Source organism: Arachis hypogaea, chromosome 17, assembly GCF_003086295.3.
Source record: "Arachis hypogaea cultivar Tifrunner chromosome 17, arahy.Tifrunner.gnm2.J5K5, whole genome shotgun sequence".
In the NCBI taxonomy this organism is placed as follows: domain Eukaryota; kingdom Viridiplantae; phylum Streptophyta; class Magnoliopsida; order Fabales; family Fabaceae; genus Arachis; species Arachis hypogaea.
In genome coordinates, this window is record NC_092052.1 from 14547357 (window position 1) to 14600420 (window position 53064).

The window sequence follows — 53064 nt, forward strand, 5'->3', positions numbered from 1 at the left end:
AATAATCATCCTTAGTTTGTACAAAATCAGTTAAGTGTTGTGTTTGGAAAGTATTCCAGACCAAATTATAATGTTTATCATGAATGAACTCGGTTGTTATGTACCTGGGAAGAACAATTGCCCTTGACTCGAACTTCTCCACATAATTGTTCAATGCCCTCGGAGACGGCAGCCACCTTGCCATGTAATGGGATGAAGCAATTAGTCTGGTGGATGCAAAACTTTCACCCTCAACCCTAGCTCTTTTGGAGTTTTTAGTTCTAGCCATTTTGGGGATATTGATTCGGTGAGTTTTGTAGGGATTTAGATAAGGATTAATAATATGTATGTAGTTTAGAGTGGATGTTGGTGAGATTGGAGAAGAAGAAGAAAGAAGTTTTTTGGATTTAGAGAGAGAAGAGAGGAAAATGTAGAAATGGTGTTGTTATGTTTTAAAAATGGGAGGGAGGCTGAATACACATGGTTACCAGGTTTAATATATAGCGCAATTCAAAATTCAATCGATTGGATTATCTTACCAATCAATTGAATGCAGAAAAAAACTTATTTACATCACATTCCAATCGATTGAATGCTCATACCAATCGATTGAATTTGAATACACCTTTAGTCACGTACAAACTTCAATCGATTGGGCAACACAACCAATCGATTGAATTGTGAGACCTCAAGTTGCTTTGAATCCTTCAATCAATTAGGAAATATAAACAATCAATTGAATTATAAAAAAACTCACATTCTAGTCATTGTTCAATCAATTGGGTAAATTGACCAATTGATTGATTTTTGCAAAAACCATACTGCCTTGCAATTTTCAATCGATTGTTTTGGGATAACCTGAAGTCCAATCGATTGAGTTATGGAAAACCTGAAATTCAATCGATTGATTTTCTAAGAAACACGATTTTACAACCCTCGACAGATGTAACAGATTAAAGATAAATTTTTCATTAATTGGGATTGCCAAAAGTTATTACGATCAATGGAAGATCTAATTCATTATTGTTTTTGTTTTTGATTGTTAATAAACATAATAGATGACTGATAAAATAATAATTTATAAAATAAAAACTAGTTTTTATAATTAAATAAAATATATGGGGTTAATTTGTAATTAGAATTAAATAAGAATTATTTAACAATTATTAAAAAACTTAAAAAACATGTTTTGTTATGGAACCATTTAATGGTTCAAACGTTTTGGGACCATCGAATCCGGTGCCATGTAACTTAACAGTTATATCTTTTTCACTAAATTTTCTATCTTATTAGCAACACAAAAACAAAACGACACCTCCTATTTATAAGCTAAAATTATTTTATTGTGTATTTTTCTTTTATAATTATTGTGCACCTCTCTTCTCACTATCATTTTGACACTGCAAAGTCCTCTTACCCCCCCCCCCTCTCTTCTCACTAGAAGAAACTTAAATTATATCTACACATATATCATCCCCCTTCATATTTACATAAAGCATGTTCCACAAAAAATAACACACTTAATATTTTAACACCTAATTACTAACATCAAAACTTCTACTTATAAATGTGTCCACAATTTATTAATCAATAATACCGAATTATATAAATAGAGAAGTTTTTAAACATAAAAATTTAACAGTTTAGTCTCACATATTATAAAAAAATTTTCTGTACACAACATTCAAAGTAGAACTACCCTTAAGTAAACTATTATTCTTGATTAGAACTCTCAAATTGCTTTTAGACTTCATCATAGACAAAGCAACGTATAATTGACCATGTGCGAAAATAAGTTTTGGTAGGTATAGCCCTATTGTGCTCAAAGTTTGGCCGTGTGATTTAATAAGGTTTAATTACTCTGTTAGTTCCTATAGTTTTTGCAAAATTTTTAATTAGGTCTCTATACTTTTTTTTCCTTTTAATTGGACCCTTACACCAATTTTTTTTCAATTAGGTCCCTCTTAGTAGTAATTGGCTTAATTGTATAAGGACCCAACTAAAAAAAGAAAAATTGGTACAGGATCTCAAATAAAAGGAAAAAAAAAGTATAGGGGCTCAATTAAAAAAAATTTGGTGCAATGACTCAATTAAAAGGAAAAAAAGTATAGGGACCTAATTAAAAATTTCGCGAAACTATAGAGACCAATAGAGTAATTAAACCATTTAATAATTGTCATTGTAAAAGAGACTATCAATAAAATTGTCTGCGTTGAAATCTGAATGATAGAATTTTATTGTTAGACACCATATGCATGTGTGAGATTAAAACTACTTTGCCAGACTTATCACCTGTCAAGATATTGCATTCAATGACATGATTACCTAATCTCCTAACTTGTAAATCATTGCAAAATCTATTGCTTGGTTCTATATTCCTCAGAAGCATAACATGTACACCACCTTTAAGTCTCAGTTCGTAGCTAGGTAAACCTGAATAATTTATAGAATTCAAAATATCAGTTGTGATAGCATCCAACTTATATTCTATGTTGCTCTCTTCAGCACATAATGAGTCCGAACTAAAATACACTTTTTCATTAGTGTTAAAGTATTCCATTATTGTATTGTTGACCGCATGCATAACTTTAAGTGTGGGTGCTAAAATTGTGCGCTCCTTAAAGTAGTTAATGTTATTCAAGTTTGGCAATAATTTTGCGTAGACAAATGAAACCAGTTTTTGAAACCCATCATGGGTATCATTAAATAGAATGTCTTCAGGTATGACAACCTGAGACTCACCATTAGTTGAATCACCAGTCAACCCATCACTAATCTTAATTAACCATTCTGCAAAATGTTTGACATCATCATCAACTCAATAGTACCTTCAGCAATAAGCCTCATCTTTTTTGAAAGCTTTAATACTCTGCAGAATTGTCATAGATAGGAGATGATTTGGTTGCATCTTAATTGAAAAAATTCATGAAATAGGATTCCACGCTATGATTAAAAAAATCCTAAAATTTTCATAAAAGACATATAATTATGAATATCGAGAGGAATTTAGTTGCACAATATTGAGGTCATAAAAAATTGATTTTCAGAGGAAGGATGATCTAAGGATATCATCAAATTGTCAGGAGTTTGTGTTGGACATACAAGGCCTACATTACTTGAAGGAACGTATGCGTCCCCGTCAACCAATAGAATTGCATGATCAGTTGAGTCCACATTGACGTCTTTGACGACAAATTTATTGTTATCCAGTAAAAACTTAATGGGGATTGTATAGTTAGAAACTAAGTGCATGTTGTGGTCTATTACTTGATCAATAAAGAATTTGTTCCTACCAACATATTTGACCTTAAGCCAACCACCATAATTAAGATGATATTTCTCCAATAGTTGTTGGTAACCTTCAACTATGATCGCAATACAATTCCCTTTCTGTATTCTTATGTCGATGGTATCACAGTAAGCATCTATGAATACCAAAGAGTTAGAAATAACATATATGAAGCTTCTATAGAATAATGCAGTGATCTCTCCAACGTCCTAAATTTTTAACATGATATAAAACAGAAAATGAGTATGAAATTACGACCACGGGAAAAAAATAAAAATAAAAAATAAATGCAAATATATTTATAAACATATCAGAATTGATTTCCAGACAGAATGAAGTAGCCTAAAAATAGTTCTCATACTTCCTTGACAAATATAGAAAGACAAAAGCAACTGTTTGGGGAAGAACAAAGAGAAAAAGATTTAGTTTTGCACAAAAATATTGCTTTTAAGAAATGCATGCATATTTATTCAGGTATATGAATGATAACCAAAGCATGTTGTAATAAAGAGGATCTGATTGCATTAGATTGAAAAACCTTTAAATGCTCCATTGTAGTAGAGGTCAGCCAATGAGTGGAAATTCTGAAGGCATGGGGCATGATAGAATTACGATAACTGAAGAGAGAAAAGGGTACATGATGAAGGATTTGAGAATGGAATTAAAGACAAAATGAAAATATTAATTGAAATCAGGCATGTAACAGAGTAGCTGATTAGTCTGAAATGAAAGGGGAAAGCTATACATAAGAGAAATTGGTAGCTCCGAATAACAATGATTACATAATGCATGGTAAACGATAGTTACACCAAGATTTTATTTAATGCAATAAGGAGCAGTACACATTCTTTAAATGCAAAAGAAATAAATACAAACAAAAGAAGGAGACATGGCTAATGATATTATACATGAAATGAATGAATGGATTGAGTGAGGGAGCACAAATAACTTATATAGAAAGAAAAACACCTTAAAGAACCCAACCTTCATCCCTTCTCCTTCAAGAGAGGTCAGCATTTCACTTACTTTCAACCTTCTTTTAAAGGTTTGATATTAGATTAGACTTATTTAAATTGTTATTTTTTTTCCTTAAAAAAAAAAATTTAAACTCCACTTCTAATGTACACCCCCATCCTCAAGCTGCCGCAATCACAGCTCAACATATTTTTCAATTTTGATTTATCAACTCCTCAAGAATCGGGTCACCTGGTACGTGTCTCCCTTGGCCCTCATCCCCTAAGACTGACTCTTGCACTACCTTTGAGCTCTCATCTCTTGCATCCATGGCTGTTGGATCATTTTTTTTCTCCTGGCGGGTCCAACGAGGTCCATTATAGTCATTCTTGCCTTCACTTTCAACAACATCGTGTCTATCCCTTCTATCCGAGTGAACATGTGCCTTGTAAACCTTTCTCCCCCATCTTTTTCATATAAACCTCATACTCACCTCCTTGTATCTTAAGTGTGAACTACTCTTAAATGACTTTCCATTGGTATGAATTCATTAAAATTCTTGCTACACTAAAAGAAACTTTCGCCTCCTTTAAATCCTCTATTATTAGTAAATTTTCCCATCTCCTTCCTGTCTTTGAAAAAGTGTCCAAGAACCATGCTTGAACAGGCACTTCCATGAGCTCAATCCAAACTTGTCTGCTCATGGTTCACATAAAATTCCACTGTGGCCTCAATTCATCAAAATAGGAAATTAAGAAGCGGACTATTAAGAGCCTTATCTCCATCTTCAATACTTTTCAGAGTAAAGACACATTTGTATGGACCAAGGTCCCTACATCCGATCATTCCCGAACCTATCCAACCATCTCTAATCTTATACATCATAGAGCCAAACTTGATAGGTTAAAAGTTTAATTATTCTATTAGTTTCTATAATTTTATCAAATTTGTAATTAGGTTTCTATACTTTTTTTTTATCAATTGGTCCATACACTTCTTTTAATTTAGTAACTAAGTTCTTGCCAATGTAAAAAATATTAGAGTTAACGAAATATTTCTTCATAAATTGAAGGTATCCATAATTAATAACCATATTAGATCTTTGACCATATATTTTTTGGGACGAATATTCTGTTAATTTTAACATTTTTTAACATGAAAAGGACCTAATTATAAAACTAAAAACAGTGTAAAAATCTTATTGAAAGTAAAAAAGTATAAATACTTAATTACAAATTTAATAAATTATAAAAATTAACAGAATAATTAAACCTAAGCTAAAAGTTAGCACCAATGATCCTTCTTTTAAGAAGATCCTTCTAAGTTCTAAGACTCAGAGTACTCTGCCTACATCGTTTTCCTCTGCTGCTAATGCTGGCATAAAGATTTGTGCATCACATATTTATACTTTGTTTGAATCCATACTTGCTTTTTGTTACCAACAACAACATTTTTCTTTTTATCCATCACCATATTCCTCTTACAACCCCCCTTCTTCATTCCAATTATGACTTTTTTGTATTCGATAAAAGGTTCTGGAATATTTTGATTCTGCTACTGTAATTTTTCTTCTACTGATAACTTTTTCATTTAGTTTCTACCGCCCAGATTAGCTTTTCTCTTGAATTAAATCGAACAAATGCAAACGGTCTCTTACTCCCTTTCTTGGTTTCCTTGAATGTAAACATAATTGGAAACCCCCTTTACATCCTGCCAAAAATTTTGTATAGGACTATTTTAATTATCTCATCAGGTAGATTTTCAACAAATAAAATGTGAGTTTCCCTCCTCACACTCCTTCCATCTGTTTTCTCTGCCTTTTTTCATGTAAACTCTGGGTAATTAGTAAATAATTAACTAATAAATTAATTATTATTTAAAAAAATTAGAAACTTAAATTTTATAGTTTAAAAAAGTAGAAATAATTAAAATATAATTTTTGATACTAAATTTAAAGATTCTGGCCCAAAAATAGACCAACGGACCAAATCAATTGGACCGGACCCAAGGCCCAACCTATTAAATACCGAGGATAAGCCTTCTTTTTCTTCAATCCTGCAAACACGTTGAAGAAGCTTGGTTAACGTTAAAACCTAACCCTTATTCCTCCAAAAATTCAATCGTCCATAACTTTCAATCCAGATCTCCGATTGACAAGCCGTCAGCGACCATGCGTTCGTCTCGAAATTCTCTACAAAATCCACCCAATAATTTGGTAAGAAAATTAATATTTCATGTCAGTTCTCACTCCTCTTCAATTCGTGATTTTAGGTTTTGGTATTTGAGAGATTTTGTGATTTTGATGGTTTAGGAGTACTCTAGTAGTGGATAATTATTGGGTTTCACGCATATCATCCATAGATAAAGTGAGAAACTTGTATCCCTTGTGAATATTTTAATTTTGTGAAGTTTAGGTATTGATTTGTGACTATGTATGGAATTGTATGTATTAGATTAAATTTATGTTGAATTAGAGATTGAATTGGTGAAATTGGATGCTTGGGAGTGAACCTTGGAAGTTGAATTTTCAATGGAGAGAAACTAGAGTTTTAGAGCTTGAGGAACGATGGATATTTGAAGTGTTCTGAGCATTAGGGAAAAATCGGCCAAGGTATGGTTTTGGTTTCTCGTAGTTAATATTTAATGTCATGTGAAAATTTAGGCTAGAAGGTATTAAGATAGGAATGAACTGAATAAATTATTGATGGATTGTGTATATAGTATGTGATGTGTGATTCAATTTTGTAAACGGTTTGCTATTAGAGTTGGTTGGTTTTTGGAAAAGATTTAATATTGGAATTTGTTTTGCTTTGAAATAATTTGATATTGGAAATGGGACCGAGAGGTGTTTGGTTCGGTGGTTGGGACCCTTGAAGAGTGGCAAAGTCCAAGTTTTAGAGAAGATGCTGGCAAAATTTTTATGAAAATAGGAGGTTTCATTTGAAGTGGTTATTTAGGAAGATTTGGATTTTTAAGAATTTTATGATTTGGTTTTTAGTTAAAAAGAAAAAGATTACATTTTGAGTTTGCTTTTAGAAAAGAATGAATTGTGTTTTGAGTATAAATTATAATGATAATGAGATATGTGTGATTGGATAAGAGGCAGTGGTGTTGTTCACATGCTCCGGAAAAGAGATGAGGAAGAAGAATGATGAGAAATGAGTTTGACTATGAAATTGAATGAATATGAATGAATTGTAAAGATAATGAGAATGAATTTCTGAATGTGACTTCGGGTAAGATGCAGTGGTGTTATCCACTTGTTTCGGGTAAGAGCCAATAAGCCGGGTAAGATGCTGTGGTATTATCCACTTGCTTCAGATAAGAGTTCAAGACTCCAGAAAAGATGCAAGGGTTGAGTTCTGTCACCGCTTGCTTCAGGTTGAGAACTGAAACACCGCCTGGATAAGAGGCAAGGCTGAGGTTGTTCCCTTACTTCGGGTACGCAGGTAAGATGCAAGGGTTGAGACGTTGTCCCACTTGGTCCGTGTTTGGTGTTCTGTACAGGGTTAGCTACCGGACATATCGGGTTTGACTTTATAGCCGATGGATGAGACTCATTAGGCATAGGGCAGGCATACATCATATGCATATGTGTGTTTTGTTTGATTGTGCATTAATTGAGCTTGACTATGTGTTTATTATACTTACTTGCTATATTTACTACCTGCTGTATATGTATCCTACTTGTGTTTGCTTTGTCTGTATTGTTTATCTGTGCACCGGAGTTTTGGAGGATTGGAGGAAGGTGAGAAGCTGAGGAAATAAGTAGAATTGAGTTAGATTTAAGAACTTTAGATAATCCACCTTGTAGTATGATTTTAAACTTTAACTCTAAGCTTTATATCTGAGTATCGGAGTTCTAGGATTGCCTCTGATTTTTTCGGGACCTTTTAATTTATATTGACTATGTGGGGCACCTTTACTATGTTGAAGACCTCCGGTTCTCATTCCATACATGTTGTTTTTCAGATGCAGATCGGACAGCACTGCACTGAGCATTCTGGAGACTTTCTGGAAGCTCAGAACTCTTGAAATTTAAGGTTGTATTTTATTTATGTTTATACATGTATATATATAGATTCTCCACTTTGTATATATTATGTTTTAATTTGTCCCTTCTAAAGGTTGACTTGGAAAAATAAGTTTGTAGCTTGGGTTTAGGGTATTCTTTGGGGTCATATATATATACACACTCTAGCCGGTCTTTACTTCGCAGGTCGAGTCTAGAACTTGATTATATTTACCGGTTGGAATCCTATATATATCTATCTTTTGGTTTTCTATATAAATTTTCTGTCTTATCGTTGGCCATGAGCGTTGTATCTTCGCTTTTATTTTGATCGTACCGTTTCTTTCAAGGTTCCTAGTTATATTACTCTTATCACATATATAAGTATTTTTACTTTTAGAGGTTATAGCGCCTTGCCACCTCTGATTTACGTTCTAGACGTAAAGCTCTATGTGGTAGGGTGTTACACTTCACATTTTTTTCACTTCATTTCTTTCTTCATTAATAGTTATATCTTCTTCTCTATTTTTTGTCGAGGTAGTTAATCATATCTTTCATAATTAATCCAACTATCACCACCATTACCAACATCTTTCTCATCCTCGTCGTTATAACTTCTATCTCTACTATTTTTATTATGCAATCATAATTTATCATCATTATTATGTCCTCTACTATTATTAACACTTACACCAATTCTATCATCATCATTCTCTTTTCTTAATTCTTGTTCGATGCTTTTTTTTTTTCTTTGAAAAATTTTTGTATTGTAATTATTTTTTCTTCTTGCAATATCACTTCCAGCAATAGTCTTTTTTTACTTAACCACTACTAATAAATTTTTTTTTTAAAAATAAACTTATTAATAATTTGTGTGGATTTAAAATTTTCACATATTATAAATAAAATCTTCACAAAATCACTTTTTATTATTATTTGATGAAATTTTTAATAACAAATTTATATTATCCCAAAATAAAATAAATTGAGATTGAAGTATCTTTTTATAAACAATAATTATCTTATCTTTTGTGAAAATAGATCAAAACTAAGTTAAATGTTTACTCCACAAAAAAAAAGTTACATAGAGTGGTTTTTAATGAAAAAGGCAGAATTAGGTTAAATTTTAGAAAGGTGCAAAAATTAATAATTCTAACAAAAGAATAAATAATTTTGAGAGGACTAAACTATAAATTTTTTTTATAATGTACAAAAAATATTGAAAGTTGGGGGTATTATCCCTTTTTTTATATGAGGGTCTGCATTAGGGACGGATCCAGAAATAGTATCATGGGGGGCAATAATATATATAATATTAAAAAATTATACAAAAAAAATTATATAATGTAAAATGCATTATTACAAAAATATACTGATAGAGAATATATTTTAAAGTACAAAAAATATATATGTACTTTTTATTAACGAAGTGGTCGATTCCTCGTTTCATAAAATTCATCGATAATAGAATTTGTGTCAAATTTTTCTGCAATTTTCTTTTCAATATAATTAAAAGACAATTAGCAAGAAATTTATCTTTCATTTTGTTTCTGAATTATTGTTCATAATATTCATAACTGAAAAAGAACTCTCAGTTGTTGTAGTAGTTGAAACAGAGAAAATTAATATTAAATGAATCAAAAAGGACATTCACAAGAAGAAAAAAATCTACTTTATGGGAATTGAAAAATTTTATTTAATTAAAAAATATTAGTAATAATATATTTTTATATTTTTTTAATATTGTTACTTATTTTTTAGATATTAAAAATTATTAATATTTAGGTTAGATTAGATTTTTATTTATATTAGACTAAATACTAAATAAATTTTAAAAAAAATTAAATCATACTTAATAACTTATTACTATTAATTTTTTTTAAAAAAATTAGGGGGTCAAGACCTCACTCGCCCCGTAAGTCCGCATGTGACTAGTTGGTCGTATAAATAGATATCAACGTTTTTTTAATATTTTATTTTATATCTATTGTTAAGAACTTTCAACTTCAGTAAAAAACTAGTAGTATATTTTTAAGAATATTTCATGTCAATTGTACAAAGTATTAGTATAATTTGGAAAATAAAATAAAAAATAAAATAGCCCATCACAATCATAAATCATTTCTAAATCAAGTTCCAAATAATTATAGCAAACATGGTTGTAGATCAATGGGCGGTGCATGCTCCATAATGTAGGTGCATGCCTTTTTCGAATATAGTCTCTATCTCCACAAAGATTAAGCATGGTCCAAATTTATGATGATTTAATTAAAATAATTATTTATTTAAAAATATTAGTTAAAAATTATTAAATAATTTAATATATTTAATTAAAAATAAAAATCTTATATATAATTATTTTATATAAAATTAATAATTAATAATTATTAAATAATAATTTAATTAAATTTATTAAATTATTTAATAATTTTTTATTATTAATTTTATATGAAAATAATTAAGTAAGTTTTTACTTAATTTAAATTACTTAATATTATATATTAATCAGCTTTCATATTAGTGAGTTTAATTAATAGTAAAAAATTTTATACATTTATTTTTATGTAAAATTAATATTAAAAATTATTAAATAATTTAATAAATTTAATTAAATAATCATAAAATGATTTTTAATTATCAATTTCATAAAAAAATATTTGCAGGTGAGTCTTTACCTTAATTAATTAATAGGATAAGGCAAAGATTTGACGTGATGAAGAGAAACATGACAAGCGAAGGTGACTTGTCAATGGTGGCTGTTGGGGTTGGAAGCGGTTGTATGTCTTTTCTTGCATTACTACTTTTTCGATCGGTTGTACGGTCACCAAATTGCAGACCTCGATGTTGATGTTATTCTATATTGTACCTGGATATTCAATTTCATTTCTATAGGATAATACTGATTTGGTGTCCCATTTAAAAAACTTAAAATCCATTATTATTCAAATCGTTTAGACTTTGCATGAAGTGCAATGTATGAAAGCACATACATACACTATTTCCTCTTGTTAAAAATTCTTATCAATTTCGACTCCAAAAGAAATCATATCAATTTTTAATAATTTGTCCACTGATCCAACCTCGGCAAACCGTTAAGTGACTTTTATTCTTTATTGTTGACTTTTTCACAAAAAAAAAAAAAAAAATAGTTACATATATTGATAATATAAAATTTGTATACAAATATTTGATTATAATTGTTATATTTATAATTTAGCTGTATTGTATATAAAAAAGATCTTATAAATTTAATTTCAGACATATTTATAAAAGTCAACTTTTCTTTAAGAAAAGTTAGAAACATATTGTTAGACATTTCTTTTTTTTTTTAAACAAATTCTATATATAATCACTAAAAATTAATAATTAAATACTATTTGTATTTATTTATACATATTATTCAAATAGTTTTTATCAAAATAATAAAATATGTCATAAAAAATAATAAATATTTTTACAATAATATAATCATAGTATTAGAAAAAACATAATAATTAACTTTTTATATCCATGAAAAAGAACTATTTTTTACTGTGATATATTATTACTGAAGAAACCACATTAACCACTACACAAAAATACATTATCAATTAAGAATATATTCATCCATATCAAGATCATACAAAGTAAAATAAAATAAAATAGAATTCGTCCATATCAATTATTATATGAGTGTCTAACAAGAAAAGATTATTAATTTCATGATCCCTTATACTTTGTTCAACTACCTCTTTTGTTCAAAGTTTATGATAACTACGCAATTAATATTCCTATTCCCGATACCAGTTACCAACTTTAATAAGAACTGAAAACGGAAAGTGTTCTCTTCAATCTTCATGGCTTTTTCTCTCTGTCTCTATCCTCATTTGGGGCTTAGAATCAATATTCCCTTCCTCTTCAGTTCTAACTTCTCTTTCTTTCTGTCTCCAATTTAAAGAAACATTTCTGCCATAACTAAGATTCTAACAAATCAGTGACATCACCCTCATACACTATTGCTATTTCTCTGTTCTTGAAAGTCGTTCCTAATCACTCTTTTTCTTTCCTAACTTTCTCTGCCATTTTTGTTATTGTCTTTGATTTGTGCTGTTTTTGGGAATCAAATCCATGATGGGGTTCTCCCAAGGAATCTCCACTGATACAAGGGACCAAGATTCTCACTTCAAGAACCTCAAAGACAGAAACTTTTTGGGAAAACTGATATGGGACTTTGCATTTGCATGTGTTGCTTCGCCATGCACTTGTAGCAGTGGAAAAATCGATGGCAAAGAATTCAAAAACATAACTTTGGATCACAAGAAGGCTCTGTTGCTGGCAGAATCTAATGGGGTTGGAGCAGAATTGCTGAACAATGAACCTCAATCGGTTCATTCATCTTTCAGGTTCAGCTTCCGTTCTCAGGTTGAGCTAGAATCCTTCAACATGAGTTCTTCTGCTGCTGCTGCTAAGGCAGCCTTGTTGATGGTGAATTTGGAGTGTGAGTCTCTGAAATGGAGGACAATGGAGCCATTGGAGAAGAGCATATCCCCAGTGCCCAACACTTTGATCAGGTTCAATTATCATGAAATTGTGCATGCTACTCGCAATTTCTCCAAAGGTAACTTTTTTTGTTTCCCAAGTAAATATTAATATGGAGGACAATTGGTGCATGTTGTTGAAGGAATCAAATTTCATTTGTTAGTAATAGTTTGTGATTCATTCATTTGTTGGTTTTTTTTTATAGGTAGAGTGTTGGGAAGAGGGGCATTGAGCTGTGTTTTTAGGGGTAAAGTTGGTATATTGAGGACAACTGTTGCAATCAAAAGGTTGGACAAAGAAGACAAAGAGTGTGCCAAGGCCTTTTGCAGAGAGTTGATGATTGCAAGTTCTCTTCACAACACAAACATTGTACCTCTTTTGGGATTTTGCATTGATTCAGAGGAAGGCTTGTTTTTGGTCTACAAATTTGTTTCAGGAGGAAGCTTAGAACATCACTTGCATGGTAGTGGTACTTTAATTTCTCTGTTTTTACTTTTTACTTCACTCCATAGTTTATGATGTTACCAATTTCCAATGTTACTGGTTATAGATTTTACTTATTTTTATAGGGAGGAAGAAAAGTAGAGGTTCACCACTTCCATGGTCTGTGAGATTTAAAGTTGCAATTGGGATTGCAAAGGCCATAGCTTATTTGCATTATGGAACTGAAAGATGTGTTGTTCATAGAGATATTAAGCCTTCAAACATTTTGCTTTCCTCTAAGAAAATTCCCAAGGTAAGATGCTTAATTTCAAGTTTGATATTCAATTGTCTCGGATAGTCAAGTTATCAAACTGTTATCGAAATCTCGAGTTAACTAGTAAACTAAATTTTATCTGTTTAGACCCCCAATCAAGTTTACAGTACTCTTACGAAATTAGCTTAACAATTCAAATTTTCATGAAGTCCATGAGTTTAGTTAAACTCTCGAGTTTGATTCGTTACTTTTGATTGTTTTTGTTAAATTGAAGTTATGTGATTTTGGACTAGCTACATGGACTGTTGCACCTTCAGTACCTTTTCTATGCAAAGCTGCCAAAGGAACATTTGGGTAGGAACTTAACCCCTTCATATTAATTCTGCAGTTTTCTCATGTTTTTGGTCATTGCATCTTTTTTCCTTCTTATTTTAATTATTCATAATCAAATTACCTTCTCTGAACAGTTATTTGGCCCCTGAATATTTTCAACATGGAAAGGTGTCAGATAAGACTGATGTTTATGCTTTTGGAGTGGTTTTATTAGAACTCATAACTGGCAGGAAGCCAATTGAAGCAAAGAGGACTCAAGGAGAAGAGAACTTGGTCTCATGGGTATGTCAATTTTCTAATTTTATAGATTATGATTGAAAATAAACAACATGCTCTAAACAAAAATTGTTCCTATAAAATACTCCAATTAACATGAGTATTATTTACTATAATTAATGTATTCCTTGTTGAAGAAAACATACACCAAATTTTTGCATCTATCATTAATTTAGATGAGAAGTTGTAATAAAGAACATTATTAGCATCAGATCAAATTCAAATGGATATGGTCTCTTTTTTTGTGACACATTTATTTGGCATTCAATATTCAGGCTAAAGCTTTGCTACAGAAAGGGAAATTAGCTATTGAAAAGTTGGTTGATCCTCAACTCCACTATAGCAATTCGAGATTCTCGAGTCAAATAGCTCGGATGATCGAAGCGGCGGCTGCTTGTATTACATTCGAAGAATCTAGAAGGCCCGGCATATACGAGATTCTTGCGATACTAAAAGGTGAACAAGAACTTGTTCTCTCTAGGAGGAGGAAGTCTGGTTACTACACACAGTTACAACAAAATAATAGTGATTTGAAAAGTCACTTGGCTTTGGCAATGCTTGGAGTATCAGAGTTTGATGATGATGATGATGATTATCTTTCTTGCCGCTAAAGAACATAACTTACCTTCATTGTTGTCATGGTTCCCTCTTTAGTACTAAGGATTAGATGAAAACATTTTGTTGTAAATAGAAGGGAAAAAAAAGGAGCTTGAAGCCATTAGAAGAGATGTAATGAAGGGTTAAGGGTTTGGATAGTATGCATGAGTTTTATATTCAATTTTTATTGCTACTAATTTATTAGAAAATGGGGTTAAGATGGTTAATTTTGTACATGTTTTCTCTTTAACTTCCCCTTTTGTGAAAGGCATGAAGTGTAATGACTCTTCATCAATTCAAGTTGGAAAACAAAACAGGTTTAATTATTTTGTTGGTCAGTTTCATCAAATTTTTAATTAAATATATATATATATATATATATTTAATTTTAAATTATTTTTAATTTTATAATTAGATTCTTTTGATATAAAAATGTTAAAATTTAATAGAATATTTTTTTAAAAAAATATATGATAAACAATTTAATTAGATTTTTAATTGTTGATATTTTCAATAAAAAATATCCAGTTAATTTTAACATTTTTTATATTAGGAAAGATCTGATTACAAAATAAAAAATAATGTATAAATCTATTTAAAAGAAAAAAAAATTAATTATAAATTTAGTGAAATTATAGAGACTAATAGAATAATTAAATTAATATTATATTCTTAGTTTTCTTTTACCTTCCTAGCGATATGTATTTTGCATAACAAAGTCTCTCTGAATATTCACTTTCACGTACCAGCAGTTGTTTAAAAAATCAGAGAAATTACTTATTTTTTATTTTTTCTTTTCTCTAAAAACTGAATAAAGGACAATATTTAAAGAATAGCTAGTTGCATAAAAAAAGACACTTAATATAAAATAGAGAATGGTCATGTCATTAACTAAAACTAACTAATTTTAAAATTGAAAAAAAAAATTGAAAACAAATATTAAATTATTGATTAGAAGCACCATAACAACTTGTAACTCATTTTCATACAAGTTTACCTAAGGTTTTACTTTACGTCCAATTTGAGATTAGAATATCACACCTAAATTGCGTCAAGGTGCATGCCTTTGTTTTATAAAAATAACAATAATGTGCATTGAAACTAGTCATAATGCAAAACCATAGAATAACATTGAAAACGGTTCTAATATAAGAAAATTGAAAGCCAGGGGCTTACACATCATGAATTTGAATGAAAGAGGCTCTCATTGTCATCGTGTATATTAAAAGGTCATGCAGAGAACATAGCACAAAGAAAAGACAATTAAGCAAACTTAATTTAATTAATTTAACAAAGATTGAAAGGTGGCAAAGAATTCAAAAAATCTTTGCCACATCCTTCACTAGGCCACGGTTGGCTCTTGCAAATACCGTAAACTCTTCGTACGAAATGAATCCATCATTATTTGTGTCAAGTTCTTCCATCATCGTTTGAATCTCTTCTGGGGTCACTGACCCCAGAGATTTCAGTGCTTCCCCAAGCTCTGATGAAGAGATTTGACCGTCGCCGTTCGCGTCGAAGTGCTTGAATATGCGCTCGCGATCGGCGATATCTTCTGGAGAATCCTCAGCCATTGTAGAATAACTATTGTGTATGAAAAATTAACAACGATTTTGTTTTTAATTTACTTTTTATTTATTGTATGTTATGGCCTTATGGGGTTGCACTGAAATTTGAGATTTAGTTCAGTTGCCAAAGAGGGACACCCTTAAATATAGGAGTGTCCTTGTATGGCAACTTAAGGTAAGAAAGTTATTACCAAAAATAAGCATAGTTCAGAAATTGTTTTTACTCTCTATATTTTTATGGTTGAAAAATGTTTTCGCTATTTAGTTTGAAAGTATTTACCATTCAATCAATAGAAGAATGGTTGATCAATAAAAAAACAATTGATTAGAGAAAAAAAAATGGATGCAAAACAAGAGAATGATATGGTTACCATTTCGGCCTTTGGTTTGACCAAGCCTTTTATGGGCATTGGCAATCAAGTTTCAAATTTTCAATGTTGGATTTAGAAAAGTGATCAATTACGTTATCTTATCTTATGAATAAATGTTTAAAGTATGGTTTAAGTTAAATTAATGAATCACTAAAGAATCACATGGAGTAAGCAATGATGCATTGTTTTATTTCTTTTTGTAATAGTAATTAATAAAAATAAAAAAGCACCAAAGATGCTTTGTGAAGCAAAAGATTCCAGTTTGAAATCATTCTTGTTTAATATTCCTCAAATTCGTAATTTTTTCTATTAAATATAGTGATTTATGATGAGTTTAATTTTGATGCAGCCTTAGTGTAAAGCAGTTTTGCACGTAGAATCTTATTTATACATATCTATGTAAAATAATTTGTCTTCATCTTAATATAATTCAATTAACTCATCAAAAGAGGTATATTAATTATGCAGAAACACATCTACAAGACACTTGAATCTAAATAAGTTGCAGGTTCCATTCAATAGTGTACTAGTAGATGAGATGTGAATCGACACAATATCTTGTGTACAATATGTACATATAACAAGACACATCAACCGAATGTTGATACATGGAAAGTAACACTATGTTAAGTAGTGAAAGCAATACATGCTCTGATGTTGGATGAACTCAAGAATGGAGTGTTTGCTATATGAAAACTTTGCTTGAGTCAGCATGAACTTGCCAAATTATTGAAACAATTAGTTCTTATTCGTTGTAGCTTTTTCGCTTTTAAAGCAGCTAAGAATTTACAAAAAGCAAGTAGTAGTAGACTAGTAGATCCTCACAGAACTAGAGATTAGGCCGCGAATTTACGATACAGGCTTGAGCATGGCTTCGAGAACGGCTTCCTTTGTGGGCAAAGCTGGTATTGCGCCTCTCTCCGTCACGGTCAGCGCACCGCAGGCATTGGCGAATTTAAGAGCATCTCTCAATTGCTCCTCTTTCTGCAAGTTAAAAGGAAATGTATAGGAACAAAGAACGGTTAAATAGTTATGATACTTCCAAATTTGAAGACAAACCAGGCCTGGTACTTAACAACTGAGCCAAATGCAAATAGAAAGAAAAGTTTCACAATTCAACACACATGGTTGAAAAGAAAAAATCAATGACACTGGAACCACACAATCCACACCTGAAGTAATGAAAGATCTGCAGCTAATTGTGATAATATTCCGGCCACAAAGGCATCACCGGCACCTGTTGTGTCAACAGCATCCACCTTAAATCCCTGGACTCTTCCACTGAACTCCTGCAGAAAAAATAGGTAGGACAGGTTTTAAATCTTAAATACCATGATTACATTATTATAACTTGCAGCATACCTTTTTGTTAGAACCAATATTTTTTCAAGACTTGTTTCTTGATTATGGTTAATATAATAGACTAAATTAGTAATGAAACATCTCTGATATTGTTTTTATGATTTTCATTCCAACTAATAAGGCTGCGAGATTTAGAACACGGAAATTAAGCCTTGTTTTTAGCCTTGTTTCTAGATAACTGAACTCCGGAGAATGGTTTATACATCTATAGTGCTAGAAATAAGTCAAATAACTTGTTTCAATTTTAAAGTTGACAGGAATGTGTGCAGAAACAAGTGAGTTGTTACTTGTTACAGGCACTGCCTTTGAAGATACACCAGAGGGTGGCTAAAAAGAAGTATTAGATAAGTTGAAACTAAGTTTAGATGATTCTGTTGCCTCTTTTGAAGGGTTACCTTGGTGTAATAGCGACAACCATCTGCACCTTCAGTAACAAGAAGCAGCTTGAGGTCTGGATGGAATAGTTTACGAACAACAGCATCGTCGTATGGATCTTCGCCTTTTGTAAGAAAAGAAATCTCTTCTTCACTTATCTGAAAGATAATAATCAGATTGGTCGGTTAGTACTGTAGTTGCCAGTAGTAATCTGTGTTCTGGAAAAAGAGAACAAAAAGTCTATTGGGAACTAAAAAGACTAAGAAGAACCTTGATGATATCGGCAGTTTCCCATATACTCAGAATTCCTTCTCTGGCATTCTCTGCAGAAGGCCATAAAGGAAGCCTCAAGTTAGGGTCATAAGATAGAACTACACCGGCATCTTTCGCAGCTTTTGCAGCAGCAATGTGTGCTGATTTGCACGGTTCGGTAATAAGACTAATAGAACCATAATGGAAGATCTTAGCCTGTAAGAAAGAAACTTTGGATCAATTCAACTATGTTAAACTATAAACAACTATGGAGTGGAAGTGTAAAATGTTATAACATACTCACAATCATTTTAATGTTTTGTCTGATATAAAAGAAACCCCAAAGGGAGTTCTTAAAAGTTAAAATACAGAAACAAGAATGCTATATCAGCAATGAGGATGAATGTTTCAATCATTACTCAGTGAGTCATTGTGATTAAAGAAATCCACAAACTGCTAGTTGAATGAATTGATTTTGAGTAACTGAACCTACTTAGATTGAGTGACAAAATTACAATACAAAGAACATTGAACAACTTTCTCAAATAGAAACTATTTCGGTTTAGTTTGACTAACCACAAAACTAAACTTTGGTTTCACCTTTCTAATTAAGTCCAAATCAAGTTCATCTACTTGAAGCAGCATATCAGCACTGGGATTGCGATAAAACATGAATTCTCGTTCTCCATCACTCCTCAATGTAACAAATGCTAAAGCAGTGCGTGCGCCGGGGTCAAAACGCATCCCTTCATTGTTTACATTATTTTGCTTGAGTATATCAGCAAGCATATATCCAAATTCATCCTCACCTACCTGTTTATGTCAATGTTGGCAGTGTGGTTAAGTTTCAAATTAAAATAAAATCCTTCCTATAGAGACTAATGCATAGAAAGAAGCTTGAGAAATGAGAAGTATAAAATACCTTTCCAATAAAGGCTGATGAACCTCCTAAACGGGATATGCCTACAGCAACATTGGCAGGGGCACCTCCAGGAGCTTTCTTAAAAGCAGATGCATCGGCCAAAGAGAGGCCGCTGGTAGTTGGGACGAAATCGATGAGCATTTCTCCAAAACAAACCACAAGAGGTGATTCCTTTGTTTCAGATGTGCCATCACCAGCAACTGCCTTTCCTGTAACATACAAAGTTGAAAACAGAAAAACTCAAGTTCTCCAATTAGAAAATCATCCACAGGGTGCTTGATACAAGTTCATACCCCAAGTTGCAAAAAATCTACTCCCAGTTCCTCTAAGAGAAATGCCAGGAGGCCATCAGAATTTATTGCTTTTAGCCATCACTTAGCCACTCAATTCCTTTAATCTAATAATCCAACAACATATTTTATCCCATACTTTTAAACATTAATGACTAATTAATAGCCAAAAACAATAAATTCTGATAATCCTCTAGCATTTCCGTTCGTCCAATGTTCCAAACAAAAGATAGAAAGCACTACTCACTCATCTTTATTGTGCCAAATGCAGCATGTGCATAAGATTTGGATAAGAAAACGATAAATCCTCTCAAATACATATTCCTAATTACTAGATACAGAACATATATTGAGATCTTTTTATGTTCACAGGGTATTAAACAAACAACAAGTAAAAGCAAATTTCTTCAATTTCAGCTCTCAATTAATATCACAACATGAAAACAGAATGTTCCCATTCAAAATTGAAAACAAAACAGTGCTACCGCTCCTCATAGATCATTACCTCTGACATTCAACCTGAGAGGCTGAGGGAAAGAGCAAAAAAAGGACGAAGCTTTGATAGTGGGCTGAGTCTGACTGAGCTTGACTGAACCTGATGGAAGCTGATAAGAAGCCACCACCATGCCTTTGAAGCATAAAGCTCCACAGTGAAGAGCCATTAAACAAGAAACAACAACGACAAATAAGAATAATAATTCAGTCCTTGTTGTGATTGTATAGTTGATTGGTTGAAAGGGCGTGAGAATTGATGGGGGTTTAGTGTAGAAATATAATATATAGATGCTTTTGCTGGATTACTGTTTACTAGGTTGTTGTTGTTGCTGAGGTAAGCAAAGCAAAATTATGTGATTTGACTTTAATTAAGATTAAGAGTTTAGAGTGATGCTCTTCTTGTTAGTGTTCTCTGTTTCTGACCCAACTGATTTAGCCTGCTTAGTGCTTAATGCTCACGCTTGTCAATGGAGAATCTGTTATCTCTGCTCACATTATTGTATCTAATTTATTTTATTATTTATGAGGCTCACTAGTTTAATTTAAAATTAATGGTCTGTGCATAAGTTGTAGCAAGACGGAATATATGGAATGTAAGTTCAGTCTGAGAAGGAAAAATACCAATATAGAGGTGAAGATTGGAAAAAACATCTTACCAAAAGTTAAAAATTTTAAGTATCTTGATGCATCATACAGGATAATGGAAAGATTGAACAGGATGTAAATCATAGGGTTCAAGCAGGTTGGTCAAAATGGCGGAGTGCATCTGGTTTTATATGCGACAAAAAAGTGCCTTTAAAACTTAAAGGTAAATTCTATCGCACCGCTATAAGACCAGCTATGCTGTATGGTACGGAGTGTTGGGCAGCTAAAGGGGAGCACGAACATAAGCTGAGTGTGGCAGAGATGAAGATGTTGAGATGGATGAGTGGTCATACGCGATTGGAAAAAATAAGGAATGAAGATATAAGGGAGAGAGTTAGAGTAGCACCCATTGTGGAAAAGATGGTTGAATTGCGTCTCAGGTGGTTTAGACATATGAGAAGAAGATCGATAGAACATCCAGTCAGGAGGGTGGATGAGATGGAAGATAGACAAAGGGCGAAAGGCAGAGGAAGACCTAAGAAGACCATCCATGAGGTGGTCAAACGAGATCTACATGTAAACGGCCTCTCTGTAGACATGATACATGACAGAGCACAATGACGTCGTTTGATTCATGTATCCGACCCCACTTAATGGGACAATGCTTTGTTGTTGTTGTTGTATTATTTGCATCTTTGGTCTAGTTTAGAATCCATTTTATTAGGGAAGATGTCCTCTTCTCCTAGTCCTTAGTTTTGTCTGTTTGTTTTTTGTTATTTATTTTCAGTTACCAAACAAAATTTGAGACTAATTAAATATTATTTTATTACTTTATTAAATTCTTCATTTTAAAAAGAAATTCATCTAAGAAATAAAGATCAAGTTTTTTTTTAACGTAAAATTCAAGTCTTATCAACTAAAATAACTATAGTACAGAGACATTATCTTTTCCGGTTGAATATCTTTTCTTGACAACATTTATTTAATTTAACTAAAATGATGAACACAAACATATGATCAGGTTCAAACCCTGCAGAAGAGTGCTTGCTTTTGTATTGCTTGTTATCTCAAAACAGAAACTTCATATTGATTTAATAAGGAGTTGTTTGTATTTGTCACCAAACAAATTGTGAATATTGCTTATCGTTGGGGTTGGAGCAGCCTTTGCAATAATATCTTCTTATCCTCTGCTTATGTTGTGTGTTAAGGGGAATATATAGACAGATCACAAAGTAGTTCCAAGTTCCAACTTAATTAATGTTTTAAAATATGGTGCTATCCTTTACTGAAATTTTCTGGTTACAAGTTATGCACATTCTTTTCATATCAATAACAGTGGATAGAAAATTGAAAAACATCATTTTCTGAAGCTAATGGAGCCAAAAACATCAAAGTAAAAGGAAGGACAAGTAATGAAGTGAAAATATTCAGTTTTAAAAACATCACTTCTTTGAGAAATATTTATGTATTAATGTGTTCAATAATGCATATTTACATCCACTCATTTTATTTATGATATGTAAAAATTACATAGAGATATTATCATATTGGTCTGCTGTGTTATGTGTACAAGGTTGTGCAGAAAACATAACTACTAGGGCAGAAATTGAATATATATTGTTGAAAGTAATACTAAACTGACTTATAATTATATTTAGATTCATATTTAACCCTTTTCTTTTTATACATTTCATATCAAATCACGAGCTATTGTTAATTCGATACATTCATCAATAATACCAATCATGTTCATAATCTAAATGGAACTCTACCTTGAAAGTCACAGTATTAATACTAATCAGTAATTTTTTCTATTCCTATTTTTTATATGCAAAAGTGTCTCTTCTTCCTGTTTATGCTTGTGATAAAATTAATAACTCTTCAATTCGGCAATTCTTATAAAATAAAGGGATAAGTATTGTTTTGGTCCCTCACGTTGAGGGTCGGAATCGAACCCGTCCACAATGTATATTTTGATTTAAAATCGTCCTTAAAGTCGCATTTGAGTTTAAAATTGTCCTTTATAATATTTTCGGACGTAAATGTCCTTGCATCGTTATGAGGCAGTTATGATCATCGAAAATAATAATAAATATATATATGTATATATAGGAAATTAAAATGAATGGGAAAGTTTAATAATTATACATTGAATTGAAAGGAGGAAAGGGTAAAGCAGCGTGGAAGCCATTGTTGCAGAGCTCACCGTGAGGACCTGCTGGAGGGAGACCGCCATGGCTGCACGAAGCTCAACCTCGTCTCGAATCCCATCTTCGTCACAAGGTAGGCTGCTACTTTGTTCTCATGGTGAGAAGCCGGTGTTGCGAATCTCGGGGACCAAGGAGAACCCAGGTCGCAGATTTTGGGGTTGTGTCTACTTTGAGGTTTGTTTATTTACTTTTCTGCTGAATTGGGTCTTCTGGTGATGGAAGGGATGGTGATCTCTGTGGGTATGTGCAGGTGCAAGAAGGTTGCAATTTTTTTCGTTGGGCAGATCCAGAGACAGAGGTGGAGTATTCAGAAATTGCTAGGTTAAGGAAGAAGCTTTCGATGATGAAATCAAGAACTAAAGTGGCAGAGTGGAAGCTGAAGTTCGTTGCAGTGTTAGGATTTTTTGGGTGGGTTGGGTTTGTATGTTTGTTGTTGCAGAGTTGGTCTAAAGTAACGCAACAGTGTCTCATTCCGTTGAACCTGGTATGAAACATGTGTAGGTATATTCTGCTGTTGTTTTTGGTGGTGAATTGGTCTGGCTGGGGTTTATGTATTAGGGGGGTTCTTGATTGTGGTATGTTGAATGTATTTGAAGATGTAATATGACTGTCTTGTAAGCATGGTTGCATATTGAAATGAGAGTGAAAGTTTTTCTTGGCAAAACATGATTTTCATGATTGAACAATAAAATAACAGTGTCATTAAAATGGTAACAACCTAAATACATAATAAGCATAGTGTTTGACATTACCAGAACCTTAATAGAAACTTAACTCAAAACAACCTAACCATCAAAAGGATTGGCTGGCAACAAGCCAATATTTCACTACAACCAACAGTAGCACAAAGGCAAAATATAAGCAACAAAAAGCAACAAAATATAAGCCAATATTTCAGTACAACCACACTGGATTAACCAGAAGCTTAACACAAACTTAAAACAAAATAAACCAACATGCTAAGTGTTGTCATTTCCCTAAAGCAATCCCCATTTTTTTGGAGGCAACTTTGCCATTAACTTCAGTTTCCTGGGAGAAACATGAGGTCCTCCAGCAGAGCTAACAGAGTAGTGCCTAGTGGGTTGGCTTGAAGTTGTGGCAAAGGATGGCTGAGATGCTGGAAGAACAGTGGTGGTTGGTTGTGATGATGAAGTTGGTGGATCAGGTTGGGCTGAAGGTGTGGGCTTCATGGTCCCCTTGGGCCTGCCTTTAGGCCTTTTTAGTGGTGCTACAGTGTTGGACTGGGCTGAGCTTGTTGGTTGTGTTGCTGAAGCAACTTTTCTCTTGACAGTGAGCTTGGGAGTGGGCTGTGTAGATGCAATTTTTTTTCCTCCCTTAGCAGCTGGAGGGATAGAGTTGTTGCTTCCCCTGGATTGCTTGCCCTTGCTTTGTTTCTTGGAATTTTGGGCCTATGACACATTTGCAGTCAATACAGAAGAATATAAGGCTGAGTTAAAAATTCTCAGACAAGCAGTGTAAAAAAATTTAATCAATATACCTCATTCTCAATAGGTTTAGGGCATCTGCTTTTATTGTGTCCAACAACACCACATATAGAGCACCTCTGTTTCCCCCCCCCCCCTTCCTGGACATGTGAGTGCGGCTGCTCTGTTCTTCATCTCCAGCAACTGGCTTCCTTTTTTTGACTGGCCTGTGACTAGGCCTTCTGTATGGGGGAGGCATTACATCAGGATGTGGTGTAATCTCCCATAGGTCAGGGCCGTTCAATGGGTGAATTACTGTCTCGTAGCACCTCAAGTATGCTTCTCTCTTGTAGCAGTCAGCCACATAAGGTTCCAACTGAAGCCCTTTGAACTTGATGCAACCAATTGCATGGACACAAGGTATTCCACTCAACTGCCACCTTCTACAAGAGCACTCAGAGGATTCTAAATCAACAGTAAACTTATCTAACCCATTCATAACCTCATATTTCTGAGCAGCAGACCAATATGGACGCCAGTCACCAGCAGATCTAGACCTCCTCTCCAACTTGATTCTAATCCTAGGTAAGATTGTCCCTGCATACTTCTGAGCCAACTCCCTATTCTCTGCCCACCTAGTCATCAATTTAACCCGGATCTCCTCTAACATTGTAAGTATAGGTTTCTCTCTAGCATCAACTATGGCAGCATTAAAGCTCTCAGACATATTGTTAACCAGTGTATCTACTTTAGAATTATAGGTGAACCTAGATCTAGACCAATACCTAGGGGGGATAACAATTAGGTACCTATAGGCTTCCTGATTCACAGCTTTCAGTTCGGCCATGTTCTTCTCCCAGTCCCTCCAGTGAGTCGCCTTAGCACACCTCCACATTAGTTGCTTCAATTGTAACCCTGGAAACCATTTCCTGAAATTGCTGTATAGGTGCCTCACACAGAATCGATTCTCCACACCTGGTATAGCATCATCGTATGCTGGCAACAAACCCTGCAAGCAGAAAATGGAGGACCAAATAGTCATTGAGATATAGTAATTCATTGTGTCAATGTACATAAGTTAAATTCGGTTACACTTGCTTACTTTCTGCTGGTCAGACATAAAAGTAGTTCTTCCCATCTTCTCAACACCAATGTCAGTTGCAAGATGACTAAGGAACCAAGTCCATGAGTCCTTGGTCTCGGCCTCTACAACTGCATAGGCAATGGGCAGCATTTGGTCGTTTGGATCCCAACCAATGGCAGTGAGCAGTTGTCCCCCCTGTGGTGTCTTTAAAAAACATCCGTCTAGACCAATAAAGCTCCTACAATGGTTGAAGCTCTGCTTGCATGCTTCCAAGCAGATATAGATCCTTTGAAAGATACAGCAACTGGTCTGTGATGAGGCTACCTCATTATCAAGTTCAGGGAACCTTTGCACTTGTAAGCGAACAGATGTCCCTGGATTTGCCCGCATCAGCTCATGTGCATAATCATATATCCTCTTATACTGCTCTTGGAAGGTTCCCTGGATTTCATCAAGTGCAATCTGCTTGGTCCTCGTTGCCATTGACTTGGTGACAGTCAAGTTCCACTTTTTTTGAGCCTTTGACACTAACTCCCTAATCTTCACCTTCGGATTTGATTCCACTTTCTTCTTGAATGCCTTCCCTAGCCATCTAGAGTGCAAAATCTCCACCCTGTATGTTTGTGTACATGTGTGAGTCAAGTTCATGCTGCGAAGCTGCCAAGTATCCTCTTCTTTCATCTTCGCAGCATACAACCAAAACGGACACTCGCCAGTGCAAACTGCCCTAACCCTTTGCAGATCACACTTTCTAAATGTGATTGCCCGAGCCCTCTGCACAGCATATGCAGTCACAGTGTCCTTGAACTCTTCCCTGGTAGCATACACTGTGCCCACTTCCCACTTGTATTGGCTCATGTCTTTTTGATGCTTGTGAACTGGATAACTCTGTCCCTGGTGGTCTGAATCTGACACAGCACCTCCAACCTTGTGGTCATTCTCTATTTCATCACTCTCTGCTCCATCTTCATCCTCAAAGTTTTCAGTTGCAACCCTCTTATTTTTCACTGCCCTACTTTTTTCATTCAGCACATTAACATCTTGAAATCCACTGACAGCAGGATCAAGCTCATCTTCACTGCTGGTAAAGTGTAAATCATCTTCAGTCTCTTCCTCTTCCTCAGATGGTTCATACTCTGAATCAAAGCTATCACTATCACTATAGTTACTCATATTAGTATCCAGATTAACATCATCACCACCCTCTGTATTCTCGGCCCCAGAGATATCAGCAGCTGCATCAGATTTTTTTAAACCAGCATCTTCTCCTCCATACACAACCAGCTGTTGTCCCACATCATCCATCCTATGATTCCCCCCCCCCCAACATCAATGTATCCAGAAGCAGGAAACACCTCCTCTTCCTGAACCTTGTGCACTACATACAACTCAACATAATCTCTTACCTCAGTTATTTTGCACATAGCAATAGAATCTGCATCAGACTTAAACAACTTCAAATATTTCTCCAAGTCTTCATGTGTAGGATCCTTGAACCACAACAAAGGGATATTCTCCTCCACATATCCAAACTGCTTTAACTCTGCATAAACTTCAAATACGGACCACGGATCACCATCAATTTCTTCTATCACTGTTGTTTCTCCCCCCACATACTCTAACGGCCCATTCCGATAGGTAAACCATCCCCCATGGTAGACTTTCAGTTTAAAGTACACAATTGGCTTCTCCAACAACCTATACACAGTGCCATATCACACAAATAGAAGAAAAAAATTAAAACCTAAACCACACAGTGATGTTTATTCCTAATCTCAGTAAACGGTAAACAGCGAAACATACCTGATAGAATGTGCACGACCCTGCCTTCCAGTAAACCAGACTCGGCTGCGATCTTCACTCCAAGAACACCTTCTAGCGTTTCTGATTCTTCCCTAGGGCACGGTGGAACAACATTGGTGAAGTGAAACGTTATGATTAATGTTGGGTTTACGTTGAGGGTTAGGAAGCATATGAAGGGGTGAGGTGTTTCGTGCGAAACACAAAAACTTCAGAAGGGTATCATCGTCATTTATAAAAAGTTTACTTCTTAAAGGACGATTTTAAATTCAAATGCGACTTTAAGGACGATTTTAAATCAAAATATACATCGGGGACGGGTTCGATTCCGACCCTCAATGTGAGGGACCAAAACAATACTTATCTCTAAAATAAAAGACCAATAACATGTGCTTTTCTCTTGTTAACTGGGAAAACATTATTTCTCCCAAAAAGAATGGTAATCTTGGGATTAGAGACACTTCCAGTGTTAACATTGCATTAATGGATGAGTTAGTTTGGCAACTTCTTAATAGTAAAGATAAGCTTCGGGTAGTGCAACTCATGTTAAAAAAAATATTTGAAGTATGGTGTTGATTGGGATGGTAACATTCCATAGAATGCTTCAAGGATTTGGAGGAACATGGTAACAGTTTACAATCATATTAAAGATAGTTTTGCTTGGTACATTGGATCTACTGATCAATCCTTGTGGTGTGATGAATAGTCTCCTTTTGGTACTCCCCTTTTTATTCATAATTCTGAAACTAATTTTTTGATTAGTGATGTTCTGGTTAATTCTAATTGAAAATTTAACCACTTAGCTACCCCTTTACCTATTGGTCTGATTAAGTTAATAATTTAATTCCTTTGGTTGGTTCTCATTCGGGCTAGCATTGGACTCCTAGCTCTAACAAGATGTGTACTGCAAGGGATGGGTATTTGTGGATTTCAAGGAAAAAACATACTTTGAATGAGAATAAAAACACTAATTATAACTAATTGATGGCTACAAATTATAAAATATGTTGTTTTCTAGCACTTCTCTTAATTAATACCACCTTTGTTATTTTTCTAAAAAATGTATTTATCAAAATTTCAAGTTTATTGTCCTAAAAAGGAATATCAAGAAAAAAATCCAAAATATTAATTTTTCGTGTAGTAATATCGAATTAAATTATTTATGTAATTAATTTTTAGTACTTACTTCGACACAATAACTAATTTATACGTATCAATACAATATAAAAGATGGACGAATAAAAATTTGTCACATAAATTATACTTATTTTTATCAGCATTTGTTTTTATTTATTTTTTAGAATATATTATATAATTATTGTGGATAAGCAGTGGAAGAAGGACGTAGTGGATGTTAAGAGGGTGGGAAATCGGATCATCTCTATCAAACTTGTGGTAGAGGGAGGTACTTTTCATGTGATTAGCGCTTATGCACCGAAAGTGGGTTCTGACGAACAATACAAGATAAGGTTTTTGGAAGATCTAGAGAGTTTGGTCCAAGGCATACCTTCATCAGATAAGATTTTCTTAGGAGGAGATTTAAATGGCCATGTTAGAAGAAAAGTGACTGGGTATGGAAGTATTCACGGAACCCATGGTTTCGGGGTGATCAATGCTGAGGGTAAAACTATTTTGGACTTTTCCTCAACCTTTGACCTTCTCATCGCAAATACATGTTTTAAAAAGAGAGACGGATATCTTATAACCTATAAGAGTGGCATCACAAGCTCTCAAATCGACTTTTTCTTGTTGAGGAGAATCGACTGAAAAATTTGCATTAATTGTAAAATTATCTCGGGGGAGAGTTTGACAACACAACATAGGGTGCTCGTCATGGATTTTCACGTTGAGCAAAGTTGAGAAAAAGACATCATACGAAGAACCCAAGGACGAGGTGGTGGTGGATGAAAGGTGATGAACAAAGAAACTTGCTAAGACGGGTAGAAGAATAGGCAAAATGGGATGGGAAAGAAAGCGCGGAAGAGATGTGGAGAGAGATGGCAGAAGTTACAGCAGAAGAAAGCTTTGGTAAATTTAAAGGAATAGGACCAAGAGACAAGGAGTCTTGGTGGTGGAATGCGAGTGTATAAGAAAAGATAAAGATAAAGATAAAAAGGGAGTGCTTTAAAGAGTGGTCTTTATGCTGCAATGCAGATAATTAGAAAAAATACAAGGCGGCTAAGAAAGAGACAAAAGTGGATGTAAGTGAAGTAAGAACAAGAGCATATGAGGGTCTTTACCAGTCTTTGGGTACGAAAGAAGGAGAAAAATGTATATATAGAATCACAAAGAGCCGTGATAGAAGAACGAGATATTTGGATCAGGTTAAGTGCATAAAGGATAAGGATGGAGAGGTGCTGGCTCAAGAGGAGAAGATTAATGAAAGGTAGAAGAGCTACTTCTACGAGCTATTTAATGAAGAATAGAAGACTCTTCCGAGCCTTGGTCGGTTATGTAAAAGGGAAGAAGATCAAAACTTTGATTACTATCGAAGGATTCGAGACTTCGAGGTAAAATAGACTCTAAAGCAGATGAAAAATGGCAGGGCAGTAGGGCTTGATAATATCCTGATTGAGGTTTGGAAAGGCCTTGGAGGGAAAGGTATCAACTGGTTAACCAAGCTTTTTAATAAGATTTTAAGGTCAAAGAAGATGCCTGATGAGTGGAGAAAAAGCACCTTGGTACCTATCTACAAGAATAAGGGGGATATACAAAGTTGCGAAAACTATAGAGGGATCATGATCATGAGCCATACCATGAAGTTATGGGAAAGGGTGATAGAACGGAGGTTGAGAAAAGAGACACAAGTAACAGAGAACCAATTTGGATTTATGCCAGGCAGATCCACCACCGAAGCGATATACCTGTTAAGAAGGATGATGGAGAGGTATCGTAGTAATAAAAGAGATCTACATATGGTGTTTATTGATTAGGAAAAAGCGTACGATAGGGTGCCAAGGGAAGTCTTATGGAAGGTTTTAGAAAAGATGAGAGTAAGGATCGCATATATTCGTGCAATTAAAGACATGTATGATGGGGCCACAACTAGTGTGAAGACTCAAGGTGGTGTGACAGAGGAATTTTCTATTAGTATAGGATTACACCAGGAATCATCCTTAAGTCCATATATTTTCACATTAGTTTTAGAAGTACTCACAGAGCACATCCAAGAGTTTGTGCCATAGTGCATGCTTTTTGCCGATTATATCGTCCTTATGGGAGAGTCAAGGGAAGACCTTAATAAAAAGTTGGACTTATGGAGAGAAACTTTAGAAGTGTATGGTCTGCGCATAAGCCGTAGTAAGACGGAATATATAGAATGTAAGTTCAGTCTGAGAAGGGAAAACCCTAATATAGAGGTGAAGATTGGAGAAAATATCCTACCAAAAGTTAAAAGTTTTAAGTATCTTAGGTGCATCATACAGGATAATGGAGAGATTGAACAGGATGTAAACCATAGGATCCAAGCAGGTTGGTCAAAATGGCGGAGTGCATCTGGTTTTATATGCGACAAAAAAGTGCCTTTAAAACTTAAAGGTAAATTCTATCGCACTGCTATAAGACCGGCTATGCTTTATGGTACAGAGTGTTGGGCGGCTAAAGGGGAGCACGAATATAAGCTGAGTGTGGCAGAGATGAAGATGTTGAGATGGATGAGTGGTCGTACGCGATTGGATAAAATAAGGAACGAAGATATAAGGGAGAGAGTTGGAGTAGCACCCATTGTGAAAAAGATGGTTGAATCGCGTCTCAGGTGGTTTGGACATGTGAGAAGAAGACCGACAGAACACCCAGTCAGAAGGGTGGATGAGATGGAAGATGGAAAAGGAGTGAAAGGCAGAGGAAGACCTAAGAAGACCATCCATGAGGTGGTCAAACGAGATCTACATGTAAACAGTCTCTCTGTAAACATGATACATGACAGAACACAGTAGCGTCATTTGGTTCATGTAGCCGACCCCACCTAGTGGGACAAGGTTTTGTTGTTATTGTATATATAAAAATATTCTCATAAATAATTATAAAAGATAAATATATCCTTATCATTAAGATGATTATGCCCTTGATTTTTCATCAACGGTTACAATGTGCACTTTATCCGATCTCTAAGGCTAAAAGTACACATTATATTTCGGAAATGCTTTTGAAATCATATTCTCTAATATTTTCTCATCTAATTATTACTCAGTTACTTACTGTTTTCCAAACAATTTCTTTTATAAGATGCATTGATCTGATATGACATTCTTGTTTCTTGCCGCAGTGAAGATAAATGATTGCTGACATTATATATATACCGCTATTAGTCTTTGTTAATTAATACTGTGGAATACTGGAAATGTTTCCATAGTTGATGCGTTTGGAGCATTTTGTGAGGTGTGTTGCAATGTTGCCAAACAGCTATCCTAATAATTGAAGCATAGGAGATAGTTCTTTGCTTGTAAGCATTGGAGAATATAAGTACTGTGGCGTTGCTTTGTCGATGTACCAACAGACGGAAAATTCCTCTGTATATTATTTTTCTTGTCTATAAGGCTTTTTATGTGTAAAGAACATTAGTTACTTTATTGAAAGAGATTTTAATTTTAGTCTACATCTTCTCTATTTGGACTTGTTATTGTTATTACACTACTTAGTTTTTATGCTATCTGAGATTTTTATATATGATGGGAAAGAAATGGAAAAGACAATATTAATGTCAAATTGAAATGCTATTTTAGTACTTAGAAAATTTATAAGTTTAATAGGGGTAAAAACAAAAAGATAGAGAAAATATATGGTATTCCTCCGTTGATCTTTAATAACTTGGTGCTAGTGGACGTTTTCACTTTTGCATTTTGTATTTGAACAAGTGTGATTATAAAGAGTGAATATTTATTCTGGGTTTTGATAATTTTTTTGAAAGACTACAAGATTTTTAATATTAAAAAAATATCCATTTCAGTGATGTAGAATTTTGCAAAACCACAATTCGATAAGTATATTAAATTGTATTAAATAATATTATAAGAGTGGATTATCGTTTCCATAAAGATTAATGAATTGAGCACACAAGAGTTAATCGATTATTCTAACTAAACAATTGTAAATTAGGGTTCTAAAAATATCCGGTATCAACAGAGAGGAAACTGAAGACAAATTGTAAACAGTTAGGAAAGTAATATGAATAAAAAAAGGTTAAGGTTTTGGAAATGTTTAAGGGCTTGTTTGGACGCCATTTTCAAAAAAGATCTTTTATAAAAGTAAAAATAATTTTATATTTGGATATATCATGTAAAAAGATCTTTTTATCTATCAATTATGTTTGGGTAAAATAAGATAAAAGTACTTTTTTGTTCATTTATTATGTAAAAACATCTTTTTTTTTAAGAAAAAAGATCTTTTAAAAAAAGATGTAAATTATAGCTTTTCAAAAAAGATTTTTTTTATAATTTTTCTAGTGCTTTTACTTTTACTATTAGAAATTTGTCACACACACTAAAAAATAAAAAAGATCTTTTTTCATTGAAAAAATATTTTTTTTATCGATTTAATGGCACCCAAACAAATACTAAAACTTTAGGAAGAATGCTTTTCACTATCTACTTGATCATACAAAGATATATCTTACGGCGAACCCTAATTAATCAAACATCAATCTCTTAATAATCCGATTTCTTTTAATTTAACAAACCGTCAATTCCTTGATCAATGAATTATGATAAGAGGTGAGCACATACACTGATTCAAAAATCACACAATTCTCAATGCTTAAACTTAGTTGATATAATGTCACCTATCAAACCAAGTTCAAAACTTAAAGAATTGAGAGAAGTTTTCAAACTTAATTCTAACAAACAACTTTTTCAAGATAAATATAGAATTCAATTCAAATTCAAACTATTTCCCAATATATTCAAACCCTTGTGATGAAGAACAAAAACTTAATTTTTAAGAAAATATTAATACATTAATCAAACATAAAAAAGTAATAATATTAATCCATAATAATAAACATAACTCCAAACCTTAAAGAAAAGATTAGTTACACATGATGCTAAAAAAATAAAAAATTATGAATTTCAAATGGCTGAAAAAAGAGAGTCACGTGAATGTCTCTCCCCTTTAAATACTAACCCTAATTTAAGATTTAAAACAAATCAAAATTAAAACAGAATCAAATCTAAACTAATCAATAATGTTTTTCAAATAGTTTTCCCTCTCAAATCAAGTTATAGATAATTTTTCATAATTGCCAATCAATACTTCAAATCATGGGCTTTGTGCTCTTGCTTCAATCATCAATTCAAGTGCTCTAAAAGATTGGAGATTAGTGAGAGATTTAACAAGGAATCACAAATCTTGGGAGTGGCCCATGAGTGATGCGTGAGGCGTATGAAGCCTTGTGTGAAGCGCAAATCTAACAAAAAGGAATTAGAGGCCTCTGTTTGGTTGCGTGAAGCACACCAAGCTACACATGAGGCGTATGGTGTGCTGCGTGAAGCGCACCAACACATGCATGAAGCACAAGACAGGAGAGCAGCCCTTGGGAGGTGAGGTTGGTGAGGCGTGAGGTGCATGGCAGGGGATGTGAGGCACATGGTGTTGAGGGTAGCCTGGGAATGGACTTGGATGCTCCTTTATTTAGTCCTTCTCTTCTTGTCTTGTTTGTTGCTATTGCTTGCTCTTCTTCCTTCTTGTCTTTGCTTGATTTCTTTCAATATTCTCCTGTAACGAAAGGAATTCATACTCTTAAAGTAATATACACTAAACCATGAATTGATTAATTAAAATAACAAGAATTATTAGCTTATGGATTGAAGTTAAGAAGGAAAAAGTACTAAATATGCGGATGCATCATTCAACCATTGATATTTAACTTCATAAGACTGGTTAGCCCCTTTGTCAATGATCTCTCTACAGAACATACTTAGGTGACATTTTAATTACTAATATATCCTTTATTTAATTTTAATAAATAAAAATAATTTAAAAACACTAATATTTCTTAGTTTTACACGGTAAAATTTAGCCAATGTATTTGAAAAAGGTAACAAAAAAACTAAACGGCCTTGACAATTATCCCTGAAAGACAATGAAACTCTTAACAAAAAAGAATTTGTCGATCCTAGTTAGTTCTTAATGGATAAATCAATAGTTAAACATACCATGTAGGCTTATTCCATTAATACAAAGAAAATATTGATAAAGGGGTTAATCAGTCTCACAGAAATAAAGATCAATGGCCGAAAAGAGTATTGTTTTTATTGAGAATCTCGTCTTTTCAGATAATTATTAGAGACTTTTTAATTTTTTTCCTTTTTTTTCACAAAGAAAGGAATTTTTTTAAATTGATAATAAAATAGTAGTTGATCCTCAAAAGGAAAACAAAACAAAATAAGTGGCTAATGCCAAACAATTAACACATATCATCTAAAAAGAAAAGAAATAAAAAACATTGAGATGATAATAAATAGGGGCAAGTCTCTCAGAGCAGCTTGAAGAACTCTTCCATGCCATTAGAAGTGGCTTGCACTATTTTTGAACTTGAGGTGTCTTTGTTCTCAAAGACTTTGAGGTTTCGGACTAACCACATTCTCCATAATGTTGTTGCCGTCAAGCTTCATCAACGGCTACCATCATTACCAACACCCATGTCTTTGTGTTTGAGATCCACCATTTTCACAATTCATCGAAATCTCCAGGTGCATTAGTAATTCCCATTTGAAACCAAACCTGAGTTGAGTGGGGGCATTTAATTAGACAATGCAAGATTGTTTCTTCTTCAATTTCACATCTAGGACAGTGAATGGGTGTTGTTAGAATTTTGATTTGGATTTTTTTCCTGACAGGTATGCCATCATGAACTGCTTTCCAGAAGAAGAGTTTGACCTTAGCTGAACATTTGAGGTCCCAAATTGAATGCCAAAACTCCTTCTAATGGAAGATACTCTTGAGGAGAGTGAAAAAATTGGAAGCTAGTCTGATAACTAGAATTGACTGAGTAAGAACATTTTTTTCTTTTTCCATATAAGTTTATCTGGTCCTTAAGTTACAAGAGTTTGCAGAATTATTTGAGCTACTGTGTTTGAAAAATTATTGTGAATTAGATTTTCGTTCCATGTATCGTTAGGAACCATTGATTAAACCCAAATTAGGTTTTGATTTGAAGTACTCATAGTATTTCTCTGGAGTCTCTTCTTATTATTCCCCCAATTATCCTCATAGATTCAGACCTGAGCACCATTTTTAATTCGCCATTTCACTCCTTTTTCAATCACGTTTCTGCCTTCAAGAATGTTCCTCCAAGCCAAAGAGGGATTTTGGCCAGTTTGAGCATTCATGAAAAGAGAAAAGGGGAAGTATCTGGATTTAAGAACTTGATGCAACAGTGAATCAGTCTTCTTCAATATCCTCCAATTCTACTTCCCTAACATAGCCAAATTAAAGGCTTTCAAATCTTTGAAACCCAATCTGCCTTGATTTTTATTCCTACACACAGTATCCCACTTTATCCACTAAAATTTTCTCTCATTTTCTCTCTATCCCCACCAAAACTATATCATTTTTCTTTGAACATTGTCAATGAGAGTCTTTGGTAATTTGAAACAGCTTAAGGTATATATAGGCACAGCAGAACCCACCATTTTAACCAAAATTTTTTGTCTACTCGTTAACAATAATGATTGCTTCCGCTGATTAATTTTTTTTGTTATCTTGTCTTCAATGTAGCTAAAGGTGGTTATTTTTTATCTGTTTATAGTTACAAGAAAGCCTAAGTATTTATCCTGGCAGCCAACACGTGAAACTTGTAAGATCTCAACAAGCTCGTGTCACCATTCCTCTGGAGTATTCTGGTTGAAAAAGACCGATGATTTGTTCAGATCAGTATCCTGACCACTAATCTCACTATACTCCTGTAGTAGCCGAAGTAAGTTCTGACAAGTTTGGACATTGGCTTTCCCAAATAAAATCGAGTCATCGGCAAAAAAAAAGTGGCTAATGGTGGGGAATTGCCGGTTTAACCTTAGAACTAACTCATGTCTCTATTCACCCTTGTGGAGCAAATGAAATAAACCCTCTGTACAAATGAGGAATAAATAGGGGGACAATGGGTCTTCCTGCTGGAGACCCTCGTGGGATTAAAAAAACCATGAGAGAATACATCCACAGGAACTAAATAGAAAATCGTAGTCACACACTCCTGTATTCAGCTAATCCACTTCTGACAAAAATCTCAACCTCTTTAGCATCTCCCAAACAAAGTTCCACTAAACTCAGTCATAAGCTTTGTTCATCTCGAGTTTTAGAGCTAAATCATAATCACCATATTTCTTATTCTTTAGGTAATGCATAAACTCATGCACTATAAGGATATTGTCACAAATCAATCTGCCTTTAATGAAAGCGCTTTGATTCACACTTATAATTTTATCCATAAAAAACTGCATCCTGTGAACCAATATCTTCGAAATTATCTTATAGAATACCGTACTCAGACTGATAGGTCATATCTGAGCTTAGAATCAGCACTTGTAACCTTAGGAATCAAACATATCTACGTGTGATTTAGAGATCAAAGCATTTTACCTCCAGAGAAAAAGTTGACACATGCTTAAATGACCTCATTCTTGATAATCTCCTAATAGTACTGGTAGAACTTTGCTATGAAGCCATCCTCGCCCAGTGCTGAGAAGGAATTAATAGAGAAAAATGCTCTTTTAACTTCTTCCTCATAAATGAGTCTCGTAAGTACGTGGTTCATTCTGTCATCAACTTTGCTAGCTGGTCCTTCTAACGCCTCCTTTGGGTCCTTAGGGATTAATGTAGTAAACAGTTTCTTGAAATAAGTTTTCGCTACTTCCCTAATACCCTCAACATCAGACATGTACAGCCCATCTTCATCTTTCAATTTCTCCAATTTGTTTTGTCTATTCCGAGTTTGAAATTTGGCATGAAAAAAATTTGTATTTTGGTCTCCCCATCGTAGCCATTTCACTCGGAATTTTTCTTTCCAATACCGCTCCTTCTTCTTATAAGCATCTTGAAGATTAGCTTTTATAGTTAAAATAAGTCGCTTATCTGCCAGTTGAGCCTTCTATTTCTCTGCTTCCAGTTTTTGAGTAAGTTCCACAATTAACTTGGCTGAGTTATTTGGGTTAGTAGATTGCCATTCAACAAGTTTATAGCGATAATTTTTCAACTTGCTGAATAAAATATACATAGTTGAACCCGTGGTATCCAATTGCCAAGCCTCCTTGATTATGCATTTCACCTATTCCAATTTGCACCACTTTTCTTGAAATTTGAACCGTCGTTTCTACCTCATGTGCTATTGGCCAGACTGAATAATAATTGGCCGGTAGTCAGAACCAACATCCTCTAAGTGAATCACCCTTGCATGAGGATAAACTGCCAACCATTCATTATAAACAAGGCATCTATCCAATCTTTCTCTGATTAAGTTCTCCCAAAATTGCCTATTGGACCAGGTGAATTTACAACCTTCATAGCCAATATATCTTAGGCTGTCGGCATCCATGAATTCATTGAAACCTGTTATAGAGCTTGCTGATTTTTGTGTACCTCCCTCTTTCTCATGCTGACCTCGAATAGCATTGAAGTTTTCAATCAGTAAATAATGCTCCCCTGCATCTTCGATTCGCTGAAAAATCTCCAAATACTGGTTATTACGGTGTTGTTCTTCACTGTGAAGGTGAATAACAAATATAATTTATAATATATTCTTCCCTTTTTCCAGCCAATGAAAGTGAACAAAGAAACCCCCTGAATCAATAACTGTTAGCTGAGCATTAAAATTCCATGTCAAAACTAGACCACCTGTCGTACCTTGCAGTTCTACACAGAATGCTTCTCCGAAACCAATCTTCTCACATTGTCTCCTGACAAACGAAGAATTATTTTTGTCTCACATAAAAACAACACTTCGGGGGAATGAGATCTTTTAATCCCTTGGATGTTGTGAACTATTAGGGTCTTTCTCAAACTTCGACAGTTCCACATTATTATCTTTATTAGCCCTGGGGTGCCAATTGTGGGTTGGCACCCTCCCCTGATTCAGCCATAATCAAATCATGAGAACCTTCATTCCTCCACTAAGTTTTATCCTCTGCCTCTCCTGACCTCCTTTTAACACCCATTGCATTTGGAGAATTATGATCAGCCTTCCTAGCCAAGTGTTTAAGCTTTGGTTTTTTGCTAGTAGGACCAACTTTCCAATAAGCTCCTCCAATCTGCTGATTATTCTACACTGACTTTACAGAATTTGTTCCTTGTCCATCTTTAGTAGAGCTAACAATGCATACAATTTGTTGACTATCAACAACATTCCCTATCTGTTCCGCAGCTCGATTTGCTTTTCCCTCCTCAACGCATTGCATCTCCATTAAAGGACTTCTATTAACCACATCGATAACTCCTTCATTGTTGGCATCTTCATTTACCTCATTACCTTGCTGATTTTGTTTCTCTTTCAATGATAAAGTTGCCATGATTATGAGAAGAATAACTGGTATAGGTGTCTTAGAGTTTTTCCTCCAATCACTTGAATTAGAACCTTGATTTGCTTGTTGGTTTTCTTTCAAGTGTGTCTCTCTGTTACCAGTTTGTTCTGCTTTCAACCACTCACCCCAACCTTCCTCCACCTTTTCTCCTTGAACTGAGTCATCAATCAATGTGCTGCAACTTCTCAATTCATGTCCTAGATGACTATAGTAAATGCAGAAACATCCTTTACGCTCATACTTCAGGTCTATCTACATAATTCTACTATCTGGCCATGCAATCCTCATGGTCTTCCTCAGTTTTTGGGTGACATTAAGGTTGATCTGAACTTTCACAGTCCTTTATTCCTTCCCTTTCATCACAAATACCCCGACATCCAGTACCTCCCCAATCGCAGCACCAATTTTCCTTCTAAATTCCGTTGTTTTGCAGTACTCTGGGAGACCCCAAAGTTGAACCCGTATCGGGACAAAAGAAAATTCTTCAGCAGCAACGCTCATCTCTTTATTCCATCTTCGTATATTGACAATATAATTCTTGAGGAGCCATGGAATCTCCTTCTCCACCCGAATCAAGTCTTGTTCTCTATCAAAGAAAAAATGAAAGGTGTTGTCTCCATGCTCCGTAACGCGAAAACCTTCAGGTTGTCTCCATATAGCAAACATAAAGGGTCAATTGTGCCAATAGAAAATTATTTATCTTCCAGAATGCGACCCATCAGACTCTTCTTACATACCTCCAATCCTTCCTGAATATCACTATCATAAAAAACCACCACTCCATTCTTCTTCAGCCTTTCACGATCATCTCCTCCTCCATCATCCACTGATCCCCTTCCTTCCATTGCTCACAATCACACCGATCTGAGTGAGTAAAGTACACGGAGGTGCAAAATTAGGATTCCCACTCAAAATTTATAGAAACACCAAAATCCTAGTAAAGCACCTTAAAAGATTTTTTTCCTTTTATAAAAAGAAGAATATATAATGTTTATACTTATTTTTGTCTCACGCGTAGTTGATACGTAGAGATATTAAAATTCACATAAAACAAGTTTCACATCCAACTGAATATACAAGATAACATAATCACACAACATTTTTCCAAACAAAAATTTACTAGTTGTATTTTGGTGTTTAAGTATCCATTATTGCCATGTTGCAAAAAGAATCACTATGGTTTTACAACATTTTCTTTGTATTTTTCTTTAGAAAAATTGTATTAGCTTTTAGATATTATCCCAAAAAATAATATTGGTAAAAATAATAAAATTAAAGTGTTAATTTCCTATTAATACATGATTAAATTGTCTGTAACTAAAAGTTCATTGCTTGAGATACAAGCATCACAAGAAAAAAGAAACATATAATTTTTTCTTCGATAAGTTCATACGCACAAGATAGCTTGGGATACCACAACTAGAGTAGCACACCACTAACAACTAGAAAACAGAAACAGATAGTTGACCCAAAAAAAGAATAAAGAGAATAAGACAAAGTGATATTTTTTACAAACCTAAAAACATTTTTCATTCATTCAAGTAGAAGCATAGCTAGATGGCCGTGTGGTAGCAGAGATATAAATAAGAAGACGGTAGATCTCAATGCCTAAGGCGGAGGCTAGCATACCCTAGTGGAGCACCTTGAGGCTAATATGTCCACCGGCCTCCTTGTATTTATAAGGCTGATCTTGAGCTCTCTCTTCACGGTCGTGGCACTACTGCTCCTGGGCTGGACCGGCGGAGCCTCATGAGCTTTAAGAACCGCTCAACTAGCGACGCCGGCGTGGACACTGCCAAGGAGCTTCTATTCTTCGAGGTCCTCTCCTTTGGCTAGGTTGCGTGCTCAACATGGAAGTTGATTAGGATTTTCAATAGTATGATATGTACACACTAGTATTCCTTTTACATTGTTCTCTAACCATAATTTTTTTTTCAGTTTTTGTGAGAGCTTTATTCTGCTATTGAGGTGGTGGCAGTGGTTCACCAAAGATACTTATCGAGGAACATTTGAGATTATTGAGGGTCATGAAGGGTTCGCTTGACATGGTTCTCCATCCTTTGTACCACCAAAAATCATGTGAGGAGAACCAGCCAACACAATTGCCAGCTTGCAAAAGGAATGATTATCCCCTATAACATAGGCATCGCATCTTCGCAGTTTAAATTAACCACAAAAGATAGAGATGCAATTAACGTTGCGGCCAATGCAATTACAAGCATCGAACTCAAAGCTCCCCTGACACAGTTGATTGAGGATTTAGAGTTGATCCCAAAAAATGGCGATAACGTCCTCCAACTTCGCATACAACTCATTTGTTTTCACCTTTGGAAAATTTCTCCGACAATTAAATAGAACTTGCATATCTTCATCGGATCCTATCACAAACATATTGTACTTCACACGAGTTGACACAACAATATTCGGATCTTGTAAAATAACTCCTCCACCCACTTGGTTCCACACATCTCAAGTTTCTGCAATATACTAGTTTAAACATCCACAAAATTATTTGATGAACGGATAAAAATACTCAAAGACTCTTTGTCAGTAAACTTACTCCCATGATCTCTTTTGTTTTTCTAAATCTTCCATGTATAGTGCACAAGAACTAAGAAACTATCCTCACTAGACATTGTATATTTGGTCATTCTACATCACAATCACGTTCAACTAGTATTTATAGTATGGAATTGAAGTCATAAACCACTAGAGGGATCAAGGATTATCTTAAACCATCTCTTCATAGTTCGCTACTCCTCTTCATGAATTCACTTTATGAATTTGTGCATAATCTATCCGCTATGCCCCTATAGTATTTTATGTGCCTTTATTTTTGTGCATAAACCGCTTTCACGATTTATGCTTTATCCTAATCCTTCATAATTCGCGATAGATTATGAGATTTTATTTGTAAATTTTGAAAATCCTATCATCTATAACGATTTACATATATTAGGATTATGACTGAAATGTAAATAATTTTCAAATGTTATATTTATGTAATTTTAAAATTCAATGATCTTAAACATGTGATTTGCCCTTTTAAAAACATTGACAATAAGATTAAAATAAAATTTGCAACTCCGCATAAACAGAGCACACACTTTTTTTTGAGAAAATGACAAATAAGTCCTTGACTTTTTGTCCCACGGATATTTTTGTTCCTGACCATTTGAAAATACTTTAAAGTCACTGACCTCTTTAAAAGTTGGATATATGCATCTCTCCATTGATTTGGGTCCGTCAAACCTAATGAAAAAGTATGACATGGCTCCCATTGTGCTGACCTGGCCATTACGAATGCACACGTGGAGGGAGAATTTTTAAAACGAGACAAATTAGTCCCCCTTCTTTAAAACGGCGCAGTTTTATAAGCACTCAACCAAGCATACCTTCAAGCTCTCACTCCTTCTGTTCCTTCAAAACTCCACCACTTTTCGCCACCGCTCTCACTCCCTCTGCTCCTTCCTCTCCCGACGACTCTCCACTCACTCCATCTCCAAGCTCGCCAACTCCATTGAGTCCAAAATCCAAGCATGGATTGTTCATAAGAGCATCCACTCCCTCCGTTTTGGAAGTGAATGAGCTTTCTGAAATTTCAGTTATCTACTACTTTACTCCAATCTCTGTTCCTCTAAAAAAAAGAGCCGCTAAAGAAGTTGTAGAGGGTGGCTCAGCGCCGGAGCCTCTGCTGCCACTGGAGACTACTCCGCCAAGGTGGCTCCGAAAATTCAAAGAAATCGGTGGTTTTTAGTGTTGTAATTGGGGTTGTCATTCTGCTTCTTGTTCTGGGTTTTGTTCTATTTTTCATGTGCTTCCGCCACTGTACACGACAACTGAAAATGGCGAAGGAGGCGGCAAAGGCAAAACCTTTCTATGACTCTACCAGCACTGAAGAAGTAAAAAAGGGTTCTATGACCATCTTCGACGCTAAGTGCTCTGATCCCTCAATGTTCAGGAGCACGCGGGGCCGACTGTGGCGACAGTGATTCGATTCAACAAGGATGTGTTCATCGAACAGGTTCTCATGGACCCTACCATTCGAGCTCTAGTAGGTATGGGCTTGCTACGTTTGATTAAGGTTCTATTCTCTGATCGGGTGAATCAAGTCGTCGTTTATGGATGAGATTGAATTGAATTGTGAGAATATTATTGGATTTTTGGATTGCGAGGAGTTGGAAATAAGGGTTTTGGGAGTGGATTGTGTGCTTGAGATTGGATAATTTGGGAGGAAGGAAGTGGTGGAGGCCATGCTCAAGGAAGGTTTGGTGGAGAAGCTTGTGGAACTACAAAAGTTGGAGCTTGGTGAGGATTTGATCGATTTAGATCACCAGAAAAAGATAGAGGAAGAAGATGACTTATGTTTCTGATGCAGAAGCTACCACCATTGTTGCTAAAATCTTGTGATGCTTGCTTGAGTGCTTATGAAACGGCGCCGTTTTGAAAACTCCTCCTCCATGTGTACATCCGTAACGTTTAGGTCAACACAACGGGAGTTACGTTAAATTTTTTTGTTAGGTCTGACAGACTCATATGAACAGAAGAATTCATATGTCCATTATTTAAAGAGGTCAGGACCTAATATAAAAATATTTTTAAATTTATCAGGAATAAAAATATATGCGAAACAAAAAGTCAAGAATCTATTTATTTATTTATTTATTTGTGTGTTCAAGAGCCCACGCTTTTTCTAAGTGTTGTGGAAAACATTATTGTTCGCAAAAGCGTGTAGCTTCTTGCAGTGCCAGCCACAGCCCAACCCATCCCATCATTAGATCTTATATAGCAACAGATGGAAAGAAGATATTGCCTACCAAAACAACAGAACAGGAGCCACGAAAATTAGCAGAAAGTGAGGGAAAAAGAAAAAGAGAAAGAAATAAAGGAAAAAATTGATAGTATGTGTCTATGTGAGATGTGTTGGCATGTGAGAAGAAAAAAGGTTGGACCAAGAAGACAATTGCATGCAATCTGGCCATGTGGGTAGCACGCAACAAAACAAAAGTTTTGGTTACAGCAATTAAGGGGACCCTACTATTCCTAATTCCTGCCCATTCCATAAATCACTGCCAAATGCCAAGTGCCAATTGATGACACCTTCCTTCCCATTCTTCTTCTGATTTTCTATGTTATGTTGCCTCTATGATTCTCAGAATACCACAGATCCTGGAATTTGTTGGAGGGTATCATAAACTTCCAAAGGGTAGTATCTACTTCTATCCAATAATGTTCGTTATAAACAAAAAAGTGTATATAATAATAATATAAATAAGGTTATAAGTAAGATTATTAGACTAAAAGCAAAAATAAAAAGAGATTTTTCAATAAAATAAAATCAACTATCATAAAAACATATTATAGGATGGTAAATTGCATTATCTGCTCTACCCACTAAAAAATAGAACCATAAAGTAGGTTGATAAAATTTGACAAACTAAAATGAATTTAAAAATTTTCTTTTTCTCTCTCGCTCTCTTTGTTTTGTAGAACTTTTCAAATCTCAAAATTCAAATATAAAGAGATAGTTTTTTTAAAAATATTTTGTTAATCAAATTTGTGATCATGAACTGTTTTTATTTTAATTTCATAACTTTCAAAATTTATTGACATGATGAATATAAAATAGATCAAACTAAGATATTTATATATTCTGATTAATAATATTTAAAAACTTTTTTATATGTGTGATATGACGACGCTCTGCCAGTTAAGAGAAATATTTGTAACATGAAATTATTTATTTGTAAGAAAATTATTATACTCTCTTCTATCAAACCTATTTAAATTTTTAAAAATATTTAATAGTAAAAAAAAATAATTATAACTTACTTTATTAAATATTTATTAATTATTATAATAATTAATAAATATTAAATAAAATAAATTTTGACTTTTTTTTTCTTATCATTGTCGTTAAATTTTAATGGTCTAACCAAAGGGGGAAAACAATAGTATGATGACATTGTTTAATAAATGATGTCAATCTTGTTTGGTAGAAGATAACTTTTGCAATAAATCAGACCGGCCATTGATTGTGAAAACAACATTACAGAACAAAGTTTTTTTTTTCCCCTTTAAAATAACAATAGATTAGAGCTTTTTGTTCTAGTTACATTATTACTTGGGGTTCAGTTAAAGAATAAAAAAAAAGGTCCTCATAAATTATTCATTTCTTAAGTCAGTCAACGTGTATTGCACAAGTTGATAAGCAGGAATAACGATATACATCCATTTATATAAGTCGACACTATAATGCTCGTGATTGAGTTAAACACTTCAATTAAAACAATATGAAGTATTGATATTAATTTATTAAAAATATTTAATAAAAAATTAGTAAAAAATAATCGATATTAATTATTATAATAATTAATAAATATTAAATAAAATAAATTATGAGTATTTTTTTATCCTCCTATCATTATTATTAATTTATATTATTTTCGTTACTCTTGTAAATCTTATGTTTCGTCATCCTTTATATAATTTTTTTCTCATATTTTAGTATAAAAAGAACTCTTGTAATCTTGTTTATTCTATTTATACATCGCATTTTACACGTGTACGTACTCATTTGTATTTTAGCACTTTATGGCTTTATGCATATATAGTTGTAACTAACTACTACTAAGCATGTAGTACGACCCTGATTATTGAAATTAAGGTAATTGAGCCAACGTACTGATGACATCATCGTTAATCGTTAACAAATCACTCAAAAATAGCTATAACTTGTCTTATTTAATATTTATTAATTATTGTGACAATTAATAAATATTAAATTAACAAATTCTGACTGTTTTTTTTTGTCCTTTTAGCAAAAAAATGATTCTTTTCAATTTTTTCAATACTTAAAAAAATGCAGTGTGATCTCACTGGAGTCAAAATTAAATATATATAAAAAAATAATAAAAAATAAAAAATCACAATTAATCGTACTATCCCTTTTTTTTTACAGGAGAGGATCCACTTCCTTTCTAGCATTACCCGATAAACAAATACTCCATTAGTTAAATTAATTAGTGCCACAATTCATATCAATCACAATACGTAAGCTAGTTTATATTGTTCAAAAATGAAAATTACAACATGCCAACATGCCTTGTTTTTCTGTACCCTAAAGTCCACACGCTATCGTGAGGTATTCTCCAGTTAAAAAGAAAAAAAAAGCAGAATAAATAAATTTAAAAAAGAATAAAAAGTCCCTTTCCTCCATGATGAAAAATAATAAAAAAATCTATTATGTCACGACAATAATTATGATATTTTTCAAAAATTAAAGATTAAATTATTGTTTATTATATATTTTCCCCATTAATTGTACATAAATTTAATATATAGTTTTTTTTATATATTTTATTTGAATATAAAGTATTATATTTAAATTAAACTCTATATAATTAACTTATCGCATCATTTTTATTTTTTATATCATAAGACATATGAGTATAAAACTCGAAAAATATTTATGAAATTTTAGAATATATTTAATACATGTTTCAAAAGTTTATTTGTAGTCAAATCTAAAATACATATTACATTGATTAAATATATAATTGTTTTATATATGTTAAAAATATATAAAATAGATCTATTATGATATACAAAGAAAAGTAATAATATATATTTAAAAAACAGAAGAAAACAGCGCTGTTATTTTATCTTGAAAAACAATAATTGTTATATAATTATTATATTTAGTGTACATAATTTAAAAGTATACAATATAATAAATATTTAAAAATAATAATAAACAAAGTAATATTATTTATACTTAATTAATTGTTAAATGTTTGTTACTAATTATTTTAAAATTTTATCAGAATGGAAACAAAATAAAAATGGGATTTCTATTACTATTATTCTATATATATATATATATATATATATATATTATTTATTTATTATTTATGAAAATTTTATATTTTAAACGACCTCATTAAGAGTAGAAATAGTAACTGCTTAAATTTAAATGCTCAAATTGGTAACCACTCGGATTATAAAATTTTAAATTAAATTGTATTTACTTAATAAAAAATTAATTAAATTATATTATTAGATTTTAGAATTGACCTATGACTAAAATATTTATGTAATAGTGTAACTAGATAATAGGTTACGTGAATTTTATATTTTTATTTAAGTGAGATCGAATTAATCAATTCAATTAATAATTCATAAATTGAACCAATAATTCAGTCATTCAGCAACAATGAGAAACTAACTAGCCAACGGCAAGGACAACGCGTGAGACAGGTAAGAGTTTCAATCATAACTTCCTCGCCACTAGCACCAGTGCATTTATATTATGATTTACGAGAAATTGTTTCCGTACATTTTTTCAATACCGAAAATTTGGCTAAAAGCCTGAAACAGAAATTGTTTTGTTAGATAGTACTACTTTTAGGTACAATTTGGCAGTTATGATAAATATAAATGTAAAAATATCATTAAAGATAATATTTTGGCCAATTCCATGGTGTTTGTGAATTTTTATCTAAATTTTGCATAACTTATTTTTTATAATAAATTTTAATTTTTTAAAAAATATTTATTTTTATATCTTTTAAATTAAATAATAATTTTTAATTCGTTTTAATAAATAAACACCATTTTTTAGACACCATAACTTTTAACTAATATTTTTTGGTGAACATTAAAAATAATATTTAAGTAAATATATTGTACTAATGAATAAAATAAATTTATGATGAATTAAATTATTAAATATTAACTCATTAGAAAATATTTACAAATCAACCAAAGATTAAATTGATGTATTCAATGGCAAATAAGTTACACTTTAGTTCGCCAATGAGTAATAACTCAAATGGCATAATCTCTTCATACTCAATTAAGAGGTTACGGGTTCGAGTCTCCTATCTTTGGTAAAAAAAAAAAAGTTACACTTTAGTTATGTGGAACACAACTTACACTTTAGAATCCCTAGTCCTAATTTTAAATAAAAGATATCTTATAAATATACCATAATATTTTTTAAAATTATTAATTAAGATATATAAGATAAAAAAAATTAATTTTAATTAAAATAAAATCAATTCAATTATTTCACTCAAATAAAATAATTAATATAATTAATTGATAATAGTTAATATAGTCAAACTAAATATTAAATAATTTGATATTTATCTTAATCAAATTAAATAAATAATTAATTATAATAATTTTAAAATTACTAATCAAAATATATAAAATAAAAAATAATTTAAATTAAAATAAAATTTATTTATTTATTTCAATTCAATCAAATAATTAATATAATTGATTAGTTATAATTAATATAGTTAAATAAAATATTGAATAATTTGATATTTATCTCAATTAAATTAAATAAAGAGTAAAGTAATAAATAAATTCCTAAAAATTTATATTTTGAACATATTAGTTCCTAAAAAAAATTCCAATAAAATCCTCGAGAATAGTAGGTATGGATACATTGCCTTCAAATTAGCAACTATAATTAGAATAAAAATCGTTAATTTGAACCAACTTATCAACGTTTGTTATCTTAGAAGACTTTATCGATACTCTTTTTCTTTGGAGACTAATTTGTCTAAAATATAAATTCTTATTTTTTTAGAAATTTATTTATCACTTTACTCTTAAATAAATAAATAATTAATTAACATATTTAAAATTAATTAAATGATATAAATCCAAAAATACTTTTTAAAAATATACTACATCCAATATACTATTAATTTGAAAAAATTTAATTTTAATAATATATAACAGACTAATAATTTCTAGTTGAATTTCAGTTTTTTTTTTCCCTCACACAACCCATAACCATAACCTTCTCGTGCACTCTATCACGTGCAGAAGAGACACGCGTCCAAATTCTACTGGTTTAACAGTCACATCAACCCTTCCTCTTCACGTACACTTAACTGCTCCTATTAACGCGTTCCTCAAGAAACCGCGTGAAAAAACGACTCGCCGATATAAATTCACGCCGTTACGCTCCGCAAATTTCCTTCAGACTTCAGAGCGCGCCAGAAAAAAAAAAAAAAGGAGAGAGTTGAGATTTCGCTTCTCACTCTCACCACTGCGCTGAGTCGAAGGAAAAACTAGGAACATTACGCCGCCATGGAGGATGAGGTTCGCAAGATCTTCAACAAGTTTGACAAAAATGGCGACGGCAAGATCTCTTGCTCTGAGCTGAAGGAGATGCTGTTGGCACTAGGATCCAAAACGAGTTCCGACGAGGTTCGCCGCATGATGGAGGAGATCGACCAGAACGGCGATGGTTACATCGACATCAAGGAGTTCGCCGATTTCCACTGCACCGGCACCGTGGCCGACGAATCCAAGGAGCTTAGGGACGCCTTTGACCTCTACGATCTCGACAAGAATGGTCTCATCTCCGCCGCGGAGCTCCACGCCGTACTCAAGCGCCTCGGCGAGAAGTGCTCCCTCTCTGACTGCCGCCGCATGATCAAGAACGTTGATGCTGACGGCGACGGCAACGTCAACTTCGAGGAGTTCAAGAAGATGATGGCTCGCTCCTGAAAATTCGGAACCAAACCGTTATAAATCGGAATCCATTGAAAAAAACGGTGCGTCTTCGCATCCAGAAACTCTCGTTTTTTTTTAGGTACCTAACGTAACAAGTTGTAAATATAGTTGTTAGTAACTGTTCTCTATATACTTCACTCGTTCTACGGTTGATTTTAGGTGTTAGGTTATAACTTGATGATGAAGAAGAAGCATTAGTAGTGTTTTTAGGAGTTAGTTGATTTTCTAGTTAAATGCTGAAATAACCTGCTTGCTTTGCGTAGAAACTGTGATTGCTTTCTTTCTTATCAAGTCTCATGCACTTTTATATTTTATTTTATTTTACTTTTTCATTTTTTATTCTCCTAAAGTCTGTTCTTGTATCTCTGCACATTGTTGTGGAAGATGATTACTTTTAGCTTGGGAGTTAATTTCATATATTCGTAAATGTCAGAAATTTCGATTTAATTATGATATAATATTTGTTTATTTCGATTGTTTGTGATGGTGGATTGGTTGGTCACGTTATCAATTGGCGATAATTTTGGAATAACATGGGAATCGAATCAAGTTCTTTTTTATTTGAAATTTTATGAGTTTTAATTTGAGCTAATTACAATAGAACGTCATTTTTTAAAATCAAAGTAGAACGACTAACATAGTATTAATGAAATTATTTATGGTGTTGATTTCTAATTTTTTCCCTGGTTGTGGATCACATGTTTATTCTAATGATTTGAGTATAATTTGTATAATTTCTTTCCAGCTACAGTAGTACAGTGTATTAGTTAAATAAATGAAAACATAAATGCAGTATATAAATTAGAAGAATGTTAGGGGTCGCTAATTTTTGTGATTTTTAGTCATCAAATAATCATTAAGATAGTTTTAATAGTGTGAGATTGGGGTAAAATTTTATCTAATGGTTTACTTTTATTTACTGGTTATATGCGGGTTAGAATTTAACAAAGTTACTGCTCTTAGACTTTTTTTATAATATTATAAAATAAAAAAGTTGGGAGGAATGGAAACAGAAAACGCGTGAAGCAGTTATGGTGTGTGAAAAAGAGGATGGTGGCGTGATGTGAAGGGAGTGGTGTATGTGTGTGTGGTGCTGAGCTCAACGCGATTTATTGACTGAATAATGAAATGTTAGTAGGGTTGGTTGGTTGCGACTTGCGCCGTTGAGGAGTCAAATGGCTCAAAAAAATAATTATTTAATCATTAATTAATACCCGCCCTTTTCCGCCAACTAAGGTCTATCGGTGCCATATAATGGGTTTAGGGTGGTAGACTTCTAAGTTCTAACCTTCTAGGTCCTTTTCGTCACCCTAAATTTCGTAGTCTCCCACTTTCAATATTTTAAATTTTCTAAATTTAAATGGAAATTCACAAGTCCAAAACCTACCTTTGCTTTTTTCAGTTTTAGGTTTTAAGATTTTGTGCAGGGATGCATATACTGGATTTGCCTTAGAATGGTTAGATAGTGTTTTGTTAGTAAAATAAAATTGAAAAAGATCAGTGACAAAATGTTTAATTTGTCTATATTGAAAAACAAAGTCAAATGAATTTTAAAGTGAGAATCTTAATTTAGATAATGAAGTGAGAGACTTTATCTTTAGAACAATGGTGCAGAAATGTATTTTACCTTTAGCGTTTTTTTTTATCTAATTATAAAATTTTATTAATTTACCTTTTAAAACGATATTGTATGTCACTTCAAAAAGTTTTTTTTACTCAATACAAACTATGTTACCTTTTTTTTGTTAATACCTAAATAATCTCTTACCAGTAATGCAATATGGTACCTATAATAAGAGAAGAGCTATCAGAGGGAAAAGGATTGGGGAGAAAAAAAAAAGAAAAAGTATTTGAGAACATGCAGTACGAATAATGTGGTTCAATTATAATTTGAGGAACACCCAGTTTGGGTATCACGTTGAAAGGAATTGGTTGGTACAGAACAGCATTGTCTAATATTTACGATTCGCCAACGCTCCTAACTTCAGTTTAGAATATGAGTATTCTAGAATATGTGCTAAAGAGCTGCAATAGGATTATTATGGCTCATTCATAGTAAATTCGAGCACATTTGAAAGTAACACTCACAATTGGAAGCTGCTATAATCTTTGGTGGTGAATGACTGGGATCTCAAACTCATAACATGTTTTCTTTTTTCAACAAAAATGCATTTATCACAACTTTTTATTTGTTCCACTTATTTTTGCTTTTTCAACTTAATTATCAAACTGATTTCTTAAAACTTCTTTTATTCTTGAATCTAGCTTTTAGTATTAAATTTATAAAAATATTGTAGAACAGATCCCCAACAAAAGTATGTCTTTCTTTTGAGAAAGAATTTTAAGTTTCAAATCTCAATTCAAGCGTCTCATCCTTTAAGGCGGAACAAATTTTTATTTTACTTATTTTTTTTATAAAATCTGAACTCATGACAATAACTTCTATTAATCGTAGGTTATTACCTTGATTTATGAATTTGGAAGTTAGAATTTTTAATCAAAGTTTGCATATTGTGATTCTAGGATCAAGAGTAATGTTTTCATTTTTTGAATGTCGAAATGATTTTTTTTGAATTTTTTTTATTTGGTTTCTTGGACTTTCCATGGTGGGTACCCAACTCGTAGCTTATAAGCTCGAGTGTTTGAGTTTTTGAGATTCCGACGATGACATATTAAAATAAATTCAAGTTGTCAAAATTAATAATGATTAAATTTATTATGCTTGAAATAGTACCTCCATTATGAAAATATTGAGTTTAAAATAAAGGAATTGTTTTTCTTAAAACTATTGCATAATGAATTTTTTCATTTAAGTGTAATCTATCTAAAGAATTTTTTTTTTTTTGATTTAAAGCAATTGTTTGAAGAATTGAATGATGGATTTTTTTTAATTTAGATTAGTTGATTCATGAATTTTTTTTCAATGAACAATTATTCAGATATTATTCCTTTATTTCTACCACAAATTTTTATATTATTTTTAAATAATAATATGCTCTAAAATATTTTATAAAAATTTAAATAAAATAGATTATACCTTTATGTGTTTAAGTATGAATGTGATTTGACTTCAAGGAGCTTCTTTATAATTTTTAACATGAAAATGAGTTTCTGTCTTCCGATTTTACAAACTTCGATATCTGAGTGTCAAGTTGTATTTTTTGTGGTAAATTTACAAAATTTTTTTTTTTTATTTCTTGCTTCACACTTTTTATGTTATTATTAAGCCTCCAAATCATTGACCATTTAATTGGTTTAGCAATTATAAGTCTTTGAATTGTATAATGATATGATCACAAAATTTTTCTATTTTTTTTGTGAAACTTTTGTATTATGTATTTTAATACTTATCTTTTGTGACCATATATTTTCTGTTCTTTTTTCGATATTGTTCATAAGTATTTTTGCTCTTCCAAATTTACGAGTTACCTGAACAAAATTATAAAGAGTAGGTTGGAGACACGATATTGTTGCCATCCTCTAATTTCGAGGTCGTAATGTCCCGAGTTCGTCATTCTTAATGGTGGAATGTTCTTACAAGAATTTCGACTCTCAAGTTAGTATGGCTCACAAAAGGAACTAAGTTAGAGATCATACCTTAGTGCACATATTTAAAATAGTGCTG

The 53064-nt window shown here is 33.0% G+C and overlaps 4 protein-coding genes and 1 long non-coding RNA gene across 6 annotated transcripts; 3 read left to right on the plus strand and 2 right to left on the minus strand.

The window, feature by feature from the left end:
* The first annotated feature begins 5563 nt into the window (after positions 1-5563).
* On the plus strand, positions 5564-8536 carry LOC112762527 (uncharacterized). The gene is made up of 2 exons (XR_003182716.3): positions 5564-6437; positions 8195-8536. It is a non-coding gene; the product is annotated as an uncharacterized lncRNA (long non-coding RNA).
* Positions 8537-11857: 3321 nt separating this feature from the next.
* Positions 11858-14981, plus strand: LOC112765409 (probable serine/threonine-protein kinase PBL7). Its single transcript, XM_025811314.3, has 6 exons — positions 11858-12831; positions 12958-13215; positions 13322-13488; positions 13724-13803; positions 13917-14064; positions 14334-14981. The coding sequence occupies exons 1-6, from the start codon at positions 12342-12344 to the stop codon at positions 14667-14669; spliced, it is 1479 nt and encodes a 492-aa protein (XP_025667099.1). The 5' UTR covers positions 11858-12341; the 3' UTR covers positions 14670-14981.
* An 800-nt stretch (positions 14982-15781) lies between these two features.
* On the minus strand, positions 15782-16484 carry LOC112766056 (polcalcin Ole e 3-like). The gene has a single exon (XM_025811906.3). It carries the CDS (start codon positions 16227-16229, stop codon positions 15972-15974), a length of 258 nt encoding a protein of 85 aa, XP_025667691.1. The 5' UTR covers positions 16230-16484; the 3' UTR covers positions 15782-15971.
* Positions 16485-17088: 604 nt separating this feature from the next.
* On the minus strand, positions 17089-20783 carry LOC112765601 (probable fructokinase-6, chloroplastic). 2 transcript variants are annotated; one of them, XM_025811494.3, is made up of 7 exons: positions 20301-20783; positions 19506-19714; positions 19184-19396; positions 18602-18799; positions 18352-18489; positions 17767-17883; positions 17089-17578 (listed from the first exon to the last, which is right to left on the minus strand). In XM_025811494.3, the coding sequence occupies exons 1-7, from the start codon at positions 20455-20457 to the stop codon at positions 17444-17446; spliced, it is 1167 nt and encodes a 388-aa protein (XP_025667279.1). In that variant the 5' UTR covers positions 20458-20783; the 3' UTR covers positions 17089-17443. The 2 variants fall into 2 exon arrangements, with proteins under 2 accessions (XP_025667279.1, XP_025667278.1); XM_025811493.3 differs by having other exon boundaries at positions 19160-19396.
* Positions 20784-48819: 28036 nt separating this feature from the next.
* LOC112765127 (probable calcium-binding protein CML18) lies at positions 48820-49911 on the plus strand. The gene has a single exon (XM_025810992.3). The coding sequence runs from the start codon at positions 49011-49013 to the stop codon at positions 49431-49433; it is 423 nt and encodes a 140-aa protein (XP_025666777.1). The 5' UTR covers positions 48820-49010; the 3' UTR covers positions 49434-49911.
* Positions 49912-53064: the final 3153 nt, after the last annotated feature.

Excerpts from the sequence above, each read along its gene's own strand:
- LOC112765409 (XM_025811314.3), top strand. The coding sequence starts at position 12,342 with ATGATGGGGTTCTCCCAAGGAATCTCCACTGATACAAGGGACCAAGAT. Across the intron at positions 13,216-13,321 it reads CTTAGAACATCACTTGCATG|GGAGGAAGAAAAGTAGAGGT; the intron begins GTAGTGGTACTT and ends TTATTTTTATAG. Across the intron at positions 14,065-14,333 it reads AAGAGAACTTGGTCTCATGG|GCTAAAGCTTTGCTACAGAA; the intron begins GTATGTCAATTT and ends TTCAATATTCAG.
- LOC112766056 (XM_025811906.3), bottom strand. The coding sequence starts at position 16,229 with ATGGCTGAGGATTCTCCAGAAGATATCGCCGATCGCGAGCGCATATTC.
- LOC112765601 (XM_025811493.3), bottom strand. The coding sequence starts at position 20,457 with ATGGCTCTTCACTGTGGAGCTTTATGCTTCAAAGGCATGGTGGTGGCT. Across the intron at positions 18,490-18,601 it reads AAACTGCCGATATCATCAAG|ATAAGTGAAGAAGAGATTTC; the intron begins GTTCTTCTTAGT and ends ATTATCTTTCAG. Across the intron at positions 17,579-17,766 it reads CAGATCTTTCATTACTTCAG|AAAGAGGAGCAATTGAGAGA; the intron begins GTGTGGATTGTG and ends TTTAACTTGCAG.
- LOC112765127 (XM_025810992.3), top strand. The coding sequence starts at position 49,011 with ATGGAGGATGAGGTTCGCAAGATCTTCAACAAGTTTGACAAAAATGGC.